Genomic DNA, 72,089 nt, shown 5'->3' with positions numbered 1-72,089 from the left:
TTGAGAATAAATTAATTAGATTTAATTATAATTATAATTAGCAGTGTTAATTAGGATTAATTAATCTTAATTAGCTATAATTAACAATTTTGGGAACTTTTTAAGTTTTATTATGTTTCTAAACATTTGTTGCTGTTAAATAATGATTGAAATGATGTTTTCTTTCATTAAACAAACATTTTATTGTTTTTGTATTATAAGTTTGCAGAACATTGTGTATGCCATGTATCAGACGCTATCAACTGAGCAACGACTGAAGATCATTGTTATGATTAAACAAGGCATTTCTTACAGAGATATTGCTGAGCAAATGAAAATTGGACTGTCAACTATTACCAGAACAGCCAGAAAAGAGAAAGACACCGGTACAGTGGCAGACTTAAAGCGTGTTAGACGACCTCGTAAAACTACCGCAAAGCAGGATCAGCTTTTGGTTTGGACGAGTTTGTCTAATCGTTTCACCACGGCTTTAGATCTTGCAAGCTACATGGGGAAAAACCATGAAGTTCATCTGGCAGCAAGGACAGTTAGAAAACACCCGCAGCAAGCTGGTTTGAATGAGAGAATTGCTCCGAAGAAGCCTTTATTGCAACCTGATAACATCGCTAAAAGAAGAGCATTTGCCAAGATGCGCAAAACCTGGACTGTCGCACAATGGAATAAAGTATTGTGGAGTGATGAAAGTACCTTTACTATTTTATGTGGAGCTAAAAGAGCTTATATGAGGAGAAGAGTTGGTGAACAATTTTGTCCTCTGTGTGTAGCTCCCACAGTAAAGCATGGAGGAGGCTCTCTTATGGTATGGGTTGCATGTCAGGATCAGGTGTAGGTCATTTATAATCATTGTACGGGCACGGTAAACTAGGATAAATATTTGGAAATATTAAAAAAATTAATAAAACCATCAGCAAACAAACTATTTGGTAAAAACAAACCATTTTTCTTTCAACAGGACAATGCTCCTTGCCACAAAGCTAAGAATGTAATGGAATATCTCAAACGTGCTCGTACCAATGCTATTGAATGGCCTCCACAAAGTCCTGACCTAGATCAAGAAAATTTACTGAATAAAAAATCAGAATTAATTTTTATATGCAGACATGAAAATAAGTTCCTTTTAAAAAATTATAAAATCAAATGACCAGTCCAAATTTATCCTAATTCTAAAGAATTCTTTTCATGATTTTTTAATTATCTAATGTAGTTGATGCAACTTCCTGGTTGCAAAATACTACAGTTATTACATAATTAAATATAACAATTCCCAACTTCCTGTGAAATAATTTTTCTATAATTTGAAAATTTTTTTTTTTTTTTATGTTTAGACATTCTTCCTGAGGAACCTACTGTATAATTTTTTAAAAGGAACTTAAATTGTAAACAGTGTCTCAATGCAATGGTTACTGATCCATCAAAATTATGAATACTAAACTTCTGTTTATATCCTTGTACGAGTTTATTTGAGCAGCCATTTGTTCTTTGAACAAGCTTTTATAATTGATCTGAAAAAGTTTTGTATTCGAACAAGGGTAAAATTTAACTGTATCATTTCCTATATGTATTAAAGAATGGACATTGTAAGCAAGTTGATCATTACCATAAAGTTCACCAAATAGCTGCACAAAATAAGTTTGTAACTGACAAGCAAAATCAACATATTTTTTCAACAAAATAAAACATGATAAAATTAGAGCTGCAACTGAAAGTACTAAAAAGTTTGAATAGATTTTTGGCTAAATCATCCCCTTTAAACAACTGGCCCAATGTATACTAAAAAAAGTCTGAATTCAGTTGCTTTCCATTTTTTAATATCTAATTAAGACCTTGGTTTTCTAGAAAATTTTCTTGGAATGTAATGACATATCTGGAACAATCCGCCAGATAAAGTGTTGACTGTCATCTGAGACAATTTACAACATTTAGGCCATTTAACCATAAGTTGGTGAATCTTTGCATACCCCTAAGCATACTAAATGCATAAAGTCTAAAGAACTTATGTGTGTTAAATGGAATTAAATTTTGTCACCATGTCAAAATTTAATTCCATTTAACACACCACTAAGATGTTCAGAATGGTTTTGATGACAAAAATCTGAATTAATGCTTAAAATTGATGAAATATGTATGGAGTATTATCTTGCCAAACTACTCTCATTTCTGAACACAACGCTTACATCAATTATAACCATTCTGCCCCTAATACACTTAACAATTGCTCTAGCTGGTGCATCACATATAATAACAGTAAGATTGATTTCATTCTCAATATTTTAACAGATAAAACCATCTTTTGGAAGAATTTTGAACTCTAACAAAAAATTAGGTAGATAATCAAAAATGGAATTAGGTTTTTGGGCACCACTTTTTAAACAAATCTCTAAAAATCCAATTTGGGTTGCCCAATTTTGCGAAGCCTAGACCTAGGCTCTGACAGCAATATTTATTAACAGCAAAAATTTTATTTAACATTTTTTACATGTATGTTTAAATTTTGTCACTATTTTAGATATTCTTTGAACAATTTCCTACATTTTTCTACATGTAAATTTCCTACATGTATTTTTCTACATGTATTTTTCTACATGTATTTTCCTACATGTATTTTTCTACATGTATTTTTCTACATGTATTTTTCTACATGTAATTTTTCTACATGTATTTTTCTACATGTATTTTTCATATAAAACATTTATGGAGTATTATTCTCTTTTACTATCAGCTATCAAGCTGATTGAATTGACAGCTTCAGCTTTAATTTGAAGCTAATGATTTTAAAGCTGAAGCTAAAATATCAGCTGCAACCCCTAACTTACAGACAACATAGTTAATTTGATATATATACTTTATCATAATACATGTGTTTTTTATACTTGAATACTTAATTTTTTATTGTATAATACATGTTTGTTTTAATACGTGTTTTTTTATAACATTTAATACTTAAGAAAATAATGACTTTTGCGGAATATTCTTTAAAATTTAAAAGCTTTTAGTTCCCTAAATATAACCTATCCATCACAACATTCGCCTGTTTTCTCTTTTTAAATGTTTCTGACTAAACCAAAGTTTTGATTAAACTCGAAGCAATTATTACCATCACTAGCAGAAACAAAACTTTATATTTTGATCATTTTAAAAATGCTAACAGTGTCTCAATGGAATAGTTACTTCATGTTTAATAGTTACTGAAACATATGTTAAACATATACGTTAGTTTTGTAAATTTATTTTTAAAAAAATATAAAAAAATTATTTTATAATGGTAATAAATGAAATTTTAAAACAATGTCTTTTTAATGGAGTTTCACAGTGAAAAAATACATTGAAAAAAAATTTTCTCTTCAATTACAATCTAAATATAATGAATGCAAAAACTATATTGCATAAAAGTTAAATTTTTAAATTTATTTCACGCACAATACGAAATACAAATGGCAATAATCGAGTAGGTTTTGTTATGATTTTTTTAATTATCAGTGTTGACCATTTTGGGAACCTTATGGGAGACCCGTCAAATCCTCAGATCCTTGGGCCCTGATAAAAACCAGATAAAACCCAGTCAAGCAAATTTGATTTATTTTTTAACTATATGGCCCATCCGGAAATTAAAACACTTACCCATTAAAATCCCATTCCCGCAAGCCCAGACAAAAACCATACGGTACCCTTCTGTCAATGTTGGCTTGGTTACCCAGCCAACATTGACATACGGGTACCGTACGAGGCCATACGGGTCATCAACTGGGTCCCGTATGGGAAGACCAACGGTATCCTGCCGGATTTTGGCCGCGGTCTCCATATGGGTATGCCCGCTGGGTATCCCGTATGGGTCCCAGTCAAATCCCGTACTTTAAAAACGTAAGGGGCCCATTTGGGTTTGCAACTGGGACCCATATGGGAAACCCATCGGGAACCCGATGGATCTTGGCCGCGGTTTTCCTCTGGGGCCCATATGGGTATGCCCGCCGGGTATCCCGTAAGGGTCCCACGCGGTTTACCCAATGCAAATCTTGAAAAATTACATTTAAATGTTTAAAATTTACAGAAAAAGCAAATTTATATATAACTTGATTGGTTTATTTCAAAAAAAATAATTAAAATTACAGTCGAAATTAAGCAAACTTTTAAACGAATTTTTAATCATGAATGCTTTCACGGTTATCTCGCGAATTGAAAGCTTTTCCATTGTTGTTTAAACGACTTCTTTGAAAACTTCTTTACACAATATTTTGTTTCAATATGACCTGTAAAAAAATTAAAAATAAACTGTTAGTCTTAAATTTTATAGGTTACATAAATTATTTTTAATAATTTTCAGATAAAAAATGTAATTTTCACCATCAAAGGTAGAAAAATATAATCTTTAATTTTATAATTGACATAAATATTTGAATGTTTTAAAATGTACTTGTAATAAATAAGCACATGTTTATGATTCATGTAATAAATTGATAACGTTCCTTTAGTTACTGATAAATAAATTATATAAAACTATTATATAAATATAATTTTATATTTATATTGAATATAATTTGATGTATACTGTTTATAACTTTATATATAGGGGAGAGTGGGGCACCATGTTATACTTTTGGTTTTTGTTTTGTAACTACTTTTTTAAACACGTTGTTTTTTTTAGCGATTAGTGCAATTTGTAGGTAAATATTATACCTTCAAAATTAAATTCTTAAGTTACTAAAATTAAAGAGGTCGAACTGTAAAAAATTATTGAGTAAAAGTAGAACTTTGTATTACCTTTGTATATACCTTTGTCAAGGTACCCCACACATGGGGTACCTTCATACAGTCTATGGGGCACCATGAAACAAGATAACAAAAAAATTTTAAAATGTAAGAAAACAATACAAAAAGTTATATAAAAAAAAGAAACAATATTTTCTAAAGACTTATTATAAATTTTTAAAATTAAGAATAGGAATCATGTTCATCACTTAATAAATCACTTTCGGAAACAAAATTTTTATTTTTATTTTTCTGATAAGATAGTTGTTTCTTTATCTTCCTTTTCTTTTCTTTACTTCAGTACAATTTTTGTTGGTGCAGCTGTTGCTATTATACTGCTAGCTTTCTCACAAGGTTTTATTTTTTTCTTTCAGCGGCCTTCAGAAATCCTTGAAACTGAGAAGGGCTTAAAAAAGTTAATAATTTCAGAATCATTGGCTTGACTTGTACTTGGCTTGGAACTGACAAAAGGCTTCTAAAGCTTTCCTGGTGAGAGTAACAAGTTATTAGTATTCAGAGTTTTTCCAGAGTTTGTTTGATATGTATTTGGATTGTTTCTATCAGCAACAACACTACATAAAAAATCTGCTTCTCAATATACATTCTTGTCAAAAGGAAATATTCCACTTTTCCTAAATCCACTTTGAATGTTTGTAATAGTAAAACTTTTTTCATATGCGATGCTAACACAAGATGCAATTTCGTAAATAGTGATTCTCCATGGATGATTTAGAACACTCACAGTAACACTCCATGATAATTTAGAAGCCAAGATTTTACTGTGTCATTATAATAAACTTTAAATGGAGCAAATACAGAAACATCTTGGGGCTGCACTTTGTGACTACTATGTGGTAGTATAGTAAGATTAGTAACACTGATACATTTAGCAAGATCAAGAGTTTTTTTAAATAAGTGGCTTTCGTGATTATCAAATGTAAGTAGAAATGGATTTTTCTTTGACAAGAAATTTTTGATGTAAAATGTTGAACTACTTCTACAAATAACTCTGTATTCATCCATCAAGTTGGATTTGCAAGACCAAGAAACCCAAATGGTGCATTATTAAGCATATGTTGCTTATAGATCTTTAATTTACAACATGTGTCCATAATACATTTGAAAGCAGATGACAATTTACTTCTTCAAACGATTTTCTTGCTCTTTAGTAAATACTCTTCTTGTAAAAAAAATTGGGTTTTATAGTAATGATTTCTCCTTCTTTTTTCACACATTTAGAATTTTCTTTTAGTCACAAACTTATAAAAGTTTCATTTACTAAGTAGGACAAACACTTATTGGTGCAGAATACATGAGCATAAACTACCTGCAAAAGGTGCTGTGATTAAGATCAACTTTTTCTGCAGCATTTAATGAACACCCTTCTGTTAAATGTTAAGTGAACACCCTCCGGTTAAAACTAAATCAACAGCTACCTTCATTGAACTACTTGAGAAGGTTTCTTTACTAGTTTTTCAATAACAAAGAGGCTTTACAATGTATCAAAATTCAGTTATGGTTATCATGATTTAATACCACGCTAAGCTTTAATTTACATTTATAGATTTTATATATTAACAGAAATCAGTATAAAAACATAAAATAAATGAATGTTAATCCTTCATCAAAAAAGTGTTCATAAATATCTTGATATAAGTATAATAAAGCAAACTTTTGTTTATATAAACTTGTGTAACTTATGTTTATGTGACAAAATTAATTTTATTACTATATAACTACATCATCATACTACATGCATAAATACTGATTAACATAACATTTATTTTTACTACATAAACTTTATATAATGGTCGACCAAATTTGTTTACCAAGTTAGGCGAAACATTAAAGTATATAAGTCAATATTTCCCACCGGCAATTAATAATAGTATGCTTGACTATTCAGTAATTTACAAAACGGTACATTTATTTAGTTTTATGGTGCCCCACTAAAACTGTTTCATGGTACCCCACTAAAATTGTTTCATGGTACCCCATACATTCTGATAGAATAAGATGACTAGTTTTTGTTTTTCAAAAAATTAATTTATTAAATATCTTTGCCACACTGAAGAGCTCATGAAATACAGTTTACAAAATAGAAACACTTTCTGAAGAATATGGAATAAAACATTGTAAAATTCTACAACTCCAAAAATTTAAAAATTACTTTGCAACAGAAAAAACACAAATTTGAACCTCTTCCGATAATATTGACATATTCTGATTTGAATTATATGTTAAACAATACATCTAGTAGTAACTAATTACAACTCAAAAGGACTTTTCATAATACTTTTATATCAGTTTATAATTGCTTTGTTTCATGGTTTCATGGGTGCCGCACTCTCCCCTATACATATTGTATATAACTTTATATATATATATATATATATATATATATATATATATATATATATATATATATATATATATATATATATATATATATATATATATATATACATATATATATATATGTATATATATATATATATATATATATATATATATATATATATATATATATATATATATATATATATATCAGGGTGTAAATTAGCCCTGTGAAGTCCCATTAAATGTGGTATTTCCAAGTGCTCATAAAATTAAAAAAAAAAAAGATCTTTAAAAAAAAAGTGGTGGTGTTGTCGGCCCTGCTTATTAAGTCTTACTGCAAAGTCTATTTCAAATAGTACATGTGCTTTGTCAAATAAGTTTTTTTTAAATATTGAGAAGCCGTTTGTGTCAGACACTTACAAAATTTTGATCAATGTGAGTATTAGGATAAGTCTTTTAGTTATTGTTTTGTTTTAGTTTGGTAGTTTGTATCAACTGAATTAGGTGATCACATCAACTGTTATCTTTTTTTACTTATCGGCATCAACTAAAATATTTTTTTTACCTATCTACTATTTTTTTTAAAACGCTGCTCAAAAATAAGTTACAAAAAATATTCATTTTTGCGGAATATTCTTTAGATAAAATAATATTTTCTTACATTACTCTAATTGTGGTAGTAAACAAAGGTAATATTTACTCCATTACATTTGTCCCCCAAAGTTCATGCAATTCTATCATACATAAGTCTTTCACTAAATATAATTAAATAAAAGTTACTACCATTATTATTATAATTATATTTACTAACCTGTCATTACTAATATTTATCAAAAATACATTTTAGTTGTTGAAGTCACTTTTACTAATATCAGTATGCAAATATTGTTAACAATCAGAGTGCACCAAGCATAAATATTCTTAAACATGCTGCAAAATACAAGATATGCATAAGATACATATCATATAAGACCTATGACCTGGAACTTAACACTTTTATCCCAACATTTTAAAATTAAGTTATGGAAAACAAAAACAGTGTTTAACTTACTATAACTCAGTTATTATAAATAAGCATATGGTTATGATCTATATAACAACTTTTTTTAGTTATCGTTATTTATGTTAAAGTTATCAAGTTAAATTAAAGTTTTATAATTATAGTTTAAATGCAAAAGTTTATATCGATAATAATTTCATCAGTATTGTAAACATAAGTTAAGTATTATAAGTATTTACAAGTATAAGTATTGTAAGTATAAGTTATTATTAATAATAATAATTTATATAATTAATATATAATTTATAAATTAATATATAATTATATATATTATTTTATATATAATAAATATTTTATATATAATATATTACATATAATATATTAATGATAATATTTATAATAATATATAGTTATATACAAATGACTTATATATATATAAATAATATATTACTTAAACATAATATTATGTATATTATGATATTATTGTTATGATTACAAGTGTACAATATTAAATCAAAGTCAAAAAATATCAATGATTAAAAAATGAGGTAGATGCATAACAATAAAGCCATTTTTTGCATTTATATTTAAACACTTAATATTTATATCTCACGGTGGGCAAACTTTATTAACATCAGTCATTTTGCTTGCATAAAATATAGAGAAATCAATGGAAAAGAGTGGATCTGTAAAAACGATTTAAAAGCTTTAAATTCCCTAAATATAACCTATCCAGCACAAAATTCGCCTATTTGCTCTTTTTAAATGTTTCTGACTAAACCAAAGTTTTGATTAAACTCAAAGCAGTTATTACCATCACTAGCAGAAACAAAACTTTATATTTTGATCATTTTAAAAATGCAAACAGTGTCTCAATGGAATAGCTACTTTATTACTCAATGGAATAGTAACTTAATAACATCTAATATTTAGACGCTATTATTATATTCAGAAATATCCAGAAACATTCAGAAGCATCCAGATGCATCCAGAAGCTTCCAGAAGCATCGAAAAGAAGCATCTAAAATCTTCCAGAACAGGTTCACACAGGTTCATTTTACTATATAAGAGACATGTAAATCGATATGTAATTCAGTCAGTATATGGAAGTCAATCAGTCAGTATTATCAAGATAGTTTATTGAAGTGAGTTTTATTAAAGTGTTTTATCTAAGAACATCAATACAAGAAGTGAAATACAGCAAGTGTTTCATTACATCAATACAGTCCACATCCAACCAAGACGTTGTGTTCCACAGAGCATTATTGTATCATCACGGTAAATGCAAAACTGTAAGCTTGAGAAGCGTGATTATTTATTTTTATTATTTTTATGACTTCAAGTGCAAAAATGGTTCCCGACAGTCTTGGATTGGAACTAAGAAAGAAAATTATTGGCGATTACGTAAGTAGATTGTCACAAAAAAGTACTTGTGATAAATATCGCGTGAAAAAATGAACCGTATCAAGACTATGTTCCAAATATCGTTCCACGGGGAAGTTGGCAGCAGATAACAAAGGTGGAAGACCGCGTTCCACCACTTCTAGAGAGGATTCTATGATCGTCAGATCTGTCAAGAAGGATCCCTGGATATCATCACTCGAGATACAAAAGCAATTAGAGCTGCCTGTATCGGACCGAACAATCAGACGACGTGCTGTTGAAGCCGGATTGTTTTCTCGACGCATATTGACTGGAATGTGCAGAAATGGCGAACTGTCCTTTTCAGTGATGAATCGAAGTTCAATATCATTGGGAGCGATGGCATTTGTCGTGTACGTCGACCGGCCGGTAAACGCCTCGATTTACGTTACTGCCATAAGACCGTGAAGCATGGTGGAGGCAATGTAATGGTCTGGGGGTGTTTTTCTGCTAACGGTCTAAGTCCAATACATTGAAACGATGGAATAATGGACCGTTTCATGTATAAAAATATCCTGAAAGATGTTATGTTACCTCAAGCTGAATGGAATATGCCAATAAAATGGGTTTTTCAGCAAGACAACGATCCAAAACACACTGCAAAAGTAGTCAAGCAGTGGTTTTAAGACAACCACCTATCGGTGATGGATTGGCCGCCTCAATCTCCGGATCTCAACCCTATCGAGAACCTGTGGGAGATCGTCAACCGCAGAGTTAAATGTGAAGGTGTTCGTAATAAGGATCAACTGTTTGAACAAATCCGAAAGGCCTGGGCAGCGATTCCACAAAGTTTCATTGATCACCTGATCGAATCTATGCCTCGAAGATGCAAGGCTGTGATCGACAACAAAGGATTCGCTACGAAATATTGATAGCGAAATACAGTTTGGTCAACATTTTGTCGAGTTGCACTTGTTTTGTCCAGAAGGAAATCAATTTTTTTTAATACTTTTGATTAATTTATTAACTTTCGTGTACAAATAATATACTTTGTGATGAATAAAACTTGAAGAACTTTGTCTCTAAACAGTTACATAGTTATTTCTCTAAATTGAAAAAATGCAGCACGTTTATATAAAGAAACAAAATTAACATTATTTGGTTGCACTCGTTTTGTCCCATATTGTATATGTATATGTATATATGTATATATATATATATATATATATATATATATATATATATATATATATATATATATATATATATATATATATATATATATATATATATATATATATATATATATATATATATATCTATATATAATTATGAAATTATTATATTGACAAAATAACAACTATATCTTTATAAATATTAACAATACACTGTATTTATTAATAAAAAAGCAATTATATCTTTATAAATATTCTATTCACAGTTTTTTGTTAAATGGTACATGTCTCATTAAGTTTAATGATCATACTTCATTTAGTTGTTTTAATAGCTTTATTTAGTTTTAGTTTAAATGGAACTTTAGTTAATTTGGTCAAGATCAAATCTAGCGTTAATCCTAATCATGGCCTACTGTTATTATACGGCCTGATTTGTTGCATTTTTCTTAAAAAATTAAGAGGCCAGTTTTTTTACGGCAAATGTTTATTTTATTAAGATGGTCGAGGAATACTTGAGATTATCATCATGTAATTACATTATGCTATTCAATATTTTTTGCTAACTGATTCCCTGTTTCAGTATATTCCGATAGCATATGAAATACTGAAATAGGCTTTCAAATAGCTATGTATCAAAATGCTACTAAAACAAACTTACATATTGCAAAGACTACTTACAACTCTTATGAGGAAATAAAAACAAAGGTTTGTAATTTTATATGTATTAAGGATTTGAGAAAAAATCTTTTATTAGCATTAGCTATCAGTTCTTTTTTTTAAACTCTTTTACCTGATCTTTTCTTACAGAATCTGTAATTTCTTTTTGTAAATTATTATAAAAAATATTAATAACAATTCGAGATCCATATTTAATTCCCCATTCTTGGTGATTCTCGCATGTAAAATCAACACTGCTATAATAAATCTTAAATATTTCTCCTGCAAAACTTTTAATTGATAAAGAATAACTGCAATGTTTGATTAGAATAGGAGAAATAACATCTAGAATACTAAAAAGATGACAAATAAAATCAGACAAGGATTGACTTGGACATATAAGTCCACCTCTGGATAATATTTTTAGATATTCGTTATTAAAAACATCTTGGTCTGTAGAAACCATTTTTTGACCACAAGATAGACATTTAAATCTTTTTTTCAACTTTTTAGCAATGTAGCCTGCTATGGTAACAGCAACTTCCATGCTATCTTCAGAAAGCTGACACTCTAATATCTCTGAAGACAACAATGTAATATCTTGCATAATGTTTTCTAATGTAGAGTATTCAAATGTTTGATAAATATTTTCATCCCAGAAATTAATATCTTCCTTTAGAAGACTTCTTACTGCTAAAATCTTTTCACTGTTGCAAACTTCTAAAAGACTTACAAGAAATCGACCACCGCTCATTTGTCTATACTTACTAAAGCGTAGCTCCAAAGGATCACTTTGTAACCTGGAAGTAAGAACAAATGTATAGCTTTCTTGAAGCAAATCATCAATTCTTATTGATGAGATGCAGTTGCACGTAATGTTGTGATAAGAGCATGAGAAGTTTGTTTGGTTAAAGTAAAATATTCACATGTTGACCAAATTTCAATCCAATTTGCTATTTCTCTATAAAATGTGGGTTTTTTTAACTCCTTTTACAGCAGCATTGCCGAGCTGATTGGATGTATTAAACATCTGCTTTGAATTAAGTGTGATAAATAACTTATGAAACAATGATAAAAATTGTGCTGCATCATTTCTTTCAGGAAAATAACTTAGTATCGCAGCTGTAGTTGTTTCTTCAAAAATTGCTAATGCAAGGTTAACATCTTGTTTATTGTTTCCAGGATGAGTGACCTGATAATTAATTTTCCTCGCTTTTTTCAAGTTTCCATTTAATAATTGATCTTTTTCATAAACTTAATGAAACAAATCCCAAGTAATAAAACCAGCTGGAACTTCAACTTTGTCTCTGAAGAAATCAAACGAAAAAGAAGGAAAAACAAGTTTTTTTCCATTCAACAAGTTATTCCTAACATTTTTTATTAAATGGATTATATCAGATAATAGATATGTTTTTAAAACTCCATTATAAGCTGGATGATAAATAAATAGTTTTTTTATCTCCAGTATATGATTTATGTAACTCTGAAAATGCATTAACATTGGTAGAATGATTATCTGTAACAATAGCTCTTACTTTAAAACCTGATTGGTGCAATGAGGTAATGCATTCATCAATTTCTTTTTTCAACTATGATCCTGTTGTGCAAACTTCAGGTGATGATCTCACAACATAAGGAATAGCTTTTTGAAGCCCTACAATCATAAAAACAACAACACCTTTATAAAGATTACTTTCTGAATCTTCACCAATATATTTCCCACTTTGATATTGGGCTGATTTCTGCAGATACATTTCATCCACAAGAAGCACACAATCACTTGATACACAATGTTTTTGTAACAAAACTGTTATAGCTTTATACGCATTTATATCACCACTTTGGATTTTTCTAAGTAAACTAAAAGATGGTAAAGGTAGTTGTTCTAACAATAACTTATAAGACTGTGCTGAAGTCTGACGTAAAATTAGCGCATAACGTATAATGGATGCAGAATATGGAGGTCTGCCTTGAGGAGAATAGTATCTAATTTCATTTAACTCTGTCAAAATTGAATTCATATCATTGGCTTTATTTCTAATATAGACAGGAAAATTTTCTAACATACTACAGTTTGTTAATTTGCAATTATGACCACTACGAAACCATTCAGGTAAAGAAATATGATAGCCTTTATATGACAATGAAACGTAAAGATCTTTATTTACAGTTATTGACTCAAAAACAGCTGATATGCCTGATTTTTCATCAAAACATAGTTTATAATAAGCAACACTATCGTGAACTTTTTTAAATGTAAAGCCTGGTGGAGAATGTTGTTCTGTCAAAGAATCAAGATTAATTATTTTATCAACACTTTGAAAATCTTCAAACTCATCTTTTCCTAAATATCTCAAAGTTGGTGCTTTTCGGGGCAACTTTGGAACCCTTAGAGTTGAAGATCCACTTATTTCATCGGTTTGAATAGTTGGAACTGGAAGAAGATTCCATTTCAAGGTGCATCTTTTTCCGTAATTAATAAATTTTTCATCAAAATGATTCACACAAATAGCTGAATATTTTGATGGAGCCCAATCTTTTCTATTAACAAAGTATATCCATCGTTCTCGCAAATCAAATTCTTCAGGAAAATGAAATGTTGACTTTTTTGAACCATTAGAGTAACCAGTTTTACAGTTTGTAATAACACATTTATTAACCATTTTATTACAAAAACAAATCAGAAAAATGTAACACAGTTATTTTTAAATATAAAGTTCACTTACATTTATTATTGGAAATATCTCCACTTAAATAAAATCGCATAAAAAAGCAGTTCAACTATATACAGTAATAATAATAAACTGTCTGTGTGTCTATTTCATTATTCCACTCTCTAATGGAATATAATGAAGCAGGCAATCAGTCAGAATACATTCACATAATAATCAGTTAATATTATTAATCAGAATATATTACATATTAAATGACTATAAAAGCATAAACCAATGCATGCAAGCAAATATTTATATAGTAATTGTTACAATATTATAATTCAATATTTTATTCAACACCTTTGTATAATATTCACTGGTAAATAAATTGTTATCGTTGTTGTTGTTAATAAACCTTTCATACATAATTCAAATTTTAGAAATAAACCGTAAAAAAACTGGCCTCTTAATTTTTTACGGAAAATGCAACAAATCAGGCCGTATAATAACAATAGGCCATGGCCTAATATGTTGCTTTAAACGATTACTATAATGTAGAATGTGTTCAAAAATTTTATTTCTATAAAAACAAATAGGGGTAGTCAACACATTAACAACGATTTGTAACCAATCATGTTGAGGAGCAACCTGATTTCTTCGGATTCAAAAATGCTAATATCAATGAGGTTTTTTTCAAAGTAACTGGGAGTTTTCAAAGAGTAGTTGATAAAAATTACTAGTCAATTCAAAAAAAAATTATTAACAAAAAAAGAGTAATCTTTTGGTTATTAATTGTTTAATATGATTGTTGTTTATTGACTGTTACAAATAAAGTTTGAAAGAGTTGATTTATCGACGTCTTACTTAAGAATAGCTTTTTTCCTTTTTCAGAGATATTGTCAAAAGGTATCCTTGATAAAAGTTTTTATTTTTTCTATTTCTTAATTAAAAAAGATTGTGGAATGTAATCCTAATGCAGATTTCCTTTTTGCTTGTTAACAATCTTGATTACACCATTCAATCAAGGCTCACCTTCAGGTAGATAGTAATGTGGAGCAATCCTTTGATTTTCTCAAAAACCGTTGGAGGTCACAAGAGAGGTGGAGCACTTCAGTGATCCTAACATATGCTCACCCAAAGTGTATATTGCAAAATATATATTGTGTGTAATTTGCTGAAAAACCTTTACAATGGCTTAGGGTTAGAAATTCCAGATGATATAAACTTTAAGGACAGTGATGAAGATGATGTACACTATGTTCAGGCTGAATTAATAAAGGTCAAGCCATTCGACTTGGCATTGAACAAAGTACTCTAATTAAAACTTTGTTTTTAAATCGAAGGCAATAATATATTTTTGAATGTTACATGGATTTTTTTTGATTTTTTATTTATGACTTGTCTAAGCATTTTGCAAACTCCAAACTTATGCTCATGCTAATGTCAAATTAGTATACGAATTTTTAATTACTTGTATTTTTAAAAAATACTATTTACTTGATATTTAGGATTGAAAAAAATGAAAGTTTGTTTAGTTTTTATTAATTGTATATTAAACAATTGTCAAAATTTATCTGCCTCTTTGTAGAATAATCAGTTCTAAACCCCTCTCTATCTCTTTTCTACTTAAAATTATTTTCCTAGCTTTTGTAGTAATATTTTTTACTAAATAAATATTCAATAAAAAGTATTTAGTTTTTATAGCAGAGTCTTATAAAAATATTATTGTCATTTTATTAGATTGTAAAAGATACTAATTAGTAATAATCCCTAATTTAAATTAGTTAGAAATTTATGAATTCAATATTAGAAAAGTTTGTTTTATATAATTACGAAAACTTGGTTCATTCAAAAAAAAAACCAACTTGGTTGTTTTTTTGCGTAAGTTTTTGCTTAAGTTCAGCGCAACTCATGCGCAACCCTAAGTTTATGGAAATGCTGCGAAACATTGGTGAATACCAAAAAAAACACGAACTTACGATTTCCGTAACCTTAGTTGAGCTGCGCAAAAGTTACGAAAAATTGGTGAATACGCACCCAGATCCTTCGGCCCTGATAAAAACCAGATAAAACCCAATCAAGCAAATTTGCTTTATTTTTTAACCATATGGGGTCCGTCCGGAAACCAAAACACGGGTAAGTGTTTAGTCCCGTTCCCGTAAGCCCAGACAAAAACCATACGGTACCCGTCTATCAATGTTGGCTGGGTAGCAACTAAATAAAATATAACGATTTATCATTTATACATTTTTAAAATAAGAAATGTTAATTTCTTATAATAATTTTTAAACTTTTACATACTTTCGAATATTTTTTTAGTTACAAACTTAAAAAAAAAAATGCATTGAAACAAAGTAAAATCTTATTGAATCAGTTTTCATTTAACTTGATTTTTAAATTAAATTGGTTTTCAAATTAAATTAGTTGCACAAAAAAGTTTTCATTAATGCATAGAACAAAATCTATTTTGCTTGTTTCTATAATAGCTATAATACTATGACATCGGTAAAAATTTGATTTTTTTAGTTTTTGGTGATTATCTACTATTTTCATACAAAAAGTTTTATTGGTACCAGCTTCTTGTATAGAAAGATTTATTTTTGAAAAAGGATACATTACTTTACTCATTTCGTAGCTGGCTTAATCAATACACAATCCATCAGCGCTATAATCGTGCTATGTCATTTCAGATAGATAAAAAGGTTACCTTTTTTAAAATCACAAATAATTTTTATTTTTAGACTTTTCTCGAGCAATATTTAGTTTCATTACTCTACAATAAAATTGGAGAAGTATTTTTTCTACGGTTTACAACTGCGCAAAAATTTTATACTGTGAATCTTTTACTTTATGCAACAAAGGTAATAATTTCGAAAATGCTAGTTTTGAAAATTTTTTTTTATTGATCTGTCTAAAGTCTTTGACACCGTCAAACATGTCATTCTTCTTAAAAAACTTGAACATTATGGAATAAAAAAACAATGCCTTACTCTGGTTTAAAGAGTATTTATCAAGCAGAAAACAGTTTATACAATATGAAACAGGTAAAAACGTCCAAAAATATATTGACATGCGGAGTTCCTCAAGGCTCAATTTTTGGGTCGCCATTAATTTCACTTTATATAAATGATTTAACAAAATTAAAATTAAATTTAATAAGTTTGATTTACATCAAACTTATTAGATTTTATTTTATTTGCAGATGACTCCAACCTGCTTTATTCACATAGAGATATTAAAACGTTTTTTACAGTGGTTAATGAAGAGTTAAACAAAGTAAACGAATGATTTACATGTAATAAACTATCGCTTAACGTAACAAAAACTAAGTATATACTATTTCATAAACAAAATAAAACAGATAATCTTCCCCTAAAATTACCTGATCTGAAAATAAATAAAATAAATATTACTAGACAAACATCTCTAAACTTCTTGGGTGGTATATTAGATGAAAATTTATCTTGTAAGACTCATAAGCTCTCTGGAACGAAAATTTTCAAGAAATATTGCAATAATGTGTAAATCAAAACTATTCTTAAAGATTAGGTCTTTAAAAAATGTATATTTTTCTTTTATACATAGTTATTTAACTTACGAAGTATTGTATGGGCAAGCACAAATTACACTAAGTTGACAAAAATTTGTTCAAAACAAAAACATGCTTGCAGAATTGTATTTGGAGCAACAAGAAATGTGCCTTGCGAGCCACTTCTAAGTAAGCTTGGATCATTAAACGTGTAGAAAATTAATATATATTTAGTCTTACAATTCATGTATAAAATAAAACACGAACTATCTCCAACAATATTTAATCAATATTTTAGTAAAATAAGCCATAAATACCCCGTCAGATTTTCCGAAAACAATTTTGTAACTCCAAAATTTAATCTAAAGTTATGTTCTTATTCTAATCAGTATCGGGGACCTTTTTCATGGAAAAGTTTTAAACAGACTGTTCATAATAAAAAACAAACACTTCCGCAATTCAAGGCTAATTTAAAATATCATTTAGTAAATATGGATTTTAATATTCTAAATATTGCCAGTCTTTTTTAGGATTTATCTAAACAAATTTATAATGATACATTAACTTAAACAACTTTAACATGTTAACTACCAAAAAACTAAAAATAATAAGAAGCTAAACTATTATTATTAAAAATATCAATCCTTTTATCACTCTTCTTTTAAAATGTTTATTTTTGAATACTTAGTCTTGAAGTTAAAAAAGTTTTAGTTTTTTGTCTAAACATGCAGAATCTTTTGGTAAATTATCTTATATTTATTTTATTTTTGACACTTTTATATATTTTATATTGCTGTGGATGGAATTTTATTAATTTTGTTATAAAAACGACAATACGAGGCAATATGTATATATATGTATGTGTGTATGTGCATATACACATATATATTTATACATTTTATATCTTTCTTAACTAAGTTTACTGTTAATTTTTTAGTACTCTTTTTTTTCTTAATTTCTTATACTTGACGTTTTGTAAAGATTTTTTAATATGTTACGGACTTGTAAAATACGATTGTCATGGGGCTCGGTGATAAGGCTAACTGATGCCTTCTTCTTGCTCCAGCCATTTCCTTTTGTTATATTTGTACGTTGTATATATTTTTAACGGCGAAATAAATGAAACTAATACTACTACTGAAATTTTGAGATTTCTTTTGAAAAGCTGTTTAAGGAAAAATGCTGAAAACGCCAAAAAAGGAATTTCGAAAACCCAATTCAGAAATGTAAACATCGCAGCTCAAAAGTAAAGTGTTTATACATCCACTAACTAAAATAGGGACAGGTGTACAAGTAACTACAGAGTTTTTGGGTTAGGCAGACAGTCGAAAAGAATAATTTAAAAACTATTAAAATCCTACTGCTATGTTTAAATTAAGAACATAGGGGAAAGGGGGGTAATTAGTACCGCTGTGCAATTCTGACCAGCGTCGTTGTTCTTTTTCTGATTCGTTGAAATTGGCGGAAACACGATAAAATCAAGCCAGCAGATGAAATATGTATACTGACCAAAAAATTACGGAATCGAACGTTAAAGAACGTTTTTTTCCGATTAACTTTGCCCATTAAAACACTGAAGTAGAAAACTATGTTTAGTCATAGTCGGGTAAATCGTACCTGTGATGGTGGGGTAAATCGTACCTGTGGTACTAATTACTCCAACCTCTAAAGATAACAAAGGGCAGCGTTGGTACTGCTTCATGTGTGATGAGAACATTGAGAAGGATATGATCCAGTGTTTAATTTGTGGAGCATGGGTACATGTTGCATGCTCATCATCTGAGTCTCAAAATGGGTCATATGATAGTTATATATGTGAATTATGTCAATAAATATATTTTACAAGTGTAGAATGAACCAGTTATTGTTTTATTTATTACTTATTATTAGTGTTGAGCTTTTTTTTTGTTCATACCCTTTGGTACTTATTAGCCTCACTAGTGGTACTATTTGAACCTTCTTGTGGGTAATTAGTACCACCTTGTTTATTTTTAGTTTTTATTAGTGTGCTCTTTATTTTAATATTTACATCTTGAAATCACGATTGTTTGTTTTCGGTTTATCAATGATTGTTTCTATCTAAAAATAAACTTTTTCCTACATTTAGTTTTATTTTTATTAATTTTTTTCCTTAGGGGGTACTATTTAGCCCCCTTTCCCCTATTCCTTTATTTTGAATCATGCTTGCACAGTTGCAGCTCAAAAAAATTTGCCTTTTCGAACTTATTTCTCTTTTGTACTTTCGAAAAAAAAATATTTTTTTTGCATTTAAAATAGTTTCACCTTCATAGGTTTCAAAACTATTCCGATTATGATACTTTCAAAATTTGTCCATGGTTTCGAATTTATTCTTGCTAACAACTTTTTTAAATTAATTCTTTTAGCGATTTTGAAACAGGTACTGCTACTGACTTTTTCCATTATAATATCTCAGTGTTTTCTATTATAATATATCAGTAGCTAGCTCTTTAGATGTTTAATAAAAATGACTTTGATCAAAATTTTTTCTAATAATTATCTCAGTTTTGTTACTCCTTGGATTCTATCTATTTTACATTACTCTAATCTATTTTAGATTATTAACATTGGATAACTAGTAACCAGCTATTTTATGTTTAATAGCTCTTCGTTTAAAATTAACAACTGATACTATCTCAGATACTATATAAGTAAATATATGTCGATGCGTTATCGGAAGCAGAGGTTATATTATATATTATACAAGAGTTGTATAATATATAATATATTTTTTGGACATTTAGTTACAACTTTAGAGATTATTTTTTATTTTATCACAAACTTCCTCGTTTGTAATTAGACAAAATATTGCATTTAGTGGAACCTTGCTAGAGATTTTAAAGAAGCTAAAATCAACAGGAGTAATTAGAGAGTTCATCTTTTTTTTTTTTTTTTTTTTTACTTTTACATGTCCTTTAAGCAAGCTTCTCTAACGAAATTTAACATAAACTACGTTGAAATATTTGTTTATATAACAATGTAGTTATTCTCCTGCGGAGATTAAATTGTTAAAGATTTTATCGAAATATATATATATATAATATATATATATATATATATATATATATATATATATATATATATATATATATATATATATATATATATATATATATATATATATATACATATATATATATATATATATATATATATATATATATATACAGTGGGCAAAATAGTTGTCCGTACATTAATGAAAAACAAGGTTTTTTGAAAAAAGCTCTAAAACTTTAAATGATAGAAAAAAATAAATTAAACCAATAGATAGCGCACAAAAAAACAAATAAAAACGATACACCATCTTTAATTTTCTCTCGACAATTTAAATTATAATTAACTTATTTAAAAGTTTTAAAATTTTAAAACCAAAAAAGGTAAAATTTTGTTTATAAATGATTTTTATATTAATATCTTGTACTTTTAGATTAAATAATACTATAATAAATAAAAATAAACTTTTTTTTAAATACGTGGCTATGATGGAAGGAAAAAGAAAAGAATATAGTATTGACTTACGTAAACGAGTAATTTTTGATAGGGAAAATGAATTATCAATTAGAAAAGTTGCAAAAATGTTGAAAATACCACCAAGCTCTGTTCAATATATATGGGAAAAGTATTTAAAAACAAAATCAGTGGCAAATAATGGTGTACGAGGCAGAAAAGGATCAACAACGCCAAGAGTTGACAGGTGCATAGTTGGGAAAATCGAGCAGAATAGAAGAAAAAATGCCGTAGAAGTATCAAAAGAGCTGGAAAATGAATCAAATATTAAATTATTGCCACAAGCAATTAGAAACAGACTGCATGAAGCCAATATTTTTGCACGGACGCCTCGGAGAAAACCATTCATCAGCATAGTGAACAAGAGAAAACGGTTGCAGTGGGCAAAGGAACATGTTCTGAAGGATGATACATTCTGGAATATGATTATTTGGTCAGACGAGAGTAAATTTAATTTATATGGAGCTGATGGTGGTGCAAAAGAATATATATATGTCGGAGAAGAATATAATGTGAAGTGTTTGAAGGCAACATTTAAATTTTGTGGTGGAAATGTTATGGTTTGGGGCTGCATGAGTGCGTCCGGTGTTGGCATAATTGAATTTATTGATGAAAAAATGAACCAACACTTATATAGATCCATATTAGAACGGAATTTGGTGGCTTTGGCAGGAAAATTAGGACTTGGAACGGAATTTATATTCCAAAATGACAACGATCCAAAGCACAAAGCTGGATCTGTAACCAGATATCTTGCTGCAAATGGCATTAACGTGATGGATTGGGTTGCACAATCGCCCGATTTGAACCCTATAGAACATTTATGGTCGGTGGTGGAAAAAAGAATGAAAGATCGAGCTCCAAAAAATAAAAACGAGCTCAAAGAATTGGTTTTAGATGTTTGGTCATCAATTAATCAAGAAATTGCGTCTAAACTCGTCTCATCAATGAAAAATCGTTGTAGAGCAGTTATTGAAGCTGATGGTGGTCAAACAAGATATTAATTTAATTTTAACTGATTTTAATTTAAAAATTAACATAGTGTACGGACAAATTTTTTGTTTAAACTTTTAACTCTTTTCAAATAAACTTATATAACTTTTCATATATTAATATATTTTTAACTAATACACTTAAAATTACTTTAATATTATAATATTTCTTTAAAAACTCTTAATTACAACTATCTAAATACTTTTAAATGTTGTTTTGATCAAATATAGATACTTTCATTAATGTACGGACAATTATTTTGCCCACTGTATATATATATATATATATATATATATATATATATATATATATATATATATATATATATATACGTAATTTTAATATCTTTATGAGAGCATGCCACGAATTATATGAGAAATTAAAAAAAATATGAACTACGAGTTTTTGATTTTTCTGTACGTACAAATACCATAATGCATCGCGTGATAAAGTGATAAGGGGAAGGCGAATTGGTAATCCGGTTTGAATCGATTATACAAAATTCTAGAAGTAGCAAAATACTGAAAAAATCTAATTTTATTTTTATTTATATATTTATTAAACACCCACTATACAAGTATACAAGGTAAATTAGAGTTTTATACATGATAATTATAAAAATCCTTGAATTATTATTATTATTTTTTTTTTTTCAAGATTTTCTTTTAAACGTTATCATCTAGAAATATTTTTTTCAAGAATGTCCTTGAAGATTGTTCTTTGTTCTTTTGAGTTCCAGCATTCAACTGCACATTTTAGAGTTTGAAGATCCGTTTCAGGAACTAAATTTTTTAAGTTAAATTTTAAATTTAAATTTTATGTTAAATGTTAAAGTTAAATTTAATAATTTAAAATTTTTAAAATAATAACCTTCTTAGAACAAATCTTACAAAAATAAACACACCGATTACACATAGAAGCTAAATGTGCCTTAATTAAATAGGAACCCCATTTGAATAAACTTGCGATTGCAAATAAATAATATTATTTATTATAAAGCATACCAATTGAACACCTATATCTCATATTTTTCTAAAAAATATAGCAAAAACGTTTGCTAAAATTTAAACTCTTTTTTGTACTTAAAAGCGGAAAAAAACTTTTTAGTTTAAATTTAATAAGTCATTTAACTAAAGATTACTGGTCTGCACAAGATTTATTTCAAAATAGACCTGTCTACAATCTTTATTAAATTAAAAAAGTTATTTATTAAATTAAAAAACTTATTTTCCGCTTTCTAGTACAAAAAAGATTATGCTAATAATATTCTGGAACCCTTCTTAAATTAAAAGCGTTGCATTTTCTTAGGACCATGATCATTGGAACTTCACCATTGTCTATTGATTTTCGAAAGATGAGAAGTACAAGTACAACAAGACTGTTAATCAATATTTCATATTGAATTAGTCTTGACTATATATAAACTTTAATATATAATGCTAGCATTATTACTTTTTAATCAGAATTAATGAAAAAACACTAAAATAAAAAATTACCCCCTGCGAAGGAATTAAACCCGCAAACGCATTTAAAAACTAGATCCAGGACCTACACTACTATACCAACGAGGAGAAAAATTCAAGTATTTAATCATTTTTTTGGTTTTAAGATTTTTTTATTATAAAAAACATTCGCATCGACGTACTAACGTGAGCGACGATGTAATGAGAATATTGATTCTATAGAATTGATTGATCATACAAATGACCTCCTAAAAATTAAACACAAAAAAAATCACCCCGAACAGGACATGAACTCCCAATCAAGGGCGTTGTTACGTCACATCACTACGCGAATAAGTTGATGACGTAACAAATAATACTAACTTTGTGGATAAAAAGTCGTGGTCAAGTGAAAGAATTGGTTACCGAAAAGGCAGATTAACCTCTTTTTCCACTTAAGTGCCAACTGAATTTAATACAGGCAGATGCGTTGGATTCGCAATTATTATAAAAGGAGCCGCTGTGCAGCAAATAAAATTAAGATTAAACCACCTAAATAAAAACTGAAGAATTTAAAACAACTTCCTAATTTATAAACATTTTTTTAAACGATATCTTAATTTTGACTCAACAAGTGAAAAGTTAAAACGAAAATTTAGTCAGTTAATTTATTACTTTCATAAAAAATTACAGGAAAGTATGAGGTCTACGAGCTTGGAAGGTTGTACGAAAACTTGACTTCAACACTCGGTGGGGAAGAGGGAAACGCATCTTCGAGTTCTAAAAACAAACACAAGAAAACGTTACACGTTGTTAAAAATAAACATTAGAATGCAAGAGGGATAAGAAAATTACAAGACATTTTACATAACAAACATAGAAACTGACAAACCTTGTAATTTAATTACACTTTTCTAAATTAATATAAAAGACCTTTACTTTTAGGTATGAAAATTATAACAAATAGTCTTCACAGCAATACATATACGCTGATTAAAAAAAACTGATATGTTTTGTTTATGTAGCAGGATATTATTGAACACACAATACTTAAGGAGAAATGCATTCTGCCCAATATTCCTGCTTAAATTTACCATTATACAGAATCAAGCAAGTTTCAAAATAACAGGATTTACTAAAAATGTTTTCTTACAGTAAATATTATACTGAATTATAAAATAGAAAGTTAAACAAAGTAAGGTTTCTCTAATAAGATAAAAACAATTAAAACAAACTTGTAAAATTAATTAAAAAAAAAAAAAAATTTTAAAAGTTGGTGTAAAAATATATCTAAAATTGGTACAAAATTAATATTTAAAAGAAAATATTAGAAATGTTTTTCCTTTATTTTTTTAAACTTATACCAAGTTTAATTGTTATAATAAATGAAATGTTACTGTAGCAAAATAAAAAATTGTAACCGAAGATAAGCTTCTGTAACAGAGTGAATTTTGCAACAATAGAGTTAAACAATATAACACATTGCCTACATGGTAAAATAATATACCAATTAAATGAAACAATTGTGTATTGATATAGCAAGATATTATTGAACACAAAATACTTTTAGAAAAGTGCATTCTGCCCAATATTCCTGCTAGTTCTACTGCAATAAAACAAAAATAAGCAAAATTATTTCAAATATACAATATTTGTTCAAAGGCAATTATTAACATTGAATAAAAAAAATCAACATCAATCATGATCTTTGCTTGATTTATCAAGGGTATATTTAAAGAATTTCTATAGAAAGAATCTTTTACTCAACACCTTGAATGTGTTAGTGTGATGCGCTTATAAATATTGTACTTTGTAATGTACTTTAATAATAAACCATCAATCTGAGCATGTCATTAGAACCATATTATTCCAACTTGAGTAAACATAATTACATAGTATTGATATTATCAGCCCTTGGAATTAAGGTTCAGCATTATATTTGGCAATACTGACCCAAAATTGTTTGCTGATCTGGTTTTTATGCTTAATGGCTGAAAAGACAAAACATTCGTGTCAAATTTTAATTGCCGACCTTATAACAACTTCCAATAGTTTAAAAATTGCTGAACTCAATTTTCCTAATCCTGAGGGCTGATGTATTGATATTAAAATTTTATAATATAAAAAGACATTAGTTAGCCAAAAGTCATAACTTTTATAGGTGAGAATTTAAGCAGGTTTTTTTAAAATAGAAGTAGACAACTTGCTTTTTGTTTTTTAAATTGAATAATTTAACTTAAAACTTTTTATATTAAATTGTTACTATGGTAAAATACTGGTAGGACATTTCTCAACTTTGAAGTTCTAGAAAAATCATCATGAAAAATGCTTTGCTTAAACAATAAAAGCTAAATAACGAAGGTTTATATCACAATGTTTTATATATTAACTGATTTGACTGCAAATTGATGTCTAGGAATCACAAACAATATACAAAGAAAGCTGGAATAGATTCACAAAGCACTTAAATCGCTAGACCATCAACTATACAAGAGATATGCATATCTGATTACTACAAAGCTATTTAATAGAGCAACTATTAGAACAAAAGCAAGTTATCACTATGCATATAAGTACTATATAAGATGATTTATTTAAGTTAAAAACAACAGTGTTCTATAGAAACTATATTGTTATAGATATTGTTCTACCTTTGAACGAAATTATAATATAAGAAAAAATGAACTTATATTATTTTGACTTCATCAAAATAATATGTAAGTATTTTTTAATTATTAATCAGTGATAGATTATTCACAAAATGCTTAATAGCAAGGGACAATATTCTATTATTTGTAAAAAATTTTAAACGAACATCTTAGCAAACTTGTACACAATGCACCTTAATTTTGGTAAGATTGATTATGTACAGAATGCAAATTAATGATCTAGTAATAAATTCAGGGAGTATACTCATATCAACTGGGGTTTTGGTTTTGATGAGTCTTACAGAGTTCATGGCACACCATATACAGGTTTGTCAACATCTCAGCATATTACTTCAACAGATGTTTCAGCACCTGGACAGTTTATCACACCAATTAAAGTTTTTAATTTACTTTTTAAACACTTGACTTCATGTTATTCATGTATAAAAGTTAATTATGTTCAGTGCAATTAACAGTACAAACCATATAAACCAGAAATTAATATTACCACATAGCATACTTTAATAAAATCTGCAAGTTTTAAATTTAATGACCAATGTATGAAAAAGCACAAAAATACTGCTTCTTAAAACGTTGTTGAAACAATACTCACTAAATATTGACAGTTTAATAAACAACAGAGATGAACAACAAAAATACTAATCACAAAAATATAATAACTATGCATATTAATACATTCAAACAATGAGTTGAACAAGCAATACTATTTTAAGCAGCAATTTACTTTGCTTTCAAAAAGTAACATTTTCCTAAATTTTAATTAATTTAAAATAGTTAATAATTATTTAGCTACCTCTCATAGACTTAAACAAAGCATCACTGAGCCCACAGCTCTCACTTTTGCAATTTTTAAATCATTGAAGTAAATTGTAAAACTTTCTACAATAATATGGTATAACATTCATAACTAAGCCAATCAGGCATTTTTTTTCTAATTTATTCATTAAGCGTTACAATAAATAAAATATTTACTCATATATAAACAAAAATTTTAAAATATATTCTACAAAAAGAACTGAGCAATATTAAATTAGTAAAAAACACTTATCAAATTTGTTTTATTTTACATAGTGTTTAATCGATAAAGACTGATCAGAAAATTCTTTATTGATGTTTTTATCAAGCCTTTATTAATGAAACACTTTGAAATAAAAATAATTTTATAAGTGATTTTCTATTATTTATTATCTTTATTTACTTACATGCATTTGCTTTACATGTGGTCGTTTACAATTTTTTGATTCAACAGTTTCCACTTTTAATATTTGGATGGAACTTGCACGCGCACGATGACGGGCTGCCATATCTTGGTAACACTGTGTTACTGCACCTGTTGTGGTAACATCACGATATTCCCTGTACATATTATGTGTACCACTTCGAGAATTGTAACGGAGCCATATGCCAAAATTTTTAACTGTTGTTGGACTTTTATCAAAGATCTATTTATAATTAGAGTTAATTTAGCTTACAAGCAAATATTCAAACCATTATAAAACATATTTAATCTAAAAACAGTCAACTATTTTAAAAAAAATTTATTTATTTATAATTTTTATCTAAATAAAAAGAAAAGAATTTAACTCACTTCTGAGCATTGAACAATTTCGCCAACAGCTTTTTTAAGCTTCTTTAATTTTTTCATAAAATACCAATATCTTGATTTAGCAGATACAACATCTGAACAGAATATTCTCATACGGTAAAGAGGTGGTTGAGGATTCTTGGCATTTGGTATACGCCTTCCGATGATTCGGTATTCCTTTAACTATATAGCAAAGTCAGTATGCATTTCATAGCTTTAAAATGAGCTGTTTATGGGGAAAGGGTATTATATGTCCATAATTAAATATCAACTAAAATATTAATTATATTAATATTATCGAAAAATGATTGTGTACGTGAGGGGTATAAATATAACGTTTAAAAAAACTGCTCACTTCGCCGAGACACTTCATCCTGCGGCCTTCCACACGAGGATGCTAAAGAAAGATGGCTGAACACGACGACCCTTCAATCCAACTGAGTTGGCCAAAGAGCGTATTTTGCGGAATAAGAATTATCTCCGTTATAATACATAATTGCAAAGAAAATAATTTTAAAAGTTAAAATAAATTTAATAAATCCATAATTTAATCTTTAAGTATATAAATAAAACATATAATTGTCAAGTTTGAAATCTAAGCTTTTAATCTTTTCAAAATATGGTACGATAAATACAGGGCCGACGACACGGGTTTCTAAGTAGAGGAGCACAATCAAAAAAAAAACAATCTTCATTTCTAAAAAAAGTGTTCTATATCTAGAAATTTCTTAAGACGTGTTTAAGTAAATAAGTGAGACGGTGCCTCCCTGCCACCCCCTCACCTGTGGTGTCATTTGCCCTGATATGTTACCATTCTAAGCATTTAGTTATATAACTGAATGATTTTTGTAAAAGACAAGGGACTTTTTTTTTTTATCTCCTGTTAAAGGAAATGTTAGTCAAACATTTTTTTAAGCTTTATTATTACTAAAAAACAAACTAAATCTTATTTTGTTTTTATTTTTAATTTTGTAATTGATTTATTTTTTAAAAATCTTTCACTTCATTAAGCTGAAATGAAATTTTCGTACTGAAGCTTTGTTAAGCATAACAATTTATGTAAATAAGGCACCCCAAGCGCGACATAACAAACTATTAATAAGGACTAAAAAACAGAAGCCTTGAATCGTTATATTATTACCTTTTTTTAATTACTTTTTTCACTGTGAAATTAAAATGAATCAGCCTAGCAAGAGAAAGCTCAAAGGAAAAAGATAGGAAGTGGTCAATGTAAATCAAAATTGCAAATCAAAATGTTGTTGTGTCCATACTAAAGTTGACAATATTTTTTGCAAAAAAATAATCTGGTGCATTATCATATTCTACATTATCATAAACTCGTTTACTAGTGATGAAGATCTTAATGAAGAAGCATCAAATCTGGGCTCCATTTGTGATGGTGGCAAAAAAAGTAGCTCAGAAAGTTCAAGTATTTTTTACCGACCCTGATGACTGATATGTCACAATAAGGAATTGATTGAGTTCATCATAACAAATTATCAAAATAGTGAAGTCAACGCTACTTTTTCAAATTCGGGAACCCATGACGATAAGAAGAAAATCGAACGAGTTTTTTATTATACGCATGACGCATCCAAGGATAGGAAGAAAATATTTTGTTAACCAGATCAGAAAATTGATCATTTAATAATGGTTTCATTTTAAAAAGTTTCTCTGGCTCTTTAGAGTTATTTGCTAAATACGACCGGTTTCTAGCTAAACATAAAAACACTGACGTAAACCAAGATAAAAAACAGCACTTCCTACCTATTAGTTTACGTTTTCAAAGAACTCAGTTAGCAAATTTATTTTCAGCAGTTATTGAATTTGGTCTGCACCATCTATCCTGTGAGAAACCTTTTGTTAAAAAAAATTTTTAAATAAAATTTCTAACCTAAAAATAAAGTTAAAGACCTAAAAGCTTAAGCATTTAGGTCTTTAATTTCTTTTTATTTAATTGTTTTCAAGTAGCGTAGCGGTCGTAACACTTACTTTTTGACGCTTTTAAATAAACAACTTTTTCAGACTTGAATCAACAAACTGCTAATTAAAAAAAACTAATTGCTGGCGTGCATTCGTTACATATTGATCTTATTATATGATAAGCTTCATTGTTTTTATTTGAATTTTTGCAATGGTAATTACTTATTTTTCGTCGTAATGCTCGTATATGAGACGGATAGCTCAGTTCTTTGAAGCGCTGCTAAAGTTTGGAATTATTATTTGCCGTGGCAGCAGGAGTTACACTTCAAGTACTACTCCTGCTGTACCGGGGTACCGAGGTATTACTTATTAGTAGCATATAAGTAGTACCGGTACAAGGGAAACTCATCTCGATTAGCCCTACTATTACGATGTTCCCTTCTCGACTAATAAATAATTAATCTAGTCGAGTAAGTAAAAATGTTTATCATTTTTTTTAAAAAAGTGCCTATAAAGTATATTATCAAATAATTAATAACGTGATGAAAAGATAGATATAATCTTTTTTGTCAATATAAATTTTTTTTACAAAATTGTTAACGTAATAAATTGACTGGAGCAAGCAGAAGACGATGTCGTTTTATCTTGCCCCGTTAATTTCCGTTATATTTTACAATCAATATCAATTACATATAAGATAAACACAAATTATAAGATATTTGTAGCATTTAAATATAAATATTTATTTAAATATATATAAATATAAAAAATCGTATGATTAAAATAGCCAAGTAAATGTACCTTTATACAGTGGCGGATTTACCATATGCGAGGCCATAGGCAAGTTTTCTATTATATTAGTTAAGTTTTGAATTCTTGTGTTCTATTGTGTTTTGGATATTTATTAGAACGTAACGAAGCTAAAAACGCACATAGGTTTCAAATGTACATTAAGTATTTTTTTTATTTTGGATGAAGATGCACTACTAAGACTACTCAAAAAGCGATACCATTTATTTTTTTCGCAGATTTTAGGAGGATCGATTACATTGACTTAAAGCTTAACCTTTCTGACTTTTAAAGACGCAAATTCATCAATTAAATCAGAACAGTCCAAGGACCGACTTATTTTATTTTCAATGGAAATTAAAGCTAATGCAGATAAGCGGTCTTGACCCATAGTGGAACGTAAACAGTTTTTTATGAGTTTTAATTTGGAAAATGATCTTTCTGCGCTTGCCACTGAAATAGGGGAAGTTAGTAAAATTCGTAGGGCAATAAATAATATGGAAAAATTTCGATTAAAGAATTTGCCGTAATATACTTCAAAATTTCCAGTGCATCTTTCGATTCCGCCGAAGCTTCCATTCTTAAAAATGTATTTATTTCCGAGTATAACTCTTCATCGTTCACGTCCGATTCTTCTGTAATAGGATTTCTCAGTGGTATTTCTAAATTTTTACAATCATTCAACAATTTATTTGCATCTAAACTTCGCATTTTTTCGGTACGATTTAAAAAACCTAATATTTTGTTGTATGAATCAAGCATTTTGAATCTTTCATTTAAGCTTACTAATGCAACATCAATTATTGCATTAAAAAAATCTACTTTATATTCAATTTTAATTATTAATTTTAACGCATCTCAAAAGAATTGAAAGCTGTTCCTTATGACTTACATTAGGAGTGCAATCCATGATAACAGAAAAATATTTTGATGACTGTACAGAAGATACGATAGTTTTCAGTATTCTTCTCGATATAAGTCCAATTATTTCATTCTGCACATCTTTTACAAGATAAGTGTCAAAGCATTCTTTATTTTTTATTCGTTTGAGATGCTCTAACATAACTGGATCAAATTTTGCAATAAGTTCTACTTGTGCCAAGAAGTTTCCATTATTAGGCTGATAAAGTTGCTCACGGTGTCCACGAAAAGGTAATGATCTTTCAGCTAACATTAGCACTATAGCAAAAAGACGTTCAAGTACCAAGCGCCAATGTTTCTTCTCATTTTCTATCATTCTCTGCAAATTTCGATCAATTGTTGCATTTGATTTTAAATTAACTCGCATATTCATCCATTTTTGCATACAGCTAATGTGTTTCTGAGATTTATCATGTTGTTTTAAGCTAGAACCTATATTTTTCCAATCTGAATAACCTTCAGTCGACGATAAACATATTTTTCGGATAGGAAAAATTTTGCAACAAAAGCAAAATACCGAACTATTTTGTATAGAATACACTAGCCAGCTTCTAGAAACTTCTTCACCGTTAGCAAGAACTCTCGTGTAGAAACTAGTATTAAATCTGCGACCCGATTTATCGGCTTTAAAATTTATTTGTTTAACCTGAGTCGGTCCTTTTTTAACAATATCGACTCTTTCTTGTTCATTAAACGAAATAGGCCATAACGCCGGGTCGTCGGAAACAATAACCACATCAGTTATGTCTTGTTGTGCTTCATGCAATTGAGGATTCGAAGCTAAAACAAAATCATTAGAAGCTAACGAAGACTCTTGAGACAAATTCATTTCAAAATCTTTTTCATGGGTGTCCGGTAATAGGACAGCAGAAACTTCAGAATTTGAAACATCAAAAGATAAAGACGCTAAAGATGTTTCAGACTGGTCTGATAAAATATCTACCAATTTTTCTGAAACATCTTGCGAAGTACTAGCACCTGCATCAAAAGTTGTGTTAGTACCTGATGATATATTAAAAAAACTTGTCACTGGTTTAATTTTCTTTAACATATCTGTGTGTTTTTTCTTATTTCTTTTTTTTTCGGCACCCGAAGCCCATTTTCTTCCAGTGTCTCGATCACGATGAGGATTCATAGTTAAATAACGATGAATATAAATTTAAACTTTTTCTAAAGTTTGATATTTATTTATAAATATATAATATAATTTATATAATATTAATAAAAAAGCGAATAATCAGAAGAATAGCCAAGGAAAGAGCAGAAGTCGTCAATATAAAATGTATTATCAGAAGAATAACCAGGAGAAAAGCAAAAATCGTCAATATTAAAATCGCATAAATTACTAAATACACCAAAAAAGAACGTCTGAACTATAAGAATTATAATTTAGAAGTGAAATGGAAAACAAATAATCTCTATTTTTACATCATTCATTACTTACATTATACCAAAAAATTGTAACTCGCACACAATCATAACACAACATTTTTTATACCAACAACAATCATACTATAGCTATAGCAATATAACAAACTATAACAAACGAGAAACTAAAAACAAAATTGTTGTCAGGAAAAATAAAGAGATCGTTAATGAAGACATTAAAGTGCTCACAAAAACAAAAATGGCATAGCGACGTCAAACAAATATAATACTACAGAAACCACAAATCTTTTCAATATAAAACCAAAAACGTACCAGGATTTTGTATATTAAAATGTACATAAAGAACTCAACTCATAAAATGCATAAAGACTCAAAGTCAGAAGGAAGGAACAAGCGTTCTCATGAAAACATTAATGTAAAATAATAAAAATAGTATGTAAATGTGATAAATTAGTAAAAAAAAAATCAGTCTTTGTTGTAAGTTCTGTAACGTCGAGTCTAATCAAAAGCCAGCGTAAGGAGTGAATATAAAAGCCACAACAAAAATAAGGGAAGGGCCAGTCGTAAATCAAAGAACCCAAGATGGCTTTAACAGCAATGCAAGGAGAGTCTCCAACTTTAGACTTCACCAACTCACCAAGGATATTCCCAGGGAGGGGGCAGCCTCGCTTATGGGACTATTGTCAATAACTGTTAGCAAATGTAGCCATACTTCATCGAATCCACAATGGATAAAACACCTATACATGGAATAAACACTGATCTATGGCTCAAAAAGAAACCGCTACAACAAATACCCGGAACCAGCATAACATCCCATCACTGCTCAGATTATGTCTTGTGCAACAGTAAAAATGTAAAGACAATATTATATAAAATAAATAAACAAACAAACAAAAAGTCATTCAGTTAGGAGGATGGAAAAACAGAAAAAGCCTTTGAGACGTGTAGGTGTATATGGGCAAAGATATATTTGTCACAGTCATTGTCAATATATATGAGACTAGAAACCGCATACTCTTTCATATGGTTGCCAGGCATTATGTATAACGCGAAAAAAATTGCTACATACATAATAATAGATGTATATGTAAAGTTGAATATTTTATAAAAATACTGTTTATAAAAATACTGTACGCATACATTATATTGAATTTTAAAAAATGAGTTTCGTTGTTTATATTTATTGTACTAAGAAAATTTTTTTATATTACTTGTACTAAGAAAAAAAAATGCGAGGCCGAGCGCGAGGCCACCGGCAAATGCCTGCTCTGCCTGTGCTTAAAACCGCCGCTGCCTTTATAAATAAAAATACAATTAAATGCGTTTTTATAAATATTACCATAAACATTTCCGGTTATTGTGTAAATGAAAAAAATTTTGAGACGTGTAAAAGTTTTAAAAATAAGAGATTGTTTCAGTAATGTTGAGGTTAAATGGTTTGGCAGTATATTACCTGGATCAATCTTTTCCTTTCCTATTCCTTCTTTCTTTTTCTTTCCGATTACTTCTTATAACATCCCATGTTTTTTTATTATCACCAATATTATTTTGTAAAAGATTTGAATAATTTTTTTTTTAAGCTTGTTTCCTAAGTTTTTTAAAAAGGTTTTTATAACTGTATTTTTTTAAATTTTTGTAAGTTGTTGTTTTTTTTAATATTTTTCGCAGAGTTTTTGTTTTTTCTTGGAAGATTTAATGAGGCCTTGTAAAATCCTAGGAATTTGTAAGTTGTTGAGCTTGACTCTTTTTTCTTGCTTTGAAAATACTTTTTTATATGCATTACTGAACTCACAGATAAAATGTTTATAAGCTTTTTTGCGTCTTTATAGTTAATAAGTTGTTCCCAGTTTATTAGCGATAAGTGACCACGAAAAATTTTAATTCTATTTTTTTTATATATTTATTATTTTGTTTGGTATCCTTTCAGATTTTTCTTTGCATATTGAATTAGAAGTAAAAAAGATTGGGAAATGATCACTTACATCGGTTTATATGATCCCACTTTGAGTGTTATATTTTGAAAAATTGTTTGCAAAGATATTGTTTATGAGTGTTTCAGTTTGATGAGTAACACGAGTTGGTTTGTTAGTTAATGGTAATATACTATCTTGATAAAGAATATTTATAAAACCTTTAAATATATTATCAGTTTTTATGTCTAAAAGGTCTATATTGAAGTCCCCCATTAATTATAGTCGTTTATTTCTTACAGTTTCTAAATACTGTTTTAAATATTTTTCAAACATTTTTATATTACCACTTGGTGGTCTAGATATTGCGGTTAAAAAAGTACGTTTTTCCTATTATTAATCAGTTCTAAGGTTAATGACTCATATTCTTCACTAAAATGGCTAAAAATGATTATGAATATTTAGAAGAACCAAGTAATATAAGTTAAAATTTCAATAAACGTTGATCCAACTATGGTTTTTTGATACTCCGTTTCTTTATTTTATTTGGAGTAGGCGGAGGCGGAGACTATTGACTTTATTTAGTAAACTTAGTATTTTGTTACAATAAAATGTTTTTATTGTAACAAACAGTGCTTTTTATCTTGTTGCTATCATCAAATATAAGTCACAGCCAACTATTATCTTGTTTACCACTGCAAACAAGGTAATAGTTGGTTGTGACCTATAGGCAGCTTGAACAGCATCGTGATAACCACATGTATAATTTTGCGATTAATTAAAATGTATCAAATTTTTTTCTGGTTTAAGGATTTCGTTTTGGCAACTGGTGATTTTGATCTGACTGGTGCTTTTTAATGAGATTATGTTTAGTAAATTCTAGTAAATAATAACGGAAACATTTATAAACATCGGTTATAGTATTGTTGTACTTACACAGTGATGGCATCAACAATATCAATGACTCAGTTTATTAGTGCAGAAATTTTTGATAGTTTATCATTAAAACACATTGAACATTTTATTATCTACAATTTATACGTTTGAGGATTGCTTAACACATACTACCCTCTTATTGGAATACAATGGAAAGGGTATTTTACTTGCCAAAGTAGCGCACAAATAAGAATAATTAATATGATAAACACAAACACATTTTTCTAGCGCTGAGTCTTTGCTCGTAACAATTTATTTAAGCCTTAATTTACAAAACTTCCTTTATTTAATTGTTTTGCTGGTACTCTATGCAAGTTGTTGGTACTCTATGCAAGTTAATGCAGCTATAAAGCCATGCTAACTAAATAGCGCTTCAGAATTTTCTCTTTATCAATTTTAACATCATCTTTTCTTCCCGAAGACATTTTTTATTCATTTTTTCTTTCAAAAAACCCTTTTATTTTTTCAATTTCTTATAATGTAATTCAAATTTGTACTATTTTTTTAGTATTACATAGCCCATATTCAGCACCTTACTGCTTTATAATAATGCGTCTTTTATTGGAAAAGCTCGTTTTATCCTATAAGTTTTAATTCATATAAATTATGTGGTTAATATAGTAATTAAAGTATATTATTACAATACTTGCTCGTACCGTTTATTAAATTGAGCTAGATTATTGTTCGCTATTCTAAACTGCCCCTTATTTTCAAAAAACGATCCCCCTAAAAAATTTCACGGTAAGGACCTGAAACTAAATATTTGTTTAATGGCTTTCTCATTGAAGAGCTGCAGTTATCGGAACTGTCAGACGTAGAATGTAAACTGAGGTCAGTGTTGAACTTTTTATTGTTTTTATTCTTAGCTTTAGGTTTACCAACTTAGCCTGATTTCTTTGTTTGCTTCCTTTTCTTGATGTGAATACTTTTTTTGTTGTTGATTATTTCACCTTTTTTTTAACATTTAAAAAACGTTATTCAATATCAAAGGTACATTACAATATTTTTTCTATTATAAATAAAAAGTTGAATAAACAAATATGTTGCAGTGCAAACAAAACACGGAGCTTTTTATCTTAACTTTGTTAATAGTTCTTATTTGTTTAAAAAATAGTAACTTCTTCACATCAGTTGTTTGTAATTAGTTACTTAAATATGCCATATTTTTTTAAAAAAACTGCTACTTATACTCATTATGTAATAAAATTAATTATAGCTGTGGCTAGGCTACCCGACACCCACATTTTTTTTGTGTAATAATGCCTAGTGGAAAATTTTTTAAGAAATCTGGGTCCTAATAACAGGGTTTTTTTTATTGGGGGGGGGGGAGGGGGCTTTGACCTACTCGCCACGGCACTGAAATTAATAAACAAACAGCAAATACATTATTAAACGAAAACAATTTTTAACTATTTTATTTAAGTTTTTGAACAAAGGTATTGTGACGGTCATATTTGTAATATCTATAAGGGTATTTAGAGCACTTTTTTGATTATTAAAAAACATGAAAGATATATCAGTATCTTTACTTTATATATTAGAACATGGAGAATAAATTACTTCAAAATACTCAGTTTCCGTCTGAGCTTTGAGTGAAAAAACACAAGAATTTTGCAACAAAATTACTAAAAGGTATTGGTTGCATCATGCTTGCAAGACTTTAAGGAAGATATGTTTGATGTTTTTAGACGTAAAAAGAACTCATCAGATCCAATTATAATCTTACATTAGGTATAAAATCTTGTATTTAATCATTTTATTTCATGAGAAGCTACTGATTTTTTAATATTAGGTATAAAAGTTGACGTAAATGACGAAGTGACGACAACATATCAGAAGCGAATAACGGTATTTATTTGAAAATGAAAAATTTAATAAAGAAGTTAATGATGTTTGGAATAAAAAAATGATTATAAAGTAAATAATTTTAGCTGAAAAATATAAAAATCTCTGAAAACTATAAAAAAAAACTTATTCTTTGTGATTTTTCCTTAATTACTAAATTGACCTTACGGGAAAAAAGGGGGTAGAACTAACAACTTCCCTCTTAGTTGTTATGAGGACCATTTTCATTCTTTTTAATCTATAATTGTTTTCCATTTTAAAATTATAGAGTATTTTTAGAGTGTTTTCCAATTTTAAATTAAATTTTGATAAACTACTACTAATATTAAGCAATATATTGGTGCTTGCCCCTTCACCACCCTCCTTGGAAAAAAACCTTTGGACGTGAATGTTTTAAAGTAAAATGACATTTTAGAAAATAACAAGCAAAAAAAAATAAAAACAGTTATTGTAGTTATTTGTTTTATTATTGCTGTTGTTATCGTTGTTGTTCTTATTGTTGTTATCGTTGTTGTTGTTGATGTTGTTATCGTTGTTGTTGTCGTTGTTGTTGTTATCGTTGTTGTTGTTGTTGATGTTGTTATCGTTGTTGTTGTTGTTGATGTTGTTATCATTGTTGTTGTTGTTGATGTTGTTATCGTTGTTGTTGATGTTGTTATTGTTGTTGTTGTTATTGTTGTAAGTGTTATTATCAAAGCTGTTGTAGTTGTTGTTGTTATTATTGATGATGATGTTGTTGTTATAACAAATTTCATCTAAAAAATTATGATTTGGCAGGCCATATGTCAATTGTGTTGAAAACACATAATTTCGTCACTAATTCCGAAATAAATAGTGAAATTTATCAAAAAGTTTACCTTGAAAATTGCTTTTTGCCATTGTAAAACTCCCACGATGGTGAGAACATTTTTTGGAAGTGGAATAAAATCACAACACATTACGAATTTCACCTAGTGCAAAATCTCATGGCTTGCATGAAGAGAAAACTTAGAAAATTTTATTGTATTAAAGAAATTAAATTTTTTTTCTGTATTAACTTTTGTTCTAAACTAATAAACGTTCAATAAAAAAAATCAACTCTGTAGCTCGTTCCAATCTTTTATAATTCAAGATATAAAATGTTTTAGTTTTACTTAACCTAACCTTTACTCTATTTTTATTTTTATAAGATTTGGTTTCTGTCAATAATTAATTAAAAAATAATGGGGAATATTTTAAATTTGTTTTTGCTTTTTTAATTTGATTTTTTAAGTTATTTAAAATACTATTTAAGATTTTATTTTTGCTTAGTTTTTTTCTTTCTTTAATAAAAATTTTAATTCAAATTTATTTACAAAGTAATTATTCTCATTGCATAATTATATTACGGGTTTTTATTTTCGATGAGCGGGCAATTTTCCCCTACGACTATATTTGAACGTTATTCAGTGGAGAAAGTCCGTTATTCAGGACAACGGACTTTCTCCCCTGTTACATTTTTTTTATATCTTTTATTATAGGATAAGACAGACAAAGGATTTCTTTTGAGGTTCTAGTTTGCTAGTGACTTGATAATTTATTTGTGTAGCATCAGTAGGAGGAAGATTTTGAATAGTTCCCATTTCTTCTATCTTTAAATTTAGTTTTTCGATTTCTCTCTCCAATGCAGCTACGCGTTTATCTTTGGCTTCGTCGTCTTTGGCAAACCTGATTGAGAAAAAAAAAATTTATTTATACTACTAGTAATAAGTCATGTATAGTTTTTTTTAGATACTATTTTTCGTTTATTATCTAAACCATACAGGGCCGACAACACGGATTTCAAACTTAGGGAACATAATTGTCAATTTCTGGAAAATCCTTAATATCTTGAAATTTCCAAAAAAAAAATAAAGGTCCTTTAAAAAAAAAAGGGTCTGTGCCTCCTATGGACCCCCCTCGCCTCAGTGGCGTTGGCCATGTTATATTAAATAAAAAATGTAATAGCTTTTAACTTTTTTGTAAGTGGAAATTATTGCTTTAAAAAACAAGGTTTAAAAAGAGCAATGGGAAAACATCTTTTCCTCTACAGACCCTAATAGCGCGTTTGATAATTTTTCGAGTATTTTTTAAAATATTTATGATATTTTACTTCATGTCTGCCCAAAACAGACTTTTTTTTAAAAAATTTTTTTGTTCTTTAATCTTTACAAATTCGTATTATATAATAGAATTTTTACAGAGTAAGTAAAATTTTAAAAAAAAAAATCACAAAGTTATACAAAAAATATATAAAATAAAACTGTAAAGTATTAGAAATTTCTTCAAAGAACGCGGAAAACTTGCAGAAGACCGACGGTCTTGTCAAGATCATCAAGATCTTGACAAGATCATGGTCAAGAAACCGCTATGCGTTACTAATATTTTTGGATACTTCAATTTAAAATAAGTTTATATTAAAAAAAAAATGTAATCAGTTTTCGGCAGAATGAAAATAAAAATCCAAAATGCAAAAAACACAGAATGCAAAAAAAAAGAAGTTTTTCATTTTTTTAATTTTATTTCAATACACGTAAATATAAGTTGGTACACGATTTGCTAAATAGGTAATATATAGTCGTTCAAGTGTTGATAAATAAGCCTATTATTTGTTTTTGTATTTTTGTTATTGCTGTTGTTTTTGAGTTAATTAGAGTTTTTAGAGTTATTAGAGTTTACATTGGTTTCGGAACAAAGTTAATTTTATAAATTTTAAATGCTTTGGGGTTAATAAAAATTTATAAAGTTGTTAGTGTTTAAAATGAGATCTTTTAATAACGTTTTCAGAGTATTTAAGTTATTCAATTTTTCCAGTTGAGTATTTTTAGATATTAGTTTGTCATATAGACAAGGACCATGGTGCGAAATGGAAAAGCGCGAGAGATTAGTTTTTTTAAAAGGAATGTTGAAGTTTCCCATTCCTCTGGTATGGTATCTATTTTTGCGATTTTGGAAGAAATTCTTTGAAATGTAAAAAGGAACAAGTCCATGTTTATATTTGAGCATAAATAACAAGTTTTGGAATATATTGATTTGATATACATTTAATGCTTTCAAATTTTTAAAAAGTGGCTCAGCATGCGAGTCTATCCTTATTAAAAACTATTCTTGCAGCATGTTTTTGTTTTCGAAATAGTATGGTTAGTTTGGATTTTTGAGTACTCACCCATGTAACGTTAGCGTATATGTAGTAGCTTTGTATGAATGAGAAGTATAGGAACTTTAAATTATCAGGAGACAATATAGAACTAGCTTTGTAGAGGATACCAATGTTTTTTGATATTTTGGTATTTAATATATCTAAATGTGATTTCCATGAGATATTCTCATCAATAAGTATCCCTTGAAATTTAGTTGCTTGGAATCTCTCTATTTCTTTAGTATCTTATACTATCTGTGTTTAGCGATAATTTGTTAGATTTTAACCAACTGTTTATTTTTTCAAGTTCAGTATTTGTAGTTTCATAAAGTTCTGTAGTTGATGAGGATGCATAAAATAAATTGGTGTCGTCTGCGAACATTATGACATCCAATTTACTTGAGGCTTTAGGAAGATCGTTTATGTATATTAAAAACAAAAGAGTTGCAAGAAGGGAACCTTGGGAAAATTTCTTTTCATGAGCAATAACGCATTGTTTTCTGTCTAGTAAAAAATTTTTGAACCAGTTTAGTGCAACACCTTTTATCCCATATTTTTCCACTTTCCTAATTAAGATAGCGTGATCTACTGTGTCAAACGCCTTAGATAAATCAACAAAGACTCCAAGGACGTATTTTTTTGTTTTCAAAGGAGTCATATATATTATTTATAAGATCAAGAACTGCGTGTTCGGTTGAATGTTGCTTTTGGAAGCCAAACTGTTTAGGGTTTTGTTATTTGTTAGATATTTATACAGTTAATTGCATATTACTTTCTCCAAAAGTTTTGAAAATATAGGAAGAACTGAGATAGGTCTGTAGTTATTTAGTGTAAATGAATCTCCGGTTTTTAATATTGGTATTACCTTAGCTATTTTTAATTTATTTGGTACAGATCCTGTAATCATTGAAGATTTAAATATTTCATAGATTGGTTGTTTTATCATAGGAAACACATTTACAATTATATAGCTGCAAATGTTGTCTATCCCAGGGACCTTATTTGTCTTAAGTGAGTTTTTTGCAATTTCTAATTCTTCATGGTTTAGTCCAGAGAAAATATTTAAACAGAAATATTGGTTTGTGATATAGGTTTCGAAGGAGATATCAGAGCATTAAATTTTTGAAACCATGTTAGGGCCTATGCTTGGAAAAAAACTATTGAAGTTTTCAGCGATAGAAATTTTGTCGATATATTATAGTTTCGTTAACGATAATTTTATCGGGTAAATTATTTGATTTTGTATGGTTTTTACCTATTATTTCTTTCAATATGTTCCAGGCTATTTTAATATAACTTTTGCTTTTTTGTAGTTATTTTGAATAATACATTTTTTTTGAATTCTTTCTAATTTTTTCAAATAGATTTTTGTATTCCTTGTATGTAGTTAAGTTAGTTTTGTTTCTGTTTTTTAAATACTTGATATAGAGTTTTTGCTTTGTTTTTGATGATTTTCTAATTTTCAAATCCCGTTAGTTATCCATGGGAAGTTTAAATATTTCAGCTTTATTTCTTTTTCTTCAACAGGGAAATGTTTATTTTAGTGATCTAGAAAAATATTTATAAATAAATTGTATGGGGAATTTGTGTGTCCAAGGTTACATTCTTGATACACTCCATCCCAATTTACTACCGATAGCGAGTTTTTAAAATTTTTAATAGAGAACTGATTGATTTTTCTTTTATAAATTTTGGTCTTAGGATTGTTATATGTTCTTAAATCTTGAGATAATGAAAAATAAATAGGAAAATGATCTGATATATCGTTTTTGATAATTCCTGGTTATAAAGAGGTTTCTAGAAATGTATTTGTTAGTATATTGTCTATAGCAGAGACGGAGGTTGGGGTTACCCGAGTAGGTTTGTTGATGATTGGAAGGATACACAATTGAAATAAATTATCAAAAAAGAGTATAGTAACCGCATTTTCTCTATAGTTTAGGCTGGTAATATTTAAATCCCCTATAAAGAAAATATATTTTCCCTTGTCATTTATTTTGAGAAAAATTTCATTCAAAAAATTTGAAAATTTAATTATATCACATATTTCTGGAGGTCTATAACAAGTGGAAATTATAATACTTTTTGATTTATTACCCGTTATCTCAAAAGTAAAGATTTCACTATCAGTGTCAGAGATCGAGAGGTCTTACTTTAAACACTTGATTATCTCGGATATACGTTGCGATCCCTCCTCCCCTTTTGTTTGTTTTTCTTTCGAAAGATATTAGTTTATAATTTGGAATTTGAAATTTTGAGTTCGTTTGAAATGCTTCATCAGAACACCACGTTTCGGTTATGCAAATCATACTAAATGAGTAATTACTATCTATTAGAAAGTGTTTTAGTTTATCAAAAATTTTATTTATACTTCTTATATTTATGTGTATTGTCGTAGAATTATTTTTTAAAGTTTCAAGTTCAATTTTAAAAGTTTCTGTTTCAAAGTATTTCGAATCAAAATTGTTTCCGTGAAAAATTTGCGCATCAGTCGTAAAATATTATTAGCAGTTTCGATGACGTTGCAACGAGCGTTTCAAAGTCTTTTATGTTTTTTTTCAAAGTTTCGTTTTTGTTTTCTTTATTCATGCGTAAAGTGCGGTAAATTATAACGTGCTAGCATAATAAAAAATGTACAAAACTATTTCACAAATCTCGATTAAGTACTTTGTTAAAATTAAAATTATTTACGAAAATCTCTGACTACTAAAATAAAAAACAAATAACTTATAACTCATGGATGGCAAATGATTCTTAAAAAAATCATCAAAAAGAAAAGAAAAGACTTTATATACAATTTCTTAGATTTAAAATAAGAAAATGACAAAAAGTTGTACAAATTTTATTTGTAGTTTTTTAAATTTAGTTTGAAACTAAATTTGAAACAAGTTTAAATTAAATTCTATAATCCAATTGATTATTCTAATTATAAACATAAATTTAATATCAAGAAAATTTTTTTAAAGCCTTTAATTTATTTAATAGCATCTTTTTTTCGATTGAACAATATATCGTCTTGTTATATATCGATTGAACAAATATCGTTTGTTTTAAGTTTATTATTTAAATTCAGAGTTTTTTATGATTGTAAATCGCGAAAAATGCTTCGATGACAACAAACAAGACTTCTGTCTTGTTTATTGTCTTCCCTCCGACGCTAATATTTTAAAAAAACACACAGAAAACTAAATTAATAAATTTACAAAGCTGACAAAACCACGCACGTTAAGAAATTAGTTACTTATTAATACTTATTATAAGTATAAGAATAATTTGCTTCCAAAAGAATTTTCTGATTTTTTCACAGCGGCTTTTTCTCAAAAATGGTCTTCAATCAAATACCAACCAAAAGTTATTTAAACAAAGTAAAGTCCCAGTTGTCAAATTAATCAATTAAGAAATAAGGCTCGTCATTACAGAATCATTTGAAAAATAACAGAATAAAAGATTTGAAAAACATTTTTTTTTTAACTACAAATTAAATTGCATCTTCTCAATTCTTGGCATACGATGAATGTATGATATAAAAATTTATTTATTATTAAATGAACAGCATAATATTTAATCAAAAAAACAAAAACAAAGGCTTATAATATGTAGCCATCGATTAGCTACAAATTTATTATTATGTTGTAGCTGCCTAAAATGCTAATGATATATCGTAGTATTATCGATAGCAACCAATATACGTATAATAATGAAGCTTATGATATATTGTAATAACATTGATAGCTATAAGACTGCGATATCTAGGTAACGTTATATCGTAATAAAATTATATTGTTACAAGTTCAATTTTTATAGCACAACTTGCACGTAATTAAAACAATGGTGACCATCATTGGTTACTATGGTTATTTGCAGCCGTAAACTATTATTACACAGCGTAACAAAAATTTATGAAACTTAGTTTGATTTTTAAGTGTTTTAATCAGTTTTCTTAACCTACAGTTACGATAGGAAACAAATTGGCTAAAATGACATATCGAAATGATAGTAATCCGCATTACACCCAAAAATTTTAATTGTTTGTTTGCTATAAAATATTATAGCCATGCAAAAGTTAATTACACCACATACACCAGCAAAAAAAAGTTGTATTAAAAATCAAAAAAAGAAATGGCTAAATAATTTTTTTACGTATTACGTTATTAAGCACTGAACTTTTGCTTTAATAATATATAGATACATATACTCCCATATTTACTTTTAATAACTTTTCTCTTAATTCATTAACAGTTTATAAAAAGCCAATCATTAAATTATTATAAAAATTTGTATACTGTAATAGGGTGATAACTTTTATGCAACATCGTTTCTTTGTAACGTAGTTAGAAGAACTTTTATTGAAGATTATTCAAGATCTTATTTTAAAGATAATCCGATAAAAATTTTTACTCAGAGAATGAATTCAAAAATTAAAACAAACATGACATCCATTTAAAACATTGTGACAATCAATTGAAACAATAGTGATTTTCAAATGAAAACACTTAACACATGCGCAATCTCGACATTCTATATTATTCAAAAAAAAGGTTTTGTTTATATATTTATTTATTTAATATTATACAAATTTATTTTTCTTCTTATTATATTAAATTACGTAATGGAATTTATTTTAATTTTAAATGGAAGCAAAACTCGGTAGGGCGTACACACATATTCGCATATTTATTAGGCTTCAATTATTCTATGCCGCTGAGGTATACATTTTTTACATGGCCTTATCTTATTGGTAAAACAACCATAACGTTTATTTAAAACATGCATGATGATCAACACCTTTTTATTATAAATAATACTTATATTGTCTGTATCAGTAACTGCGTGTTTAGCTGCTTCGAATAAGGCGTTCTCTTCATACTCAAAGAGGCCGTGGTTCGTTTTACTTAAATATCTCGTTTCTTTTTCTTTAATGCCTTGTTGCTCGTATACTTATTGTGACACCATTCCTCTATTTTTTTTTATAGAATACACATCTCTCAACATCAAGCCTCTCAGAGTATTTTCTAAGTAAGGCGTACACACACACGGCCGTCCCGAAGGGTGGGGGGCGTATAGGGTGTCCCACCCTCCAAAGCTGTTTTATAAGCATACGAGTTGGCACATTGAGCAAGTTTTGAACTATAGTTAGCAAATTGCAAATATTGAGGACTTTTTTTGTTGTTGTTGGTGTTTCTAGTTGGCAAAAATGTATATTCACCCCCCTCCCCCTTGAAATATCTCTTCGGGACGGCCCTGTACACACATACCGTAAAGTTAAAATAAACTTCATTAAATTAAATAAAATGAATATAATATAAAAATATAAAAATAAATTAATATAATATAAAAATAAATTTGTATTATATTAGATAAATAAAACCTTTTTTTTTGAATCAATATAGAACGTTGAGATTGCGCATACGTGAAATGTTTTAATTGAAAATCACGATTGTTCTAATTGATTGTCACGATGTTTCAAATGAATGTCATGGTTGTTTTAAATGAATGTCATGGTTGTTTTAAATGGATGTCATGTTTGTTTTAAATGGTAGCAAAACCCAGTAAAGTGTACGTTTCATTTTTTTAGATCAAACGTGCTCAATCTATTTACAAATTTGGGGATTAAATTTCAATGTCCTCACTAAAAAAAAAAGACTACACAACTTTGATGCTCCTTAGGACAACACCTTTAAGCTTCTTGTTTTGTTATGTTTTCTCTACTTGTTGATCTTTTTTAAAATTTCTGAAGTTTGCATAAATGGCATGATTAAACATATGCAAAAAGTTCAATATTTAGTAATTAAGGTTTACATCAATTACATTGATTCATTCTCATCGTTCTATCGGCAATGGACTTAAGAAGTTCGAATGTATCATTGCACATGCTGGTTTTATGATTTAATAATAAAAAATAGATAAGAAATTTCCTTACAAACTAATCCAAAATTGACGAAATTTTTTTTAAAAGTTGAATTTATTTAAGTTTTACTGATAACACTTTTTTTTTTATCTTTTTATTTTAGGTGCCCCAATATGTCATTACGGTCTTATCAAAGACACCGCAAAGAACACTTGAATGGAAGTTTACGCCTCTTTCCTTACAGATGTTATAAAACTTGCCCAGAGATGGCGTTGAACCACGGATCTCTAGCTTCTGCAGCAAGCGCGCTAACTATTGCGCTACGGTTGCTCAAGCCTACCGCTCTGCTCACTTTTTGACTACTGATTTTTTTACGTCGATCTTTAACCTCAAGAAAGTTCAAGTATGGGAAAAGTTTAAGAGGTATCCTACGGAAAAAAAAGTATGTTTTTGGGACACCCGAATAAGCATGCAGGAAAGTACACATTATCTTAAAGCTTCTCATTTATATATCAATAACCTTCTCATTTACCCTATCAATAAACAAAAATTTATCCACTCGTGCTAGAAGATAAAAAAAAAAAGAAAAAGTCATCACCCTAATATTAGCTAATCACCCTATTATCAACAAAATAAATTTTTTCGGTACTTTTTTTTATATTTTTAACTATTTTGCTCTATTTGTATCCCACAAATTAAGCAAAAAAATTGCGATTACATTAAAGATGCCATGGTAAAACTCATACTCCTTGTTAATGTAAGTTAAAGTTATACTATTCATTTCAAATTTATGGTTATTAAAACAAATATTGTTTATTATTGGCATAATTTTTTACCAGTTGTTAAGTAATAGTTTCTTAGTTTCTTGTTACCAAAGTTACCTTTGAAGTAACAATTCCTCTAATGGTTTTAAAATTAATATTAAAATTACTAATAATTGTTATTAAATCAATAATGTTAATAACTTTTAATTACTTTGATCTTAAACTCTAAATAACTTTTTTCTTCTTTTCATTAATTATGTTTTTAAACTGTCAATTACTTTTTTTCATATTATTAATATATATGTTAAACTAATGTTTATTTTTTACTTTTAACTTTTTTATATATGAGTAGTATTTTAGTAAAAAAAAAAGAAAGTTACCGAATAAGTCTAAGCTTCAAATCTCTCATTTTTCTTTCCGTGTGTTCTAATTTTAAATTTTTTTCTTTTAGTTGCGCTTTTATGTATTCCTCATTGTCACGACCTTCTTTTATTCGACGTGTTAAAAATTCTTCAAATTGCACATTGCAAACAAAAATAAAAAAAATTATAGCTGTTAAGAAAAAAGATTAATGCAAATTCAATTCACACAAAAAAAAACTAATAGGAATTTTTACTTTTTTAATTAAATAGACAGATATATAAGTTATACGAAATATTATAATACAAACCTAGGCACCCTTTTAAAGTATATTCTCTGCAGGAGTACCTTTACCCGGCAAATTTCTCATATTTAGGTCCCACCTACCATTGGTACTTCGATTTTGAGTAATCAGAGCCTAATTAAAATGTAAAGATAGATGCAACGACATCTCGTGCTATTGTTTCTATCTCTACGTTAGGTAATTTGTACATCTACATATTACCTTTAAATAGCTTAGTACCTGATTCAAATTGCATAGCTTCAACGTTTATAAAACTTTCTTTTTTCTGACAAACAACCATTGCATCATCATCAATGCTTGCTAAAGATGTTTTTTTTTTTAAACTTGCACTAAATGTTTGTAGCTCATTTGCTACCATTTTGTCGTTAACAAATAAATTATTGTTTTTTGAAGGATCTACTTCCAAAAAGTCAGGTTCGGTAGTTATTGAGTTTTCTTTTAATTCTTCAAGTGATTGACTTTGAATCACAAAAACGGGGTTATTTTGTATATCTGAACTACGTGTTTCTAATACAGATAAATTTGTATTGCCTACAGTGATAAGAGGATCATTCCTAACATTAGAGTTTATTGGTTCTAAATTTATATTATTTGAAATATGAGAAACTTCGCTTTTTTCAGAAGTATTACTTTCAATATACTCATCATTGTTTTCCTTGTGCATTGTTTTTACATTGTTTATATTAAGTAAACTTGTTTCTTGAGAAGGTTGCTCGATACATTTATTTATAGTTTCATTGATTTCTTCGTTTAAATTATCAATTCTTCCATGGTTTAAGTTTTCTGAGTTTGGAAGTGTTTCATTAGTAGTTACTTTGTAAAAAAATTCCTTGTCATTAAATTTGTCTGTTAAAGAACTTATTGGTCCCTCTTGTTCGACTAAGGTAGTAATGACAGGTTTTACGTTATCTAATTGGCTATATATAAGATCGTCTTTTTCGTCAGCGTCTTTGTTTTTTTTGTTAACATCTTCGTTTTTTTCGTTAGCATCTTTATAATTGGTAATTTCATTAATAGGTTTTATTTCTGGATCTATGAAGAATAAAAGCAAATCAGAAAAATAATTTTTTAACATTTAACATTGTTTAACATTGTTTAACAATTAACATTATTTAACATTTAACATTGTTTAACATTTTAAAAAATTTAACAGAAAAGAGTGAGGAAGTATAAAGGAAGATTAATTAAGTTTAAATAGCACGATGATATGCAGTTTTCTAAACCAATTGGAAATGCAGATCAATATTCATGAGCTTGTTATGTCTTATTTATAACCTTTAAAAACTTAATTCAAAGTTAGAGTAATAATAAGTAATGCAGAAATATATGTATTTGCACAACGAGTTATATGATGTATAGAATGATGACAGTTTGACAATTGTTAAGTCGCATCCAGACTTATCATAACACTGCAAACCTCTATTGCACTAGATGAAAATGAATGTGAAGTAATGTTATTTACAACATAATTTATAATCATTTGATATTGAACAATATGATATAAAGTTTACAATTTAGTTTTAAAAAAAGCTATTTTACGTACCATGCAATCTTTAAAATTGCGTGTTATGTATTTAATCCTTTAAACTTATTTTAAAAAATAAAAAATAATTTTTGTTTATTATCATTTTAAAGCTTGGTTATTACCAAACCGTGTAAGTGCATATGTATATACATACAGCTATAGTGGTAGGTGGCTATACCCACATAGTTGCTAAAGAATTGTCGTTATGTAATAGCTAGCGACAAAGCTAAAGTTTTTAGCAATAAATATATCGTAACAACATCGCTAGCTAAAAAGCTACGATATGTAGCCTTCAACTAGCTTTAGATTTTTTATCATGCTGTAGATAGCTACATACCTACGATCTGTAGCTATCAATATATTGGAATAATTTCACTAGCTACAAATAGCATACTGTGATATGTACCCATCAATTAGCTACAAAGTTGTCTTTACGCTGTAGCTAGCTACAATCCTATGATATGTAGCTAACGATATATTGTAGTAATATCGATACCTACGATATAAAGCTGCGATATCTATATAGCGATATGTCGTAATAAAATAACACCGTTGCAAGTTCATCTATTATTATAAATATATTAGACCCAATACTTGAATACTTGAAAAGTTAAATTTTTTAAGAAGTAAAAGATAAAATGAAACGTATCGTTAGAAAAATAAAATCTTTTAAAAACTTCTATTAAGCTAGCTCTTCGCATACTAACTGCAAGCTCATTTCCAGCAAGTAAAACGTGTTTCTCTTTAGAAACGGCATAGCAACAAAGGTAAGTATCATTGTTTGATTCTTATTGAACTGCGTGAGAAGTAATGTTCTAAAATAAAGTTTTAAAAAGTAATGAGTAATAGTTCCAGTGACGGATCCAGGGGGTAATAGTTCCAGTGACGGATCCAGGGGGTAATAGTGTGCTTCTTTTATGCTGTAAAAATTACTCAGCTGAAATGTAACTTATTTTCTTGTTGTAAAGTAGATTGAAAGTTTATGCTATCTGTTTTAACTATTGATGTTAAATATAGAATAAGTACAGTTATTGCTTTTTTGATTTTTTCAAGTGTAGAATAAAATAAATATATTATTTTTAATATAAAAACCTGGTGCTTTTAGAGTTTTTAAAAAAGAAGAAGCACTTAAAAAATCTAAGTTTTACAATTTTTCCGCAAAAAAAAGATATTTTTGTGAGTAGAGAATCGTCATTAACTGAGAAAATGCTATAAATTTTTTACCTAACTTCACAACAGAACGACTAAATAAGTGCGAACTTCATAACTGCGAACTTGTATAAGTGCATACTGAAATCATTAACAATACAACAATACATTTAAATATTACATTGTTACCTAAATAACTCAAAATTAATATAAAATGGCAAAAATTATATATATATGTTAATTTTATAAGAAGTTATGGTATATATTTAAGAACTTATTAATTATGTATATAGTTAAGAAAACAGTGAGCGAATTTGAAGTAAATTTGAAGCAATTTTGAAACCTTCTAAAAAGTTATGATAAGTTATCTTATAAAAAGTTATGGGCTTAAAAAAACAGTGAGCAAGTTTGAAGTTTCACCCAAGGTAGTTTTGTTCTGAAGATTTTTTAAAAAGTCAATAGAACGACTAAAAGAAATTTAGATATCTCCACTACGTAAGAAAGTAGGGCTTAAGAACATTTTAGTTATTTTAATGTTTTTGCATATGGATTGTGATAAACGTCATTATATAAATCACCAAAAAAAAAATACACGCTATTTTAGTGTTGAATATGATTTTAGCATATATATTTGGTATTTCAAGTTAATGGTAATATCAAGTGTTGTTGTTAATGATATTGTTAAGATAATTCGTAAATATCAAGTGTTGTTGTTAATGATATCTTGAGAAACGTTGTTTATATTTCATTAATATTCTCAAATTATTATTGTAAAGTTTACAGTTAACCTATTTAAATAAAACCTCTTTAAAATAACTAGACATATGTATATATGAAGTATAACTGAACTCATGAAATATTATAGAAGATATAAAGTATTACGTTTTTAATATTTCTGAGTTACATTCCTGAACAACAAACTTTTTATTCTACGTTTATAACTTGTATAATTTAAATCTTAACGTTGAACTCCTTATAAAGGTATTTTAAAATAAATATTACTTTCAAAAAACTTATTTTCTTCAGTTTTAGAAGATAGTGGTAGTGTAGTAGTGGAAGACACCGCTCTACCCTAACTCCCCCCCCCCCCAAACTCTGCAAGTAATCACAATCTTGAATGAATAATAAGAAAATTTACCATTTTGCTGAGTCATTGCTGAGCTGCTACAGTTATCGCACTTTTTTTTTAAAACTGATTACTTGTATTTATGAATATATCGAAAGTGAAACTGTTTTCCGGATATATTTCTGAATTTAAATTTAAAAATCTCTGTCAAGTATGCATTTTTTTGTTGTAATTTGTGCAACTTCAGCCAGCTGTTTTAAATAAAAGTATTTTTAAATTAATTCATAATAAATTATAAAGATTGATGTTCAATAAACTTATATTAAACACGGCAATGTTTGAAAATTCCTTAGTTGTTGAGTTACTTTTTGTTGTTTTTGTAAATATTTACGTAACTAATAGTAACAAATAACTTTTTCGAATCTTTAGTTATAGTAAAGATAGTAATTAATAATTGAAAGGATAAAATAAAAAATGAAGTTAATAAAGTGATATTTTTTATACATATAAAAAGTGTTGTTAGTTAGTTAAACGTTTATAGCATTATTATTTAAACGTTTATTTTGTTTGTCTACCTAAATTATAATATGACGAAAAAAACTAAAGAATATAAAAAACTATTTCTCGTAAATTTTTTTGTTAAGAATTTATTCGAAAAACTTTTTAAAGTTTGTTATTAAATATTTTAAAAACAATTAATTTAGAGAATGTTGTTTTTATAATTTTTTTTACATGTAATTTATAAAATTATTCACAGTGGGATATTGCACAGAAGCTCGCTGCTTATTCTAGCCAATAAGCGTAAAAAAGACGGCTTGAACTTTCTCTTTAAATGTATTTTTGAGGTGCTCTGCAATAAGACCGTTGAAAACGTAAAAAAATCGTATCATATGTATGATATTGGATTTTGTTACTAACACCCTTACTAAGATTTTACAAATGTATGAGATTTTTATAAATTTTAGTGGTCATGGCGCTGTGGTTAGAGTGCGAGCTCTAGGTCATATTTTTGCGCCGTTGGTAAGGAAGGAAGTGTGAACTTCCTAGTTAAATGCTCCGCAGTGCTCTATGACAAGACCGTTAGGTCTTTTTGGGGAACCCTAAACAAAAATTGAAAAAAAAGAAAAAGATTTTAAATGTGATAGGATCAATTATGGAAGTTGCTTTGAATACATTTTAATCCAGAAAAAAAAATTATTTTTTTCTGGATTGGATTCTGGATCAAAAATTATAATAATTTTTTAACTTCCATTAAAGTCGAAGCTTAATTTTTTTCTTCTGAATTGAAAGGAAAAAATTAATAAAAAAAATTAAGCTTCAACTTTAATGGAAGTTAAAAAATTATTTTAATTTTTTACCTTTGATATTTTGAAATCTTTAATATTTTGATAAACAACAATATTTCATTACAACTGTATTTTTTTTTTTTTTTTTTTTTGCTTTGCAAGTATATAGCAAAGAAAACTCATTACAAAAAAGACTAAAAATTATTTTTGCAAACTTCGAGGCATTTTGGCATGCAATAAATTGTAAAAAAACTTTTTGATACTAGAAATCAGTTAACTAGTTCCACTTAATTAAAACAAGTAGCAGCAGAAACTAAACTAAAAATTATAAATTTGTTTCACGCTATTTATAACTTGAGCACTATGCAAAGGTAATAAATAAGAAACTTGTTTTTTGGTTTCATTTGAACTACGTTCCAGCCCCCTGATTAGTGCTAAATTACTTTTTTATTCGAACTAAATTGACTTTTTTATTCGAACTAAATTCCAACTCCCTAATAAGGTCAATTCTAATGACTAGAAAGTTAGAAACAGGAAACTTTTGGGTTTATCATTGTTATTAGATATTTTTTGAACAAGTTGTTTTACAAAAATTAAAAACTTGTGATCAAACTTTATGAACACAACCTACATTAATAATAACTTAAACGTTATTTTCAAAATCTAAGAAAAGCAAAAACTACGAAAGAAAACTCAATATTGTAAATACAATGTTGTCAAATTTTGAATAAATCTAAATCAGACAGTAATATTTTTCTTCATACATGCGATCACATTGTTTCCTAAAATTTCTCAATTCTGGAACATGAATAATTTGCCATGACAAAAAGTTCCAGTTTATGATTATATGGTTGGTGAAGAAATATTGCATCTGTACCCAATGATTTACCAGTTGACACTTTCCTCATGTAATATAACAAAGGCTTGTGCTCTGCGAACGGTCGTATCAGAGGCGGTCTTATTGTATTGACAATTTTTGTAACGGTGTTGTCTTTGTCTTTAATGCTACCGTTGCATTTTAGAGAAGTTACAATTTCATTAGAAAAGATTTATAGGTATTTTACATATATTATTTATAAGTAAGTAGACACCTTTTTTTCTTCAATAGGTTTTGGTGCAACAAACACTCTTTTCCAGTCTGAACTAATTGTTGATTGCGTTAATAATTTAGTTTCCCCTGAAATCATAAAAGATTTTTGACTTTTTTTTTTTTAAATAGATAAACATTTACAGTCATAAAACAAGAACAGGTTGTTTTTATTAACGCAATCAAACTTTTTATTATAATATTAATTCAATAGTTAAATCAGTATTTTTTAGAAGGGCGGATTTGCTCAAAACTTCTTGAGCAAACCGCCTCCTTCCTTATCAATGTTAATTACACAGGTCAACAACAGAACTTTTTTTTCTGGTGTTGAGCAAAAAAATTGTTTTTCGTATAGCATTTCTCATTTTGATTTCAAATATGCAACTCATTTTTCACCATCACGATCATCAAGTTGTAAAGATATTTGGGTTTAAATTATTAGCATGTCAACCTGGGTCTTAAAAGAAGCGTATTTTCATAGAGATTTAAAAAATAATATTCGTTTGTAATAAAAACAAGTACTTTTGTATTATTGCTAAGAAACAGTGTTGAAATTTTTTTAAAAGTCTTAAGCATTTTGCACATAATTTTTTTGTCAATAAATTTTAAGGAAAAATATTTATGTTTTCTAAAATCTCTATGAAAATACGCTTCTTTTGACACCCGGCTAGACATACTTTTGAATAATTTGAACCCAAATATCTTTACAGCCTGACGTGACGGTGAAAAAATGAGTTGCATATTTGAAATCAAAATGAGAAATGCTATACAAAAAATAAATTGTTTGCTCGGCACCGGAAATTTTGTTGTGCGTTATTAAGCTGCGTTTTTAAGCTAAAGCGAACTTCAAACTTTTTGGTTCTGAGCCAGAACTCTAACCGCTGCTTATTTAGTTTGTTTAAATAAAATAGAAATTTCCCATCAAGTCGTATCCAGTCTGACAAACAAGTTTTTTGAACACTTATTTATCTCTCTTAGAGGTTGGACAAGATTTGTTTGCACCTCTATATAAATAGCTTCCGGTTTTTAATGAATAGAAAAAAAGTAAATTTCAACCAGAGAAATTTTTTATTTATAAATTGAACTTAGACATTAAAAGATATTTTTAATTAAAAAACTTGCTATCGTAAATATCTATTATATCCTAGAAAAATTTGTCAAAAAAATCCAAGAAAAAAAAACAAAAAAAAATAATAATAATCTTGAAATAATTTCGTATATTTTTCAAAAAAATTATTTATTAACACGACAGCAAGAGGATTATTTTTAATTATTTTTACTACAAAACATTAAAATCATATTGTTCAGATTCCGGAATGCTGATTGTGCTTATTTGCTTCTTGTTTTCTAAATTTAAATTATAAAATCAAAATATAAAAGGTTTAAAGCCGTTTTGTAACTTTAAAATGAAAATTTATAATTTTAAATTTCAAAAAATGAAATAAATACTCACCCATTTTTCTTAATTCTCGTTTTTTTGATTTTATACGATTCTTCAATTGCTTATTTAACTGTTTATTGTGATCATTGGTATCATCAGTTTCACTTTTCTTTGACTGATTATCATTAAATGATACTTTCTTTTTTTTGGGTTTAATAATAACAATTTGCTGCTAAAGAAACAATATATATATATATATATATATATATATATATATATATATATATATATATATATATATATATATATATATATATATATATATATATATATATATATATATATATATATATATATACAGTATTGGACAAAACATTTGCAACCAACATCGAACAATGCTAAAAAGTGTTCCTAATTTTACATGTCTTAAAAACGAAACGAACTATACTACCACAGCAAACAGTTCAGGAGTCTGGAGTCATAGCATGCCATGACATGAGCAATCAGCTAACAGGTGACAGCACACAGGCAGAATTTCGTTGACAAGTGCCATTTTGCAGCGGACAAAACAAGTGCAACTTTTTTGGTTTGTTTCATTTTCTTAAGTCTGGTCCGTGTCAACGTCATGGAAGTTTTTTAATAATTAAAGAAAGTATCCAGAAGTTTCCAGAAGCATGCAAAAGCTTCCAGAAGTTTCCAGAAGAAGCATCTGGAAGCATCTAGTAGCATCCAGAAATATCCAGAAACATTCAGAAGCATCCAGATGCATCCAGAAGCTTCCAGAAGCATCGAAAAGAAGCATCTAGAATCTTCCAACACAGGTTCATTTTACTATATAAGAGACATGTAAATCGACATGTAATTCAGTCAGTATATGGAAGTCAATCAGTCAGTATTATCAAGACAGTTTATCGAAGGGAGTTTTATCATAGTGTTTTATCGAAGAACATCAATACAAGAAGTGAAATACAACAAGTGTTTCATTACATCAATACAGTCCACATCCAACCAAGACGTTGTGTTCCACAGAGCATTATTGTATCATCACGGTAAATGCAAAACTGTAAGCTTGAGAAGCGTGATTATTTATTTTTATTATTTTTATGACTTCAAGTGCAAAAATGGTTCCCGACAGTCTTGGATTGGAACTAAGAAAGAAAATTATTGGCGATTACGTAAGTGGAATGTCACAAAAAAGTATTTGTGATAAATATCGCGTAAAAAAAAGGACCGTATCAAGACTATGTTCCAAATATCGTTCTACGAGGAAGTTGGCAGCAGATAACAAAGGTGGAAGACCGCATTCCACCACTTCTAGAGAGGATTCTATGATCGTCAGATCTGTCAAGAAGGATCCCTGGATATCATCAGTCGAGATACAAAAGCAATTAGAGCTGCCTGTATCGGACCGAACAATCAGACGACGTGCTGTTGAAGCCGGATTGTTTTCTCGACGCCCTGCAAAGAAACCGCTGATTTCACTAAAAAACCAGAAGAAAAGACTGTTTGCTACATCTCATATTGACTGGAATGTGCAGAAATGGCAAACTGTCCTGTTCAGTGATGAATCGAAGTTCAACATCATTGGGAGCGATGGCATTTGCCGTGTATGTCGACCGGAAAACGCCTCGATTTACGTTACTGCCATAAAATCGTGAAGCATGGTGGAGGCAATGTAATAGTCTGGGGGTGTTTTTCTGCTAACAGTCTAGGTCCAATATATCGAAACGATGGAATAATGGACCGTTTCATGTATAAAAATATCCTGAAAGATGTTATGTTACCTCAAGCTGAATGGAATATGCCAATAAAATGGGTTTTTCAGCAAGATAACGATCCGAAACACACTGCAAAAGTAGTCAAGCAGCGGTTTCAAGACAACCACCTATCGGTGATGGATTGGCCGCCTCAATCTCCGGATCTCAACCTTATCGAGAACCTGTGGGAGATTGTCAACGGCAGAATTAATCGTGAAGGTGTTCGTAATAAGGATCAACTGCTTGAACAAATCCAAAAGGCCTGGGCAGCGATTCCACAAAGTTTCATTGATCACCTGATCGAATCTATGCCTCGAAGATGCAAGGCTGTGATCGACAACAAAGGATTCGCTACGAAATATTTATAGCGAAATACAGCTTGGTCAACATTTTGTCGAGTTGCACTTGTTTTGTCCAGAAGGAAATCAACTTTTTTTAATACTTTTGATTAATTTATTAATTTTCGTGTACAAATAATGAACTTTGTGATGAATAAAACTTGAAGAACTTTGTCTCTAAACAGTTACATAGTTATTTCTCTAAATTGAAAAAATGCAGCACTTTTATATAAAGAAACTAAATTAGCATTATTTGGTTGCACTCGTTTTGTCCGATACTGTATATACAAATTAGTAAAAAAACCAGGTAACAAAAGAATTTCAAACTATGTTAAGTAAAGTATATGACTAAAATTCAAATTTTAAAATTGTTATAAACACAGAAGGCATTTCATATAAAATTTTAAAAGTTTAAAAAAGTCATTAAATTGACGGAATTTATTGATGCCTGCAGCAATTGGACGAAGTTGTGACAAGTTTGCTGGATTCATGTTTTTTGGGATTAAATCAACACCATTATGTTAATGCCATATAGTTACATTTTTGAGTAATGGTAAAATGCAAGATCAGACCAAAAGATTGGTGAATCATTATGCCTTTGGATAATAGACAAAAGTTGCTTTTTTAAACATGCTTTTTACATAAACTTTGGGGTTTATGTTTCCATTCGTGAAAAAATGACTGGGTTATGAAACCACACAAACAATCGGCTTGCTAAACTAAAACTTTTCATTGATTTTAGCATAACTCAAGGGTTTTTTTCTTTCAGAAATGTATAAAATTGCTGGCCAGGGCACGTCAAACAGTCGAGTTTGCAGTAGCTTTTAATCATCCATTACAAAACGCTTTTAATTTTATTGAAATTTTTCTCGTGGCAGTTTTCGAATACGTTTTTAGCTCTTTACTAAATTGCCGTTAGGATCTACCAGGGAAACTCTGTCTTTTTGGGAACACCCATTTCTTATTTGAAATCCTGAACCGAGTACTCTGGATTTGTATTGATCCACCTAATTACTTTTTGATGAAGTTTTTAACTTGACAGATCTCTTTCTTGGTTTCTTGACTTTTTTTCCAATAACTACCAAAAACTAATAAACTACTTTATTTTTTAAACCAGAATTATTTTAAATCATAATACCTGTGTAATTTTGCCTGACTCATCAACATCATCTTCCATATTTTCGCAATCCTCAGTGTCCTATATAAATCAAAAACCATTAAATGTTAAAAATAATGTTTTATAGAAATGTTATCAGAGTGTTATTTAACAAATTAAATAACACTATCTGATAACACTATCTGATAGTTCTATAAAAATTAACGAAAAGAAAAAGAGTAATCTTTCACTAAAATCTTACTTTTTTTATATAAAAAAGTAAGATTTTAGCTTTTATCAATTTTCTTTTTTTGAAAAACATACTTACAATAGGAATATAATCACAAATACTGTTTATGTAAATTTTGTTATATATTAGATATGAAGATGGTTAGGCTAAAAAGACATCAAGAAAAAAAAATTTAAAAGCATTTGAAGTTAGTATAGACCTGTTAAGCATAATGACAGATCACTATTTAGTTACGTTGGATCTCTGAATTAAACGGTAAATTTTATATTTTAGATTGACGAAACAAAGCACTTTATCGTTTCGGAAGACATTTGCTTACTTTTTATTTTACCGTTACCATCTCATTATAACGATAAATAAAAAAATCTAATCTTGTTTCATTTCAAGACAAAACGAAACTTAATCCAAAAACCTCTAATTCTTTTGCTGTATCAAATTTAATGAAAATTAACATTTTTTTTTTAAATTAGAGCACTTTTTTTTGTGCAAAATATTAGGTAATACTTTAGCCAATAAGAAACCATTGTTTGTCTACAAGTTTTTTAGTTTTCAGTGAGAAAGTTCTTTAAAAATGGCTTCTCGAATAAGAATTTGTATTTCTATTGATATAGTTTTTAGAATATAGTATATAGTTATAGAATTTAATATTTATTTGTTTTTATAATATGTAATTATATGTTGTTTAATTACAATATGTAATTATGTTTATATGACTATAATTTTACATAAAATTATAATTTTACAAATAAAGTTTACAAAAATCGAATTACAACTAGTATGAAAATTTCGAAAAATTCATAGAAATTTAGAGAATAAATCTATTTCCTTTCTGCTTGGTTTTTTTCGGAACTTCTCGTCTCGTCTCGCCTGATTTTTCAATAATAAAGTTTTTCCTGTTACTTTTATTTTTTCTTGTTCTAATTTTAACCGATTTCTCGTTACCGTTTCAAAAATTCTGAGATGCAACAGCTTATGACAGATCACTATTTAGTTACAATGAAACATAATGACAGATCACTATTTAGTTACGCTGAAACATTTTGATGGTGTATAGACATGAAAACACAGAGCGACAACAAATAACTTCAATTTTTATGAAATAGTTGCTTCTTAGAAATAAAAAAAATAGAGACCAGAAAAAAATTTAGAAATAAGTGTGTAAAAAATGACATTAGGATGTTAAAATTTACAAATAACAGGTAAACAAGTTGAAACTATGAAAAATATTGAACTAATGTAACCAACAAGTCTAGCAAATGAACGATAATGATGATAATTATCAAAACTTGATCATTATCATTTTGGAAAAAAAAAATTAGATACTAATAAACAATAACGATTTTTGTTTTTATTTAGAATTTTATTACTTTATTTTCATCTTCACTGTCTTCATCTTTAATTTCTTCCATCGCAGTTGGTTTACCAGGGTCTAACACAAGAGCAAATTCCATATTCTGCACAAGACTATTTAAGTCTAACTTCTCTTCCTCTTCAAGAGTTTTCTAAATATTACATTAAATAAATTCATAATGGACTTCATATTTTTAAAAATGGTAAAAAAAAAAAAAAAAAAAAAATTTTACTAAATCAAATTCAGCGCCCCAATATTGTTGTATAGTTGAAGATGAATGTTCTGTATTGATTTGATCTATTGGCGGATGTGTGTAAAACGTTATTTTTCCACTTAAAAAATAATAAAAACAACAACACCTATATATATATGTAAATAATTAGTAACTTATATATATCAATTTATATAATTTTATGAATTATATATATATAAGAGACACAACATCAGGGCTTTGGAGTGGATTCATAGTCAGAGCTATCCGGAGAGTTCATGATTTTACATGGAGCCGAGCTGGAATTAAAATATTTTCTGTTGGAGCCAGCTCCACCCTTTGATATATTGAAATATCAAAGTTCCATAAAGTTATTATTTTATGAGATTTTTTTTAAGAATTTAAACAATTACGCTAATTAAAATATTTATAATTTATTTAGAAATATAGCATATTTTCATATGCTTTATAAAAAAACAAACTGTTAAATAATAGATGTGCAACTTGAGGCACAAAGGCACATTTTTATAATATAATTTTAATATTTTATATGTTTTTGTTTACTTTAAAAAAATCGTAAGCATTTTTTGAGAATTTAATTTTTATCCAATTATTTTGTGTAATATATCAAGTGGTTCATATTGTCGAGTACGATAAGTTACTTTAAAATAATACTTCTAAACAATGTCAATGATTGGTTAACGAAAATATACTTAATCTATGTGCTAAGTCACATAATTTGTCTTAACATTTTTAATTAGTTAAAACATTTTTAAAAAAGATTTAAACACGCGAGTTCCAAATTTTAAAATGATTTTAAAAAGGTTGTTTTTTTTTATAATTGATATTATTTTTGTTTATACTTTTTTTTATTATTTTATTATTACTTTAAAAAAATTTTTAAATAGATTTTTCTTTTTACTTTTATTTAGACATAAATTTTTTAATTGTATATTTATTTATGTTTGTGTGAGTTGCAATAACGCTTTGTGTTGATTTTCTTTAGTTAATCAAAAATGGAATAAAAATAATTTATGAATAATAAAGTTTGTAAATGGAATTTTTAAAAATATACACCAAAATAATTTCACTCTAAATAAAAGTTTTATTTCGGTAGTGAAGATGATTCCATAAGTTAGTTATTTAAAAAGCAACAGTTTTTGTGTTTTTTTAATTATTAATACAAGTTAATTATAGTGCTATATAATGGTTAATTGTCATTTATGAAAAGAAAGTTGAAATACAGGAAATAATGTTACAGAAATTTATTTATGTGAAAATAGATGCAGCCACTTGACACTAAAAGAACTATTTAGGAATAAATATTCAATATTATTATGCAGGAAAAAATCAAGTTAAAACGTTGGCACTGATAGATACAAAAGGACAGCACAACTCTGCTGCTATCAAAAAAATGGTGGAAGACACTCTATATAGATTTGGTATCAGCAAAGATCAAATAATATGTGCAAGTGTAAACAATGCAGCCAATATAATTAGAGCAATCACACTTTTAAACGAACATTCAGGTGATGAAAATTTTCGAGATGAAGCTTTGCAGGACAAAGAACAAAAGCAGTTTTTACAACAGGATACAAAAGAGGAGTTTTTATAACATGATACAAATGAGGAAGAAAGTGCAGCATCCTGGGAGGAAAATCTAGCCTTTGTCCTCCCAAAATGGTGTCAACAATTGTCTTATGACATTAGGCTGATGCGCTGTGTTATTCACACTTTACAGCTAGCTATTTGTGATGCTTTAAAAAAAACATACATTGCCCAACTTTAAGCATAATTACATTATTAAGAAACTAAGAAACTCACATACAATATCATTAGTAAGGAAGCAATGCAAGGTTGTTCCGTTTTTAGATAACAAGACATACTGGGGTTCTACGTTTCGGGTGATTGAAAACATTTCTCTTGAGACCACTGTGTAAGAAACTTGCTGCAGTTGATCAGATATTTTTTCTATGTCCTAAAAAATGGGATGAGTTGAGTCATCTTCACAAATTTTTAGAAAAGCCGTATGATGTGACAGTTAAACTTCAAGGAACCGACATCACTCAAGGAGAGTTCCTAAAAGATAGTTGAAATTGAAATCTGACCTAGAGAAGAATCAAGGATTAATTGCAGAAGACATTTCAAAATCAATACAGAAATGAGAAGAAAAACTTTTTGATAATGATATATTTCTAGCTGCAGTTTATGTTGATGTTAGATATAGAATGCTGTTGGAAGAAAACCAGATAATACAAGCAAAACTAAGCTTTAAAATAATAGCAGAAAAAATTTATAAGAGATGCCAAAAAGATAATAATAAGTCAAGAAATAAGAAACATCGCTGAGCCATCTGCAACACTTCTTTTAGTTTTAAGTGAATCTAATTCCGATGGAGAAGAGGTTGAGTTTGAAAAAGGGCTTGATAAAAAAGAAAAAAGGAAAAGTGCGACCAAAATTAGTTTTAATGATAAAAATACTTTTAATACAAATTTTATGGACAATTGTAGGGTAATAGTAGAAATGGGACATTTAAAAGTAAAATCAGCTTTTGAGGGAATTGAAGAATACCCAAAAAGAAAACAAGAAGCATGCAGAGTAGTCACTTGTATGCCTGTCTCACAAGCAAAAGTAGAGAGGTTATTTTCTGCACAAGTTTATATCAAGCGATCTGCGTTCCTTGCTCAAACCAGATATTCTAGACAATATTTTATTTTATTATAAGCCGGAGCCAATTTTCAGACCTCTGCTCCAAACCCCTGCACAAAGTTGTATAGATTTTTTAAGTATTTGACCTATAAATTTCTATTATGCTATTTTTTTATTTTTACAGAACTAGTACAACTTGATTGTTTTACATTTTATTTGAATGTATAAATTAAATCTTTTAATTCACTAAATATATATCATATATCAATACTATCATACCTATTCCAATCTTGTAACAACACTTTTGCGGAAGCATGAACATCTGCAACACCACCCTTTTTTAGTTTTCCTAATCTTTTTGCAAACAAAACTAAAAAGTCATGAGCATCAGAATAATCAGCTACACAATACTTTTGCATTATCATTGTCTTTTCACATCTACTAAGAATAGCTTCAACTGGTTTTATTGGGTCAAGGATTTGTTCAACCTGTGAAGACTTGAAGTATTAAAGTGTCTGCCAAAAAAATATCTATGAATATTTAATGCATAAATAAATTCAAATTTTAAAATTACACTTGAAAATTAAATTTCTTATAAAAACAAAAGTTGTATTAAAAAAAAAAAAACTACCTTGACAACATTTCTTAAAATAACTTGCATATCTGTAGAATTCGAACCCATTACTACACCTGGGCAATCAAGCAATTTAACATGCTTATCTAGTTGAACCTCTTGCATACTTCTGTGATTAAAAAATATAAAAGTTATTATGGACAAATTTTTAAATAAACTATGTCATAATGTTTATTAGACAATTTTTAAAATTCAAAATAAAAAAGTGTTAATTTTGCTTTCGAAAACTTTTTTACAAATATTTACTTGGTCAGCCCAGGGGTCGAACCAACCAAGCATGCTTTTGACCTCCTTAAACTATTTATAACACTACTTTTCCCCACATTTGGCAGACCAACAATTCCAACAGTTATGCTTGTTTTGATACCAGAATTCCTACAATAGTTTGCTAACAGCTTTAGCAATGTACTAGCACCTAGACAATTGCTACTTTGTAACAGTTCTTGTGAAGCAAGATCAATAGGAACTTTGGATTGGCCCTATAAAATGCAAAAGATAACTTTTTCATTTTTGTAGGAATTTGTAAATAACCTTAATTAGAACTTGAAATTAATTTTGTAAATAATTAAAACTTTGAACTTTAAAAAACAATAGATATAATTACCAATTTGCTTTTCTGGTCTTGTGTGGATGCTTTGAATGCAACAGCTGGTAATGTGTTACGTAAATATTTTAACCATTTCTCTACAATATCTTTTGGAACTAAATCAATTTTATTGAGTAATAATATTAATTTTTTATTAGGTCCAGACGCCGTAACCATTTCTTCAATCTGTGGACATCGACATCCCATTGGATCACGTGCATCTAACACTTCAATAATAACATCTGCAGCTTCTATGACTTTTTTTAACTCCTTCATGTAGGTTTTTTTAGATTTTGACTGTGGCTGTGCATCTTCGTCTTTAATTTGTTTATTTGCATGTTTTTTTTCATATTGTGCAGCACGCCTCTCAGCATCTTTTTGTAAATCTTCTAGTTTTCTCTTTCTATTAACATCATTTTTTTTCTTTTTTGCTTTTTCAAGTTGTTCCTTTTCCTTTATTTAGAGTAAAAAGTAAAACATATTTAAATCATGCAAAGTAATTTTTTAACAATACAAAAAATAATCCCTTAATAAATGATAAAAAAAAAAAGAATAGGCAATTAAATATTTTTCTGTTTGTCTATTTTGTTCATTTTCTTAAGTCAATTCAACTATAGTTCTTAACCCAAGAGATAATATAAATAAAATAACTTTAAGAGATGATAAAAATGAAGTAATAAAATAAACAAAAATTAAAAAAAACTAAAAAATACAAATGTACAAAAGAAGTTAGTACAACATTGTTGAGTTTTAAAATTTTTTAATTATTTTTTAAAGACATATTTTTTTCACATAAATTAAGTATTAAGAGTTAATTTATTTAAATTTGTTTTATTTTGATTGTATTATTTGAATTATTAAATTATTGAAATTCCTAGGGATCATAAGTTTTGTAAATGACATGCTTTTTGACCTATAGGTCAAAAAGTTTGAAAAAGTCAAAAAACTGCATTGGATAATCAAATGTTTCAGTGATGTTTTTATAGGCTGCTTGTATACTAGTGTCATAATTATTTTGCTGCCACCCACTTGCTTTTGCCCTTAGCTTTAAAAAGTGACATGAATGATCTAAAGGCCACAGGTTCAAATCTATAATTGGATCAAGTTAATCCATTTACCTCTGTTCTTTTAAATTTTCTAGAAGAAAAAAATTACATTAGTTCCATCTGATGTAAAATCTTTGATTTATTTAAATTAGAAATACAGTTAAAGAATCTTTACATATCATCAGATGAAGTTGAGCGCCCTGTGAACTCTGATTTAATATAATGAGTTTTACATACCAACTTTGTTATCCTAAAATTAAACCAGAAGGCCCACTTAACTCTTTAGAAAAATGTTATGGATTCATCAAATACTTTAATATAGTGCATTAGATAGCCTAGATAGTAAATCATTTTGAAAAAAAAAAGAAAGTCAAAATATTGCAACATAACTTGCCTTAGTGGGTCTACATTAAAACAACTTAGCAATGTCACTATATGAAAACATTTTACTAAATAATATTCCAGAATCAGTTAAAGAACTCATTGAATAAGAAATACAAAGAAATACAAAGCTATAAACAAGAAAAAGCAAACATTTAACAACAAAATACTAATTAAAAAAAAAATATGTAAAAAAAGACGTAGAAGATACTTGAAACAAGTAATAATAAACTTACAAAGAGAATTTTCTATAGTCTCGAACTGTTTTCTATAGTCTTAAGCTCTATAACTGTTTTCTATAGTCTCAAGCTCTATAACTGTTTTCTATAGTCTCAAGCTCTATAACTGTTTTCTATAGTCTCAAGCTCTATAACTGTTTTCTATAGTCTCAAGCTCTATAACTGTTTTCTATAGTCTCAAGCTCTATAACTGTTTTCTATAGTCTCAAGCTCTATAACTGTTTTCTATAGTCTCAAGCAAGAACAATTATTTTACTTCGCTTAGGTTAAACATTTATTTAGTCGAACCATTTTCCTTGGTCCTTTGGAGGTTTGAGAAAACAGGAATTTACTACATGCAAATTTCCAGGATTTTTCAGAATAACTAAAAAAATCCAAAACTTTCCAGGACTTTCTAAGACCACTTTTAAATTCAAGGACTTTCCAAGACTGGTGGGAACCCTATTTAACTCAATTACTTTTAAGAAAATGCACACAGTTTAATAAACTACTTTAAAGCATTTGTAAAATTATAAAGATAGGACTGTCAGAAGTATTTTTCAAACTACAAAAATTACAGAGCTAAAGGATTCCTACGTAAACTTGAAAACTCAATTTCAAAATACACCCCTAGCTGAGCTGATTGCATGTTTTTTAAAAAAATATTACACTTTGGCAACAACACACAAAATCAACAATAATTCATTAATTATTCAATTGTATTAAACTTACAAGCTGTTTGCGTTCTTCTATCTGCTTTAAAAGTTTCTCTTTAAATGGGTATGAATTTGGAATTCCAGGATCTTTTGGTTTTCCTAAAATTATAAACAAATATTTTATAAGGGGTTTGTAATCCCAGACTCTATTTTTCAATCCTGGGAATTTGGTATTACATTTACTTAGCCCTGAAATTCTGGGATTGAACCTGAGATTTTTAAATACGATTTTTAAAAGATATTTACATTTTATTATTGTAAGATTTTGAGAAAATTAATAACACGATACACTCAAAAATAGGTTTAAATAAAACTATTTATTAAATTATTAAGTATCTTTATTTTTTTAATATTATACATAAAACAAACTTAAATGAGCTGTAGGCTATTTTTCATTTCACATCTATAACGTTAAATCCTAGGATTAAATGCCTAATTCCAGGATTAAATACTCAATCTCTGGATTTCGATTTATTAAAAACGGCAGGATTCCGGAATTTTAGTATCCTATTTCCCCAACCTTAATATAATATTAATTTTATAAACATTGGAATTGGAACATTAAGGAAATTAAGTGCACTTAGGAACAAGTTTATTTTACAAATAAACAGTTATAAAGCTGAAAACAATACTAACTGGGGTTTAAAAACCTATTAGTCTTTTTTTCTTTTATTTTCACACTCACCTCCCTAATTTCACTCACCTCCCTAATTTTATTTTCACACCTCCCTAAGGATGATGAGCTTGATTTTGAGGATAACTTTTTTGATATCTACTTTTAACACTATGCAAAAAGTTTTATAACTCTCTCAATTATGAACCAAACGCTATTTGCTTCAATATTGAACGGTAGAGCCACTCTGTATTATTTATATGACTATGTATAAAGATAAATCTATTATGTATACATTTAATCATATATATATATATATATATATATATATATATATATATATATATATATATATATATATATATATATATATATATATATATATATATATATATATATATATATATATCAGAGGTGTACACTTGTGGTTGCCCGATGGTGCCAGATGAACGAATTTTGTGAAGGGCGACAAATATTCTTTTGATGCAACTAAGTCACATGAAAAGGCGTCTATTAAATTTCATCGGTTGTTCTAGTTTTTAATTTTTTAATTCAAAAATTCTATAAAAAATAAAGTAACTATCTAAAATAACAATAGGACTATATTTTGAAAATCACAATGTCAAAGTTTGCTTTCCGCATTTTCTATTATTAATTAGAACATAAGAAAATTGTACAAGCATTTAAACGTATTAAATAAAATACTTCCTAAATAAAAACTAAAAAGTTTCATTGTTTAAACAAAAATACAATTTTTTTTTTAACTCACAGATTTTATTTAAGGATTTAGAGATAAAGTAATAGAACTAAATTTACCATAACTTTTTATAAATGTGGAAAGTGTACAGTTAAACTTTTTTGGAAAATGTAAACTTTGAAAGCATTTGAGTTAATCAAAAACTTTTTTTTGTGGAATATTTAGATTATCTTTAAACTTCGTTTCTGTGACATTTATGGAGAAAATATTAGGATTTAAAAAAAGCATTTAACCGCAACTCAGAATTTTCTAAAGAAACAAATTGTTTTATAAAAAAAATTTTAACTTAGTTTCAAAGGCATGTAAAAGAGTAAAACATTGAATGTAAAATTTAGTTTCAAATAAATGTAAAATGGTTTTGCAATTTTTATTAGAGAAGTTTTTTTCTAATTGCCTGCTAATGTCTAACTGTTGCTAGTCTCTCCATCATAGATTATCATAGATTATTAAAACAAAGAAGTTTTTCACAAAAGTTTTTTGTTTCTTATTAATTCAATATCATGTAAAGTTCTTTTGACATAATAATTTATGAACATAAATTATGTTTACAAATATATTCTATGTTTATATTCTTAAAAATACTACATTAAATACGTAAAAATTAAAATAAATAAATAGTGATTAACAAACAAAGAATTATGTTAAGTATAAGATTATTTTAAGAAATAAATTATAAGAAAATATAATCTTTTTCAAATACCGAATTTAGATTCTATTAATAATTTTTGTTAAATTAGTTTAAATAATTTTAAAACTAAATTTAATTACAACATGATACTTTAAATACTTTTAAAATATCAATAGTTTTTAAGCTCCTGTAACAAAAAAAATCTTAATAATTAAAACACATTAAATGCAAAGGGTTTAAAAGAAATTTGTAAATTGTTTTTTTATATATGCCAATACTTTATTTTTGTAAAATAGTGCGCAAATTTTTTTGGATAAAATTCAAGTGAAAAACCTAATTCGCTTAATTCAAGTGAAAAACCAAATTCCCTTAACTTAAGTGAAAAACCTAATGACATATATATCTGCATGTGCTTTATCTGAAAGTAGAAAAGTGAATGTTATCAATAGTTTACAACATTACTTTTATTTAATGCTAATTGTTTCTACCCTACACTTAGCCCTATAATGAAAAATGGCTACAATATGCAAGAAATCGGTTAAATGCAAAATTTTTTATAAAAAATAGCGACAGGCAACTCAAAAAGTGAGCGGGTGACCAAAATTAACAAACTGTTTATTTTCAGTCGCCCTTCTGACGATCAACCAAAAGTCCAAGTGTACACCCCTGTATATATATGTGTGTGTGTGTGTGTGTGTGTGTATGTGTGTGTGTGTGTGTGTGTGTGTGTGTGTGTGTGTGTGTGTGTGTGTGTGTGTGTGTGTGTGTGTGTGTGTGTGTGTGTGCGTTGACCCTTCACCAAGAAGCATTAAGCTGCACTCATTTTAAGTAAAAAAAATTTCTATGCATCAAGCCATTTTTGTTAAGCCAATTCTATTGGAATATTGAAATCATCTTCTTTTGTCATAAAATAACTTTTTATATTCATTTTACATTTAAAGAACTTTATTTATATATTGTTTCAAATAGATGAATTTTTTTCATCTCATTACAAAATTGTTTATTATTAACTGTTTATTTTTATAAACAGCACTTTTATATAATAATCTTAATAAATAAGCACTTTTACCGCATAAACCCAGTTTAAGGCTTTTCAGGCAATAATATTTTAGAGAATTTTGTAATTTAGTTAAAATTATTTTAGTTAATTTAAAATCAATCAAGTTTAATTAATTAATTTTATTAACATTTCAATATAACGAAAAATTTTCATGACTTAAGTTACTAAGCATTATTAAAATTGGTTCATTAAGTAGTTGATAAAAAATTTATGAAATTAAGAGTAACACCTTCACACACAAAAAAACTAAATTGATAAAACAAACAAAAAAAGATTTTGAAGTTATGCATAAGAAATGAATAATCTCCATAAGGAAACATAATTTTCAAATACTGAATTAAATTTTACTGGTAAATTTTGTTATAGTTATATTGTTTAATTTAAACAAATTTAAACTTTAAATGACTTTCAATGCGGTTTAAAATTAAATTAAATTACAAACTTAAAATACTTAAATGACACAATTAAACTTTTAACAATTAAATATGTGCACCTTGTTTTTTCTTACAAGAACTGACTGACCCAGTTTATTCTAATCTCAAATTACTAAATCTTATAATTTATTCCTGAAGGTTGGAAGCTTGGAAAATCTTTAGCAATGTCATTAGTAAAGACCTAACATTCTACCTCTCATACGGATCTAATTTCATTATTCTCCCAAGAATTTTCTACCTCTCTTTTTATTATTTTCCCAAGATTTTCTACCTTATGTTCTCTTCCAAGAATAAGGCTGAACTATTTGCATAGAGAATTTCCTTTTACTCATCTCTATTTTCCCCAAGAATTTTATTACCTCTCACAGGAATAAGGCAGAACACAGAACTTTTCCTCATACTCATCTCTTTAATCTAATCTGAATCTATTGCTAGATCCTGATTACTCTTGCTTCAGTTGCTAAAGTTATTTTTCACGTAAACTCCTTTACTAAACAACATTTCTATTACAGTCTTACATAAGTGATCTCTCATAGGGTGCATCACAAAATAACAATTTAAAAAATTGATTTTGTCTGACACCTAATTGTGTTCTATATATCAAAAAAACAATGACTTTCAAAAATTTTAGAATAAGAAATAATTTTAGAGGTCCCCCGACACCCTTGAATATTTGACCATTCCCTAATGATTTCAAAAAAATAGATTTTTAAAAGTAGGTCATGTTGGGTCTCAAATTAAGTGATATTTTATAAAAATTTTAAAAATAATCATCATTTTATTAAAAGAAATTCACATTAGATTTTACTGCAATATGACATTTTTAAAATGAAAATGAAAAAGGTGCATTTTTTGTAGTTTTATATATACATAGCAGTGAAATATAAAATATTTTTTTTTAATTATTTTTGAAATTTTTTTTAAATTTTGCTTAATTTGAGACCCAACACGACCTACTTTTAAAAAACTTTATATTTTATAAATATTAGGGACTGGTCAAATATTTAAGAGTGTCAGGGGACCTCTAAAAATATTTCTTATTCTAAAATTTTAGCTCCCTATTTTACTTTCTTGCCAGATTTACTTAGCAATAGCTCTTTACTGATATTATTAATTTATTTGTCCAAAATAAGTGAACAATTGAATAATCAATAAAAAGAGGAGGTGGAAAGATAAAAAGGTTTTGTTGACAAAAACAAAGTGAATCCTATCATCTGGTCAATTACAAGAAATCCATACCAATCCCAAAAAGATCTTACCAAAAAATTCAAATGCAGTCAATTCCTTGTCAGAAAAGCACTTGAGAGCAAGGGTTCAAAAAAAACTCTGAAGCGATCAATTGAAAGAGTAATTTGCCTCAAAAAAAAAGTTTGATTCACAGATCCTTGTGTGGCAAGCGATTTGCTCATGTGGCATTAAGAGTGCTCCATTTGTCTCCTGAAAGACTTTGACTTCTAATTTGTACATCACTGAATGTCTTCACAAACCTCTTTCCATTTATTAACAAACACAGCAATACAGTTATTTTTTAGCCCGATTTGGCAACAATGCTATACTCTAAGAAGACAATTGAGTAGTACAACCAAAATGGTATAAAAACTTTCGAAAAAGGTTTAAAAAATTTAACACAACACTGATATTTACATTTGTTAAAAGTAAAATTGCATCATTAACAAATTTTAAAGTAGCGCGTTGATATTAATTTTATTTTAAACCGCTTTAAAAATGACTTAAACTGATATAACAAAAATAACACTGAAATCTAAATTCAGTATTTGAAAAAGATTATACTTCTTTATAATTTTTTCTTAAAACAATCTTCTGTTTTGTTCACATTCTATTTATGTTTTGGAAGTCATTATTAGTACGTGCAAACAAGTAATGTCCACACAATAGAATTTTTATTTTTACAAATAAGATATACATAAATATAATTTTAATAATGTTCATAAATAAATGTCAAAAAAACTTTACACATTACTGAATTAATAAGAAACACAAATTTTTAAAAATATTTGTGAAAAGAAAACATCAATGAACATAATACTGCACAGTAAAACAAAGTTTT

The 72,089-nt window shown here is 28.0% G+C and overlaps 5 protein-coding genes across 6 annotated transcripts in view; all 5 read right to left on the bottom strand.

Moving 5' to 3' along the window:
• Nucleotides 1–24,074: 24,074 nt before the first annotated feature.
• LOC100215958 (large ribosomal subunit protein eL20) lies at nt 24,075–28,177 on the bottom strand. Its single transcript, XM_065818382.1, has 4 exons — nt 28,030–28,177; nt 27,678–27,857; nt 27,292–27,531; nt 24,075–24,200 (listed from the first exon to the last, which is right to left on the bottom strand). The coding sequence occupies exons 1-4, from the start codon at nt 28,045–28,047 to the stop codon at nt 24,108–24,110; spliced, it is 531 nt and encodes a 176-aa protein (XP_065674454.1). The 5' UTR covers nt 28,048–28,177; the 3' UTR covers nt 24,075–24,107.
• Nucleotides 28,178–31,221: 3,044 nt separating this feature from the next.
• On the bottom strand, nt 31,222–32,442 carry LOC136091083 (zinc finger MYM-type protein 1-like). Its single transcript, XM_065818067.1, has one exon. The coding sequence runs from the start codon at nt 32,440–32,442 to the stop codon at nt 31,222–31,224; it is 1,221 nt and encodes a 406-aa protein (XP_065674139.1).
• A 2,245-nt stretch (nt 32,443–34,687) lies between these two features.
• Nucleotides 34,688–38,328, bottom strand: LOC136091082 (integumentary mucin C.1-like). The gene is made up of 3 exons (XM_065818066.1): nt 38,248–38,328; nt 37,767–38,145; nt 34,688–34,830 (listed from the first exon to the last, which is right to left on the bottom strand). The coding sequence occupies exons 1-3, from the start codon at nt 38,326–38,328 to the stop codon at nt 34,688–34,690; spliced, it is 603 nt and encodes a 200-aa protein (XP_065674138.1).
• A 336-nt stretch (nt 38,329–38,664) lies between these two features.
• On the bottom strand, nt 38,665–51,882 carry LOC105849445 (uncharacterized). The gene is made up of 4 exons (XM_065817245.1): nt 51,615–51,882; nt 48,022–48,834; nt 47,519–47,648; nt 38,665–39,076 (listed from the first exon to the last, which is right to left on the bottom strand). The coding sequence occupies exons 1-4, from the start codon at nt 51,628–51,630 to the stop codon at nt 38,884–38,886; spliced, it is 1,152 nt and encodes a 383-aa protein (XP_065673317.1). The 5' UTR covers nt 51,631–51,882; the 3' UTR covers nt 38,665–38,883.
• Nucleotides 51,883–55,117: 3,235 nt separating this feature from the next.
• LOC100200440 (guanine nucleotide-binding protein-like 3 homolog) overlaps nt 55,118–72,089 on the bottom strand; it is a 21,273-nt gene continuing 4,301 nt past the window's right edge. The window contains exons 4-13 of one of the 2 annotated variants that reach the window (XM_065818183.1): nt 66,546–66,628; nt 64,187–64,621; nt 63,829–64,061; nt 63,580–63,691; nt 63,228–63,436; nt 60,321–60,420; nt 60,105–60,239; nt 58,530–58,589; nt 55,369–55,525; nt 55,118–55,262 (exon numbers count right to left, since the gene is read on the bottom strand). In XM_065818183.1, coding sequence (XP_065674255.1) covers nt 55,195–55,262; nt 55,369–55,525; nt 58,530–58,589; nt 60,105–60,239; nt 60,321–60,420; nt 63,228–63,436; nt 63,580–63,691; nt 63,829–64,061; nt 64,187–64,621; nt 66,546–66,628 — 1,592 coding nt within the window. In that variant the 3' untranslated portion in view covers nt 55,118–55,194. Of the gene's footprint in view, nt 55,263–55,368; nt 55,529–58,529; nt 58,590–60,104; nt 60,240–60,320; nt 60,421–63,227; nt 63,437–63,579; nt 63,692–63,828; nt 64,062–64,186; nt 64,622–66,545; nt 66,629–72,089 lie in introns of both variants that reach the window. The other variant, XM_065818182.1, reaches the window with a different exon arrangement.

Source organism: Hydra vulgaris, chromosome 14 (assembly GCF_038396675.1).
Source record: "Hydra vulgaris chromosome 14, alternate assembly HydraT2T_AEP".
Classification (NCBI taxonomy): domain Eukaryota; kingdom Metazoa; phylum Cnidaria; class Hydrozoa; order Anthoathecata; family Hydridae; genus Hydra; species Hydra vulgaris.
This window is presented reverse-complemented; position numbering and strand designations above follow the sequence as displayed.

Bases quoted from the DNA above. Each gene is read 5' to 3' on its own strand.
- LOC100215958 (XM_065818382.1), bottom strand. The intron at 27,532-27,677 runs GTGAGTTAAATT...AATTATAAATAG, and splicing joins AAATTGTTCAATGCTCAGAA to ATCTTTGATAAAAGTCCAAC. The intron at 24,201-27,291 runs GTAAGTAAATAA...GTTTGTTTTTAG, and splicing joins CACATGTAAAGCAAATGCAT to AACTCGAAGATGCGTTTCCC.
- LOC105849445 (XM_065817245.1), bottom strand. The intron at 47,649-48,021 runs GTACTAAGCTAT...TGCAATTTGAAG, and splicing joins AGCTATGCAATTTGAATCAG to AATTTTTAACACGTCGAATA. The intron at 39,077-47,518 runs GTAACTTTCTTT...TTTCTCAATCAG, and splicing joins TTGAAGCTTAGACTTATTCG to GTTTGCCAAAGACGACGAAG.
- LOC136091082 (XM_065818066.1), bottom strand. From the start codon at position 38,328: ATGTGTTGTGATTTTATTCCACTTCCAAAAAATGTTCTCACCATCGTG. The intron at 38,146-38,247 runs GTAAACTTTTTG...ATAATTTTTTAG, and splicing joins GGCAAAAAGCAATTTTCAAG to ATGAAATTTGTTATAACAAC. The intron at 34,831-37,766 runs GTTTTTTTCCAA...ATATATTTAAAG, and splicing joins TAAAACATTCACGTCCAAAG to GTTTTATAAATATTCTTTAT.
- LOC136091083 (XM_065818067.1), bottom strand. From the start codon at position 32,442: ATGAATCCTCATCGTGATCGAGACACTGGAAGAAAATGGGCTTCGGGT.